This window comes from Nicotiana tabacum, chromosome 10, assembly GCF_000715075.1.
Source record: "Nicotiana tabacum cultivar K326 chromosome 10, ASM71507v2, whole genome shotgun sequence".
Classification (NCBI taxonomy): Eukaryota; Viridiplantae; Streptophyta; class Magnoliopsida; order Solanales; family Solanaceae; genus Nicotiana; species Nicotiana tabacum.
Window position 1 is genome coordinate 86,446,151 of NC_134089.1, and position 72,089 is coordinate 86,518,239.

At 39.8% G+C, this 72,089-nt stretch overlaps 2 protein-coding genes across 2 annotated transcripts; one reads left to right on the forward strand and one right to left on the reverse strand.

The window, feature by feature from the left end:
• The first annotated feature begins 29,285 nt into the window (after window positions 1-29,285).
• LOC107796592 (PRA1 family protein G2-like) lies at window positions 29,286-30,421 on the forward strand. The gene has a single exon (XM_016619386.2). The coding sequence runs from the start codon at window positions 29,480-29,482 to the stop codon at window positions 30,065-30,067; it is 588 nt and encodes a 195-aa protein (XP_016474872.1). The 5' UTR covers window positions 29,286-29,479; the 3' UTR covers window positions 30,068-30,421.
• Window positions 30,422-30,688: 267 nt separating this feature from the next.
• On the reverse strand, window positions 30,689-35,211 carry LOC107796593 (uncharacterized). The gene has a single exon (XM_016619387.2). It carries the CDS (start codon window positions 33,838-33,840, stop codon window positions 30,814-30,816), a length of 3,027 nt encoding a protein of 1,008 aa, XP_016474873.2. The 5' UTR covers window positions 33,841-35,211; the 3' UTR covers window positions 30,689-30,813.
• Between the last annotated feature and the right edge of the window lie 36,878 nt (window positions 35,212-72,089).

The following is a 72,089-nucleotide window of genomic DNA, read 5'->3' on the forward strand; positions in this document are numbered from 1 at the left end:
CCTTTGCTAAGTCCGATGCCGAGCTGGCCCACCCTGAAGAAGAGTGGAGGCTCTGATCAGAGGCTGAAGAGTTCAGAGCTCTTTCTACAAAGAAGGAGGAAGAACTTTGCAGCCTTCGAGCTCATTTGGAGATGATGTCTTGAGAGCGGACCGATCTTGCTGAGCAGGTAATGTAGTCTACGCATGTCTCTATTTTTGCGCTTTCCCGACTTTAGTGTTTAACACCTTTGGTGGATTTTTGTAGCTTGAGATAAAAGGTGCCTTAATGAAAGAGGGGCTCAGAGCCAGGGATGCCAAGATTTTTGGACTTAGGCAGCGTGTGGATGAGATGGCCTCCGAGAGAGATACCCTCCTAGGGAAGTTGACTTCAGTTGAGCGCTTCCTTCAGGAGGCGATAGCGGATAGTGGTAAGTACAAGGATCTCCATGCTGAATAGGTTGTTGTGCTATCCGTAGCCAAGTCTGGGGCCGAAGCGCTTATGGACTCCTACCGGAAAGATGCCGCTGCTGCAAATACTCGGGCCAGAAAGGTTTCTGAGGATGCCGAGTTTGAACTGGCTTGAGCCAAAAGCGTACCCGGTTAGAGCCTCGGAGGCAGGATCTCGAGGATGTATATGCAGGGGGCATTAATTTGGCTAATGGGATCGAGAAGGTGAAGGCCTTAATAGAAGAGTCGGCGGCCTCGCTTACTTCTGATGAGGCTTCCACTAGTGGCTCAGAGAGTGGTGGAGATGAAGGAGAAGTCCCCGAGAGGGAAGAAATCATTGATGACCAGGGTGTTGTGGGTCGAGTTGTCGAGGATGCAGCTCTTGAGGGAACTCCATCCGACCAAGTGACTCCGGCCGAAGATTAGGCTTTATTTTACTCTTGTGTAAGGTCCCCTCGTGGGCTTTGTAAACATGTTTCATTAATATAAGAATTTCTTAATTTCGCCTTCGATTTGTGTTGATCTCCACTCTGCCTTCGTTTGTGAGTACTTCAAATGTATGACTCTAACGATTAGTCCGAACACTGGGCCCGGAACATCACAAACCCTTAGGTTATTAATTGATTGATACGATGCTTCTTAAAGTCCTTTGTTTCCTTTCTGGCTAAGCTTGGATTGATTTGATGTGAGCTTAGTTCATTGGGACTTCTGAGTCTGAATTGGGTGGGAGCTGGATCTCGTTGATGGTTCTTGGTTAAGAGTTTTCTCGAACTAACCTTTGGACGTCCGGGGTGTTCGTTTGATCATTTAAAAATAAGGATAGCCTTTAGGCTTTTACAAATAGCCCCCGAGTGGGGACTTACTCAAACTTGGGCAACCTTTGGGCTTAATAGTTGAGCGAGCGTTCGCTCGTACTTGAAACAGGGATAGCCTTGAGGCATTATGAATAGTCCCTGAGTGAGAACTGGCTCGAACATGGGTAGCCCTTGGGCTTAATAGTCGAGTGAGCATTCGCTCGAACTCGAAGTAAAGATATCCTTGAGGCTTTATGAATACTCCCCGAGTGAGAACTGGCTCGAACTCGGGTAGCCTTGGGCTTAATAGTCGAGTGAGCGTTCGCTCGAACTCAAAGTAAGGATAGCCTTGAGGCATTATGAATAGTCCCCGAGTGAGAGCTGGCTCGAAATTGGGTAGCCCTTGGGCTTAATAGTCGAGTGAGAGTTCGCTCGAACTCGAAGTAAATATATCCTTGAGGCTTTATGAATAGTCCCCAAGTGAGAACTGGCTCGAACTTGGGTAAAGATAGACTTGAGGCTTTAGATTGGTCGATGCGACCTCTGATATGGCTATAGTTTTCCCCATTTTGGCTGAAGTTTTGATTATTCCTTGGCATGTTTTTATTCATCCAATTCTTTGACGGCTCAAATAAGAACCTCGATTATGAATCAATATGTAATGATATTTGAGTACCTCGAGAGGTTCTCATGAAGGCTGATTTTTCGAAGCCTTTTGCTGAAGGTTGATTGTCTAGAAGCCTTGCCATTGTTTGGAGCTGATATGATCGAAACTCTTTTACTTATGCCGGGGGTAGCCTGATTAACCGGTTCTTTTCGAAGTATTTTCGAAGTATTTAGAGGCGTTTAGTCTTACGGCGGTATTTGGACGTAACCAAGCCGCGTTAATTTGGTCGGAGCCTTTTGATATGACCATAGTCGATAGTCCCCGGGTGATATAACCTCAGCGTCTATATCGAGGGTATGACTTTTTAGGGGTCTTACAAGTTCGATATATAGCCTTGGTCTTAATATCAGGGTTATGCCTTTTTAAGGTTTTATAAGTTTTGGCATGCCTTGTTGAGGTCTTACAGATTTGGGGTTGCCTTACTGAGGGCTTACGAGCTCGAAGTAGCATGATCGAGGACTTACGAATTTGAGTTTCGATGGCTCGATGAGCTGACTACTGATGACAGTCCCCGAGTGTTCGAGAGTTTTTTGGCCCGTGAGCCATTTTACGTGAATGTATTGAATTTCTTCGAGTGTTTTGATAAGCAAGAGAGGCTTCCTCAATTATTTGATGTATGTGTACATGTTTTTGTCCTTCAGAGGCCCGATTATTCTACATGGACACAGTTCATTCGACCGTTTGACCCATTACATCATTCTCCAATCGAGGTCTTCCTAGGCATAGTTTGAGTTCTTTGAAAAGGCGACCTCCCGGGGTGATGCCCCCCTGTATTTGAGGTTGATCGAAGAGGAGCCTTGAATATTTGATGAGTTCTCCTTGGGTGGCATATGGATGTTGCCTCGTTAAAAACCTCACTGGTAAAACCCGTTCGGGACAAAATCCGGTCTAAGGGAAAAAGAGCGCAACGCATGCTTTAAACCCAAGGTTTTTGAGCCGAAGGATGCATCGACGTCTTTTGTCGAACACCTATAAGAAATCGGTATGAGTCATAGAGAGAAAAAAGGGGGGGATAATACCTTAGCAATAATAGCGTTTGAGCATTGATATATTCCAATTTCTTGGGAGTTGTACGCCTTTCATGGTGCCAAGTTTGTAAGACCCCTTGCCCACTATACCGAGGACGCAGTAAGGTCCTTCCCAGCTCGGGCCTGGCTTTCCTTTATTTGGGTTTCGAGTGTTGAGGGTGACTTTCCATAGGACTAAGTTAACGACCCCGAAGTTTTGGAGATTTGTTCACTTGTTATAATATCTCTCGATCCTCTATTTTTGGGCGGCCATTCGGACTAGTGTGGCCTCTCACCTTTTATCTAGTAGCTCGAGGGCTATAGTCATAGCCTTGTTGTTCGAGTCCTCAATGGCATGCCAAAATCTGGCGCTTGGCTCTCTGAGGTATCAGAACCTCGGACCCGTATACCAAAGGGAACGGTGTTTCTCCTGTGCTCGACTTTGAGGTTGTTCGGTACGCCCATAGCACTTCGGGCAATACCTTTCTCCATTTTCCCTTCGCATTCTCTAACTTCTTTTTCAAGTTTTGGATGATGGTCTTGTTTGTGGACTCGACCTGTCCATTAGCACACGAGTGATAGGGCGTTGATAGGATTCTCTTGATTTTATGATCTTCGAGGAATTCCGTCACCTTACTGCCTATGAACTAGGGAATATGATTCATTTTACACTCCTTCCTACTTAAGTTTTGATTAGAAATGTGTACAAAATAGTCCCAAAGGCTCACTAGTTGTGCTCGATTGCTGGTTTGATCAACAAGGTGACAAGGTGTCAAAAACCAGCTAAAAAGGAGTGAAACTTGCACAAGTACCAAAAAAAGACCAAGCTCAGTCAAAACAGGGCCAGTGCAGCCGCACACCATTCTGTGCGGCCCGTAAAGGTGAAGTTCAGAGAGGTTGTTTTTCAGGCCATAAGACAATGCGGCCGCAAAGGGTTTTGTGCGGTCCGCATTGGGTTCACCGCGACTTCACTCGATTTCGTGCGGTCCGTAGAGCCAAGGTTCAGAGAGTTTCCAGTTTGAAGGTTGAAGCCCAATGCGGTCAGCGGTCCATTTTGTGCAGACCGCAATAGAAGCCATCGTGACCGCACTCGACTTTGTGTGGTCCGCATTGCCCAAGTTCAGAGAGCGAATTATTCAAGCCCAGAGCTTTAGTGCGTCCGTACTCGATTTTGTGCGGTCCGCACTAGCCCCGCAGGGGTATTTTTGTCTAGAATTTTTAGCCTAGTATAAATAGATTCTTTTCCCATTTTTAGGTCATCAGATAGTTTTGTACTGAGAGCTGCGCTCTTGAGTTCGTTTCTTTTACCTATTTTGAGTAATTTTAGATTAATTTCAACATTGAATCTTCAAGTTTAATTTAGCAATTAATTATTATGAGCTTTTCTTAATCTATTGCCTTGTTTCTTCTCTAATTATGAGTAGCTAGACCCATAAGCTAGGGTTATTGCTCAACCCTAGTGTGGGTAATTGATGGGTCTTGTGTTTTAGGGCTTGATCGACTACAAGTATTTGATATTTGGACTAATTTCATGTTTAATTGTTGAATTAGTGGTTGCAAATACTAGTTATTATTTAGTTGACTTTGGCTCTTCTTGAGAAAGAGAGCCTAAGTCTCTGAAATTGGTCCAACAAGGAATTGGGGCGTACTCAAGAGATTGATAGCCTCAATTAAAGGGTTAAACCTAGAGATAGTAATAGCCGACTTGAACCTCAATTGCTTGCACAAATTTGCATACCCTAGACTTGAGAAAGTCAATTAGGGCAAAATCACTTGCACCGCCGTGAGGTGTAGAGTGAGTAGAATCGTGCAATGGTCATATCACACTCCCCAAATATGATAATCTAGCCTTAGACTCAAGAATCCGTTAATTAACCACCTAGGAGAAAGTCACTACCCTAGCCTTTTATCTATTTGATCAATTCTTAATAGTCTAATCTTAGCTTAATTTAGCATAGTAGTATTATACAATTAGAAGTAAAATCAAAACCCAAAATGTTTAGAAGTGTAATTTGGAATAAATACACAACTCCACTTTAGATAGACACCCAAATCCAACATCTAGCTCTCTGTGGAAATCGATCCTGACCTCATCGGGTAAAAGCTGCTTCGACCTCTCTCGCTACTCAATAGTAGTGTAGGGTTGGCCTCGATCAACTGCTTCCCATTATCACATGCAATCTCGGAAAGGATCCCGGATCGTCATATGATGTGATCCTAGATGAACTTGATGACTTCTTTTTCTCTTATCTTCTCGAAAGCCTGTGCTTCTACCCATTTCGAGAAATAGTAAGTCATAAATAGAATAAATCTGGCTTTACCTGGTGCCGTTGGTAAGGGTCCGACGATGTCCATTTCCTATTTCATGAACAAATATGGTGATAAGACTGAATGTAGCTGATCACCAGGTTGGTGAATCATTGGTGCAAACCTTTGGCATTTGTCATATCTTCGAACGAATTCTTTGATGTCCTTCTCCATGTTGTCCCAATAGTAGCCTGCCCTGATCACTTTTCGAACTAAAGAATCGGCACCGGAATGATTCCCACAAGTACCCTCATGGATTTATCGAAGCATATAATCGGCATCTCCCTGCCCCAAGCATACTTCTAGAGGTCCGTCGAAGGTCCTTCTATGTAGTGTTCCATTCTCGTTGAGTGAAATCGAGCTGCTTTGGCTCGGAGGTCCCTCGACTCTTTTGGATCTGTGGGAAACTTCCCGCTTTTCAAATAGTCGATATATTTATTCCTCCAATCCCATGTTAGACTTGTTGAGTTGATCTCCGCATGGCCTTCTTCGATAACTGATTTGGACAATTGAACAACAGCCCCTAGGAGTACGTCATCTTCTTCGACGGGCGACCCCAGGTTCGCGAGTACATTGGCCTCACTGTTCTGATCTCGGGGAATGTGGATCAGAGTCAACTCTTTGAAATGATGAAATATGACCTGAAGTTTGTCTAGGTACCTCTGCATCCTGTCTTCTCAAACCTAGAAGCTCACATTCACTTGGTTAATCACCAGGAGGGAGTCGCACTTTGCTTCGATGACTTTTACTCTTAGGCTCTTGGCTAGTTTGAGACCTGCAATCATAGACTCATACTCGGCCTCGTTGTTAGTGAATTATGGAGTTTTTATAGATTGTCTAATCATGCCGCCCGTATGTGGTTTCAGAACAATGCCGAGCCTAAACCCTTTTACGTTTGAGGCACCGTTGGTAAAGAGGGTCCATACCCCCGATGATGTGCCTGTTTCTAGCCAGAGTTCCTTTTCTACCTCGAGCACGAGGGCAGGCGTAAAATCAGCCACGAAGTCCGCTAGAATTTGGGACTTGATAGCTGTCCGAGGTTGATAATCGATATCATATCCTCCGAGCTCGATGGCCCATTTAGCCAATCTGCCTGATAGTTCAGGCTTGTGCAAGATGCTTTGAAGAGTGTATGTTGTTAAAACACATATACGATGGCATTGAAAGTAAGGTTTTAATTTCCGAGATGCACTTATCAATGCAAGAGCTAATTTTTCTTAGTGGGGATACCAGGTTTCAGCATCTCCCAGTGTCTGACTCACGTAATAAATAGGAAATTTCGTACCTTGCTCTTCCCGAACCAACACACTGCTTACCGCTACTTGAGATACGGCCAGATATAAGTACAATGTGTCATCTTCTTTTGGGGTGTGGAGCAAAGGCGGGCTCGAGAGATAACCCTTTAGCTCCTCTAAAGCATGCTGGCACTCTGGAGTCCATTGAAAGCTATTTTTCTTTTTGAGCAAGGAGAAACAATGATGACTCCGATCTGACGATCTTGAGATGAATCGGCCTAAGGCCGCTATTCGACCGGTCAATCGATGTACGGCCTTTACATTGTTCTCCACTGTGATTTCTTCAATGGACTTGATCTTATAAAGGTTGATCCTGATCCCCCTATTCGACACCATGAAGCCTAAAAATTTGCCCGACCTTACTCCAAAGGCACATTTATCGGGGTTAAGCTTCATGTTGTAACTTCTAAGGAAGTCGAATGTTTCCTGCAAATAAGTCAAATGGTCCTCTACGCGCAGGGACTTAACTAGCATGTCATCAATTTAAACTTTCATATAATGGCCTATTTGATGTTCGAACATCTTATTAACTAGGCATTGGTACGTAGCTCCAGCGTTTTTTAGTCTGAAGGGCATTATGTTATAGCAGTATGTACCATACTTCATGATGAATGAAGTTTTTTCCCTGTCTTCCGGGTTCATTTGAATTTGATTATACCCGGAATAGGCATCGAGAAGAGTGAGGATCTCGTGGCCGGTCGTGGCATCGATCAAGCAATCAATGTTGGGCAATGGTAATGAGTCTTTGGGGCACGCTTTATTCAGGTCTTTATAATCTACACACATTCTTAATTTATTTCCTTTTTGGGTACCACCACTACATTAGCCAACCATTCGAGGTATTTTACCTCCCTAATCGATCCTATTTTGAGGAGTTTTGTTACCTTGTCTTTGATGAACGCGTGTTTTACCTCGGATTGAGGCCTCTTTTTTTGCTTCACCAGTTTGAACCTGGGATCGACGCTTAGTCGATGGGTGGCTATTTCCGGCTCATGTCTAAATGGGACCAAGCAAAGCAATCAATGTTGTCAATAAGGAATTGGATGAGTTTTTTCCTAAGTTCGGGGATCAATCCCGTTCCCAGGTATACCATTTGATCTGGAAGATGTTTGACCAAGACAGCCTGTTCGAGTTCTTCGACCGTTGATTTCATTGCATCCTATTCCTCGGGGGCAATGAAAGTCAGAGGAGTGAGGAAGTCTTCTTTGTTATCTTTATTTGAATGCTCATAAACTACTTGTTCCTCAGGGGTCGACCTGTTTACTGACTCGTCCATGACAGGGGGAGTCGATATAGGTATAGCAAACATCTCCTTTGTTGCATGTTGTTCTCTGTACACCGTTTTTATACCGTCTTTCATTGGGAATTTCAACATCTGGTGAAGAGTTGATGGTACCACCCTCATGTTGTGTATCCATGGTCTTCCAAGTAAGGCATTGTACCCCATGTCACCTTCGATGATATAAAACTTGGTGTCCTGAACTGTACCAGACATAGTGACGGGGAGGATGATTTCCCCCTTCGTTGTCTCGCTTGCCATGTTGAATCCATGGAGGGTTCGAGGGGTGGGCGCGATTTGGTCGAGCAATTCGAGATGTTCCACCACCTTCGACCTGATTACATTGGCCGAGCTACCTGGATCCACGAGCACATGTTTAATTTGAACGTTATTCCAAAGAAACGAAATTACCAGCGCATCATCATGTGGTTAGGACAAGGCCTCGATGTCTTCTTCTCTAAATACAAGGGTGTCCTCGAGTATATAGCTCCGAGTTTGCCTTTCTGCTGCGATGGACACTTTGGCCCATTTGAACATGGGCTCCTATAGGATATCGGCTCCTCCAATGATTATGTGAACGATATGCTAAGGTTCTTCCGGTTCGTTTTTTCCATGAAGACCAATACTGTTGTTTTCGCGTGCATTTGCTGAGTTAGATATTTTTTGACATGGAATCAAAGAATCTTCAACAAGAACAAGTGTGAAGAGTAACGTGTGTTATGAGACAACTAGCACCAAAACAATCACTATTATTTTTAGCCCCACAGTGGGAGCCAAAATGTTTACCTTGAAAATGGTAACAATAATTATATTTGATTTTGTGGTCCTAAAAATACGTGATTTATCTTAACGCTAGTTGTTAGGCAATAGATGCTAAGTGTGAGTAAAGAGAATAAGAAATAAAAACCAATAAGGCCACAGGACAGGGCCTCGAGCTAGCTGGAGCGGGGCGTCGAGGTCTAGACAGACCAATAGTGATGAATGATCGACGAAGGATCAATGACAACGAGGGCCTGAAAGATGGCCTTTTGCGGTTAATAATGAGTAATAAATGAGCAACAATAAATTAACAACGGATGAACAATGAAAGAATAAGCAATAAATATGAAGAACAATAGTGTTAGTAAAGAAAGCAAAGAATGTTGTATTGTATTCAATATGTTGTGTAATCAATAAAAATGTCTTTGGGAGTTTACAGAATGATATGGGTCCCCTTTATATAGGAGGGGGAATCCTTACATAGTAAATGTCTAATCATGATGGGGAAATGCTATTGGTACAGTTGTATAATAGTTCAATATGGCTCTGTACTATTCTTTGTAGACTCTGTCAGTCCTCATCACGTGCCCTCGGGGGTCTTTCGCCTTTTCATAATGGTCATAGATTTCTGTGCCACCTCGAGGTGCATCATAACGAGTCTTCAATATATCCTGCCGAGGCGAATACTTCGAGAATAAGCCTCGGGTTGTACTTCGATCCTATCGAGGCAAAGCTCAAAAATGTCATGGAAACCTTAAAATCGGCCTTCCCTGAGTCTAATCGTATATAATTTTTTATATATACTCTGGTTGAGGAGGTATCCAATAATTGAGAGCTTTTGTTTACCGTTCAAAAGATGATAGTAACATGTACCTATATTTGCTTACACTGTTTATTTACCATACCTCATACTTGTTTACTTTCTATTGTACTTGATTTATTGAACTACTAGTAAGTGTCGATGTCGACCCCTCGTCACTACTTCTTTAGGTTAGGCTAGATACTTACTGGGTGCGCGTTGATTTACGTACTCATGCTATACTTCTGCACTTAATGTGCAGGTATATATTTCCGGTGGTCTTTTGGATGCAAAGGCACATCTATTGCGGGGACTTTATGGTGAGCTGCATCCCATGTTACGATCCGTAGCATACAGAGTCTCTATTAGAATTATTAATATTTTTCCTGTCTAACTTGTATTCCAGACAGATATTGTATTATTATTGTACCTTCTAGTAGATGCTTATGCACTTCTGACATCGGGTTTTGGGGGTTGTTCTAGAATTGTTATGGATTGTTTTACATTGATACACTTTTACTTATTATTTTTAATTAAATTGTGTGTAACTACAATTTATTTTAATGCAACTGACCTCTCTATCTAAATAAGATTCATGATTTTAAAAATAATAAAATGAATAATTAAGTGTTGGCTTCCCTAATGGAGACGTTGGGCTCCATCACGACCTATAGTAGATTTTGGGCCGTGATAGCTTGGTATCAGAGTGTTAGGTTCACTTAGATCTCACAAGTCATTAGAAATTCTTGTAGGGTCTTGCGGATCGATACAGAGACGTCTGTACTTATCTTCGAGAGGCTACTAAGCTGTTAGGAGTATTTCCCTTCTTGATTCCTCGTCGTGCGGTTTGATTCCATTAAAGCTTATGCCTTCATTCCCTTACTACTCACTCTTATACGGTGTGAAGTGCTTGTTATCAATTGGGCACCGATGAGTTGTGAAGATGCTATGGATGTGGCGCATGATGCTAATCCTTGCGAATGCGGGCGGACCATTATCATCGTATTGTGGAGGAGTATTACATCATTTTAGCCCAGTGTCGGTATTGCCTACGGCCAAGATTTGATATCTTCTAATTTGGTAGAACTCTTGTTAATATCGCAATGTCGTCGTCCTTGATTAAATGCGTTGAGGCTTATCTACATGTTGGTTTTCATTTGTTTACCTTTAGGCGCGGTGTCATGAGATGGAACCTAGGAGGAAGTTATTCGAAATGGTTGTGTGCTACAACTTCAGGACCGAATTGGCGTTTCCAATATTGATTGCTCGAAGGAGATGATCTCTAAGGTGGTTTCTATGCCTAGGAAATTTTGAATGTGGTGAGAAAGGCTTGATAATATATTATTGGACCTTCGGGTGATGTTAATGAATGAAGGGATTCTTACAGATGGCGGATTAGTACGAACCCAGGGAGGTTAGTTGAATTAATGATGGATGCAACTAGCAATGAAGTTAGAGAAGGTCGAGATGGGGGTACACAGGTGAGCTATCTCCTGTGAGAAGGTTAGCGTTTGCGTGATTTTTTATGAGGTTCCAACAAAGAGTTCTACTTTCTACTCAACATGGGATGAATGTACTGCAAGGTAAGCTTGGATCGCTTGAAGAATATGGTATGATGAGTAGGAGGTTGAGTGTACAATTGTGGTGGATAAGTCGGGATGTGTTATGATCAGACCAACAAGAACTTATGAGGAATTTGGCTGAGCAACAATGTGGGATCATGACAACTGGGAAGAAGTGTTCATTGTGGGGTTTGGATCTATGTGATTTTAGTGTAAAGCTAAATGGGGGGCCCACCATCTATAAGTGAGTCACGTGGTCGTGTGCCTATATAGTTTCGGGTTGTCGGTGCATTGGTGGATTAGTTATGACTAAGAGGACGAGAAATTTTGGATAAAGAAGTTTGATGCATGGATGTTACATTTCACCTTATTGATTCGTGTGCACGTGCTGAGGATGGCTCAGAAGTTATGCTTTTGTGGATGTGATGGGCAAGGAAAATGATTCATCTGGTTGCTTCATGGTGGTGCACATGTTCTAACGGAGCACTAGTTATTTGGTTAAATAATCGAGACCGGATTAGAGTGGGCGATTCTCAATAATGGTCCTAGTGGATTCAAGATTTTTAAGGTATGGTGCTTAAGGATTTTTCGGGTTTGTTATATGGTTGAAGACTAGGTTTTGTAGTAGAGTGTGAAGGGTGCTTGGAGTATTCTATGTTATCATTGGGTCTGCAGTGCAGTGTTAGAGAAGTGGGAGAAATTACTTCATATTCATAGAAGATCTAATCAGCGCAGTGTATTAGTTGGAGATACTATTGAGTGCATGAAGAGGGTATAAAATGGCTTATGGATGTTGAGAAGACGTGGTCTCGTGATTTGGGGTCACTCGTGATGAGTGTTGTTTAAGGTCTGTTATGTATTTGAATGGAGCTATTATTATTTCAAAGGCAAGTCAAGAGTAAATTAGAAGAAGTTGGATCAGTTAGTAATGGGTTGAATTAGCAGGGTTGTGGAAATGATCAATTCCTTCAACATTTTAAGCTATACAGGTGATTCGTGGTTGTATGTGCGGGCTTGATAGCCACCGTAATTTGATTGATTTGGAGGTATTTGATTATGATGGTTTGTTATGTTTAGATGGACCCCGAAAGAGTTATCGTGGTTTAGACCACAACTTGAGGTTTGTATTTTCTATGGTTATGGGAATTCGGTTGTGTGTTGCAATTGTTCCTCTGAAATGTGTTGAGTGAAAGGGTTCTAGATGATGAAGTGTTTATTCTATTGGTGGTTCATGAGTTATAATGAAATTCTTGTACTCTCACGTAGCGGCATGATAAGTGTAGTGAGCGGTATAAAAATTGAAAGTTGAGGATCAAGGTTGCGGTTCGGTGTTAATAAGAATGTCACAAGCTTGGAGGAGCGGGGGAGGATTTCAGATGTTCAGAGTATGCTGGCACTATTTTAGGGCAGCCTAAGGATGGCCTGTTTTGTGGTAAGAATGTTAGGTATTGAAATGCGGATACTTGGCCAGTATTATAAAAATAGCATGGTCGATGGTCATTTATATTCAGATTTTACTACCTGGTGCGGAAGGTAGTGGAGTATCCCACGAGAAGATCATATAAGTGTGACGTGTTAGTCATTCAATTGCTAGAGATTTAAAACAGGTATGGATATTTTGGTACTATCGCTAATAAGAGAGGTTATGACTAAGAGGCGCTCTATTCCTTTGGTTGTGGACTGTGAGAGTTTGTTCCGGATTTGACGGTCGCTCTTACGTGTCATGAATAAGGTCATTGTGGATCCTTGAAATGTTGTTGGCCCAGTATGGGATGATCGGAATTGTCTTGAGGTCCGGTATTCGAACTAATGTGAATTGTATGCTCTACATCAAGTCAGATATGTTCATTCAGCATAGCATTGCTTATGGAGGATTCTTCAGGTGTTGGAAGTTATTCCTGTCATTAGTTATTCTTTGTAATACTCTAATATGCCATGTGGGTTGTGAGATGGCTTGATTATTGGTACGTGTGTTGTGGTTCTGTGTAGCTTGTCGTTATTGCACTTGGTCGAGCTCAAGTTTTGTAATGCATGGTGTTATCTGTCTCCCTAGGGTTGTATTTTTGCACTAGGCGTGCTTGTGGTAGATATTCGGGTATTTTATAGGTATATGCATTATGGCTTGATGGGTATTTCCTTATTTATTGTTATATGTGGATCGGGTGGCAAGCCGCCACGGGTATGTTGTGTGGATCGGGTTGCACGCCACAATGATGTCATGGTTGGATCAGGTTGCACGCCGCAATAGTGTCATATTTGGATCGGGTTGCACGCCACAACAGTGAGATATTGAGTACGGTTCCCTATACTTATTTTTGTGTGTCTTGTTTCTCGTCTCCGAGAAAGGTTTATAGCATCTGTTGGTCATTTTATTCGTTTCGTGGGCTGGGTAGTTCTTTTCTAGAGTTCATTCTTCCTTATGGGTCACATTTGAGTTTGTAGTTTGTTGGCGCATTGATTGTGGCATATGAGATTTTTGGTGATGTTTGAGGTAGCTTATTGCTCGAGCAGATTGTACTAGGTGATACGAGGTTATTGGACCTAAAATTAGTGCAATCAGATTTATATAAGGTACATTAGAGGTAAAATGTCACTATTCAGTTCAAAATAAGGCAAGAGTTCTTGTTGAGCAGAGGACTCCATGATTTATTGATTTGGCAAGTAGTTAAGAGCTTCTACTCATTGTTTTTATTGTTGCAGTATCGCGAGGATTGGATCAGGACTTATGCGCATATGAGTTATACTATGGCCATTAGGTTAGTAAATTTGCAGCTTCTACGGTTGGAGGATGTTATTATGAACATACGAATTATGCGGTGCATTGTGTGGTTTCAGCATGGGTGTATGATCGTGTTTGGTACAACGGGTTGAGAATGATATGGTGATCGTATGTTAGAATCAGGTCTCGTAGAGAATTTCGGATGTTGGAATTTGGTTCTAAGGCTTGTGGTCTAAGGTAGCAGGAAGGATCTTCAATCTGGTTCGAGCTAATGTATTCACATGGGTTATGGTGGAACGGTTAGGTGCATGAGGTGTTAAACAGTGGTTTTGGGCAATTCCAGAGTGGTTCTTGGCACGTTCGAGGACGAACGTATGTTTAACTGGGGGAGAATGCAATGACCCGACTGGTTATTTTGAGCTCCAATGCATCGTTCAGCGGTTTGAGGCCTTGAGTGGTTTCACTTCATATTTAATGACTTGTACGCGTAGTCGGAATCGAATTTCGGGAAGTTCGGAGTTGATTCGGATGGAAAATTCTCAATTCAGAAGCTTTAAATTGGAAGAGTTGACCAAGGTTTGACTTCTGAGTAAACGACCTCGGAATTAGGATTTGAAGGTTCCAATAGGTTCGTATGATGATTTTGGACTTGGTGTATGTTCAGGTTGAGTATCGGGTTGTCCAGAAGCATTTCGGCACTTATTGTGGAAAGTTGGCATTTTGAAGGTTTTAGAATTTCCTAAGATTTATTTGAAGTGAACTTTGATTTTATTGATGTCCGTTTGGGATTTAGAATCTTGGAATAGGTTCGTATCGTGATTTGTGACTTGCATGTAAATTTTAGCATCATTCCAGAATGTTTAAGTGTAATTCAGACGCGTTTGGTGAAGTTTGAAAGTTGAAAGAGGTGTTTTGATCGTCGATTTGTAGTTTGGATGTTGTTTGGTGTGATTTGAGGCCTCGAGCAAGTTTGCATCATGTTTTGGGAATGGTTGGTATGATAGGAAGGGTCCTGGGGCCCTTGGGTGTGTTTCGGATGGGCTACGGGTCATTTCTCCATGTTTGAGCTACTGTTTTTGAGATCTAGTGCATCATTCTTCGCGATTGCGAAGAAAGGGCCACGATCGGGAAGAGCAAAGTGTTGTTCCAGGCATTGTGAATCATGACCACGGAAGGAAATTCGCAATCCTGTAGAAGGATTTTCTACTGTTAGTTGTCTGACTTCGGGAGCTTATATTTTGTAATCTATAAGGAATTTGGGGATGATCCAAAAATGAAAGTTGTAGCCCATTGAATCTAGTTTTCTCAAAATAGTCATTTGGAATTTTTTACAAAAGGTTATGCCCATTATATTGAAGGGCGTCTGTAAAGAGGAAAGAAAATTTGTACATCGCGATCGCGAGGTTTTGGTTGCGATCGCGATGAAGGAAAACGATGCTTTAACTTTTGTTAATTGAGATCGCATAGATAATGACCGCAATCATGAAGAAGGAGGCCTCGCATGTGTATTGAATATCTAATTTCGAGATTTTGAGTTTATTTCATCACTTTTAATTTCTTGGAGCTCATGCGGGCCGATTTGGGGTGATTCTTGAAGATCGTTTTCGCCATATATTATAAGGTAAGTTATTCCTACTTGTTTTGAGTTAAATACATGGGTTTTATATGGATTTTAACATGAAAATTTGATAGAAAATTATGGAATTTTTGGAAGAAAAGCTAGAAATGGTATTTTTAGATTTTGACCACGAAATTGGACATGGAATTTGGAATAAATTATATATTTGAGTTTGTAGTATTATGGGAAATGTTTATCTTCGAAAATTTTCAAAATTCGGGCACGTGAGCCCAAGGGTTGACTTTGTTGATTTTTTGAGCGGAGTTGGGAATCATTATTAAATTGTAAGCATTGTAGTATATTTTGATCATGTTGTTTGACTAGTTTCGGATTATTTGGCTTTGAGTCGAGGAGTTAGAGAGGCATTGGAGCTGGTTATGGAACTTCGAAGCAAGGTAAGTCTCTTGTATAATCTTATGAGGGGGAAATTATCCCGTAGTTGTTATTCTTGTTATATGCTACATGTTGTGGGAGTTGCGCACGTATGAGGTGACGAGTGTCCGTGCACATGCTAGAATTCTTGATTATGTCTGGTAGACTAGGATTCGCGCCATGCGTTATTAGAAGTAGTTGAGTTATTCTTGCCTGCTTAGTTACTTGATTTCGCATTACGACCTGAGACTAGTCTTGCGTAGAGTGATAAACTCGCTATTGTAAGAGATTTGACGAGCTACTTGATTAGCCACAGAATATTGTGCTTCCCTTACGAATTTCTCTCACGTTATGCGTTCTCATCGGAAAGCTTCTTTAAATTTCATAACTCACATGTATATTCGTGAGTGGGGTCAAGAACCCGTTAAAGCTTCTAATTCTAATGGGATCAGGCCATTCGCCTCTGCAAGATTATGTACCACACTCTTATGGGATCGGGTCGTTCGCCTTAGCAGGATATTGTACCACAGTCTTATGGGATCGGGTTGTTCGCCTCGACAGTATCATATTCTTATGGAATCGGGCCATTCGCCTCGGCAATATCATATTCTTATGTGATCAGGCCTTTCTCCTCGACGGTATAATATTTTTATAGGATCAGGCCGTTCTCTTCGACGGTATAATATTATTATAGGATCGGGTCATTCGCCTCGGCGGTATCATGTATCACATTCTATTGGGATCAGGCAGTATCATGTATCATATTTTATAAAACACTCCTATGGAATCGGGCCATTTACCTGGGGAACTTCATAAAATACTCTTATGGGATCGGGTCGTTCGCCTCGGTAGAATCATGAGTAATATTTGACAAGAAGCCAGCGTATCCATGAGTTTTCCTGATTTGAGTTGTGACGACCTATCTGGTGGGGACCATGACCCATTTAGTGGGGATTATATTACATATACTCCGGTTGAGGAGATAACCGATATTTGAGAACTTATATTCACTATTCAGAGGAGGATCGTACCACGTACCTATATTCGTTTACACTATTTATTTACCATGCCTCATACTTATTTACTTTCTACTGTACTTTATTTATTGACCTCTAGTAAGTGTCGATGTCGACCCGTCGTCATTACTTCTTCGGGGTTAGGCTAGATACTTAATGGGTACGCGTCGATTTACGTACTCATACTATACTTCTGCACTTAATGTGGATGTATATATTTATGTTGGTCTTTTGGGTGCAAAGGTGCGGCTATTGCAGGGACTTTACGGTGAGTTGAATCCCATGTTACGATCTGTAACACATAGAGTCTCTATCAAAATTATTTATATTTTCCTGTCTAACTTGTATTCCAGACAGATGTTGTATTGTTATTGTACCTTTAAATAGATGTTCATGCACTTGTGACACCGGATTTTGGGGATGTTCTAGACTTGTTATGGATTGTTTTACATTGATACCTTTTATTTATTATTTTTAATTAAACTTTACGTAACTACTATTTATTTTAATGCACTAACCTCTCTATTTAAATAAGATTCATGATTTTAAAAATAATAAAATGAATAATTAAGTGTTGGTTGTCTAACGATGATGTTGAGCGTCATCACAGCCTATTGTCAATTTTGGGTCGTGAAAGATAAGAAGTAGCAATAGTAAAATCATGTCCAAGTAAAAAGTATTATAACAGAAACTTAATAATTAATATTCAATATATGAGATAATATCTAATGGGTAGGGTATTTAACTTATTACTATTAACATATGAATAATAGACTAAATATAAAGAATAAAAATTTTGGATTATCGGATATCCAAACATCCGAAGTAGCAAATCCAATATCCAATCCGAAATCCAAAAATTTTAAAAATTAAATCCTAAATCCAATTTGTAATCCGAAAATCCAAAAGAAAAAACTAAAAAATTCATATTTCGGTTTAGATTTCGGGTTTGCCCAAACTATGCCCACCCCTAGGGGAGGGGGCCTCCATTGCTGTTGGAATCTCCCTCTAAGACAACCCTGCTGGTAGGATCCTCTGTTGCTCTGACTGGGCCTGAAACGGCCCCACTACTACTGACTGGACCCCGATGGTTGTGCACTAACCGATGACTGAGCAAAGGACTGGGATGGCCCTGATGATCCTCCCCTAAATACCAACCTACCCCCACCACCACCGGAAGAACCACAAAAGTTGTCCGCGGACCGGGCCTTATTGCTACCCTCTTGCTCTATTATGTTCTTCAATTTGCGGGTCTCTGTGGCTTGAGCAAACGCCACCATCTTCCCATAGTTTATATTAGAATTCAAGGCAGTTGTAGAGCCCTCATTAAAAACCAAGAGGCTGAGGCCTTGAACAAACCGGCACACTCTAGCCTCCATAGTGGGAAACATGTAAATAACATACTTGGATAGGTGCACGAATCTCATATGGTACTCCCATACACTCATCCTACCTTGTTTTAGGTTTTCAAACTCAGCGGCGCGAGCTGCCTTAGCCTCGGTAAGCAAGAAATGATCAATGAAGGCATCGGCAAACTCACCCCACCTTGCCGGAGGGCTCCCCTCCTCGCGGGACTCCACCCATATCTCAAACTAAGAATAGGCCATCTCTTTCAGAAGATAGGAGGCCAAATCCACTCCTTCCGTCTCAGTAGCACGCATAACTCGAAGAGTCTTGTGCATCTCATCAATGAAATCTTGGGGGTCCTCCTCGGGATTATTACCCGTGAACATTGGAGGATCCAATTAAAGAAACCTGTTCACCCTGGAACTAGTAGAATCCCCTTGTTGGCTGGAGGAAGTAGGTGCAACATTCGATCTCTAGGCCTGAGAAGTCACTATTTGAGCCAATATCTGTATAGTTTCCCTAAGGTCCCCATCAGAAACACTAGGACCGAAAGATGGGGCTAAATGTGGAACTGGAATATCATTCGGAGGAATCGTTGCACCGTCATTAGGTGTAGGAACTGGTGCAGTCTGAGCAAGAGTATTAGAATCAGGCAATGTAGTAGTTGGGGGAATATCCTCACCCCTCGGGTGCTTACCCGCATCGTTAGATATAGAATCAACTACGACTCTTGGGTTGACATTGGCTCTCTGGCCAGTTCTTGCCTTCTTCTTAGGCTCCATGAACTAAAAATTAGAGCAATGCACGAGTTAAAAGAGGAACAGTCTTACAATCAGCTCTACCGCACGATCTAGAACATCAAAGAAGGGTATTATTCCTAAATTCCCAAATGGCCTCCTAATTATAGACGTGGTCCATAACACACTGATAAGAAGGACTCTAATAGAAACGGCTCCGAGACATCCTATAACACTTTAAAACCTTAGGATGTGATACTAAATTTATCATGCCCCAACCTCCGGGAGTGCAACTGGCGCTCAACCGAGTTACCCCAGTTAAGATAGCATGTACAATGCCTTCGATGAACTTACCCATGAATAAAGAGATGATACATTTCATTAACTAGACAATAAGAAGATAATGTGGACAACACCAATTCACTACTATTAGTTGCGTCATTTATAAGTCTCAAAATACATACACTTTCATAGTTTGAAGTGGGACATGAGATGCAAATACAACATTACTAGTTTGACTTTCCCAACACCAATATACAACCCATGCCATGTCTACGAAGCCTCTAATAGATATGATAGTGCCGGCAACAAGGTTCTGGCTATACCTCAAAACATAATACATAAGGAACAAAAGACACAATTCCACAAAATGAAGTGGGGCTCACCAAGTCAACTGGGAAGAGGGTGTATAGCTATCACTAATTAATGTCGCCTGCTGTGGAACCATTTGCATCCATTAAAGATGCAACACCCCTGGCAAAAGGGAAGTTAGTACATATGAAATAGTTCTAGTATGAATGACTAAACACCCTCTCAATAGAACAAGTAATAATAAAAGGAAGAACAATCATATAATCACTAGGAGCCTCAAACAATACCAAAACATCAAGTTAGGAGCAAGATATAAATTTTCATATTTTAGGTTAAGAGATCAATAGTACCTTTACACCACCATGCTTTTAGCACGGAGTCCGATCTCAGCCCGATTGGCTAAGCCATCTCACCCCGAGACGTCCACTCACAACACCACCATCTGCGCGGTGCGGTGTCTGATCTCAGCCTGATCGGCTAAGTCGTCTCACCACAATGTCGTGTGGGTAGACATCACAATCCGCTATCAATCATCCCATCCCAATTAAGGGGAATAATATCATCACATTATTCTCATCTCAATTAAGGGGAATAATCTCATCACAGCAATATGGGGATTTACCCCTCAATCACTCCTACACCGACACGTATAATTTTGGGGTTAGGCTATTTCAACCTACCCTTCCTCGGTGACTAAACGATATTCCCAAAACATTTATTATACAAAGGATTTACAGCTCAATCCATAATATTTTACACATCCTTACATTTCATTATCACCAGGGACCACAACGTAATATCATTCTTGGCACATTGGTCGTGTTTCATATTTCATACTCCCTTTAGTCACTTTCAAGTATCATTATGGATTATCAACAATAAGGGCATCTATAATCAAGACTTTAAGTACACGTGTGAGCAAATAAGAGTCTTAGGCACATTGAGATTTCTTACACAATTTGGCGTTCTAGCTTGCAATGGAAACAAAAGTTTAAATCACAACACCTTCGATACATAAGTCATACTTGATTTCATTTCCGGAGGAAGTCATGATATGATAGGAACATTTAGAACACATTTTGAGTACACACATCCTTCAACACAACACTTATTTAGAATAGTCAAATTCATTAGGAAGGACTCGGAATATGAGAAATAAGAACATGAGCCAATCACAATCGCAACTTACGATGACATCATAAAATTCGATTCTGCAAGAGGATTTTAGCCAATATACCTCGCTTTGAGCTTCCTTAAATTACTATAATGATCCAAAAACTCTAGCAACCTCAATCTATTTAGAAACATAACAAAATTGAACACAAATTAGGAAAATATTCGTGGTTTCAGCTCATTTGAGCATTTTATCAAACACTGGGTTGGCATTATGATCTCAAGGTCCTCCTATGGTGGATTCCTTCATCCCACAACCCAATATATCTACCTTTTTTAGCTCAACAACCTTCTCACAACTTTGTTAGTACATGCATATGTAGATAGCACCCCCATACCTAAGAATCACACTCCACATTACCCATCTTCTACTTCAAACTCAAAATTGAAGACTAGGGTATGGAACCTTACCTCTTGAATGAAGACCTTGTGAGTTTTTCTTGTGAATTCTTCAAGTCTTGATCAAGTATTGATGAACAATTAGGTTAGGAATCCCCTTCTCACTCTAGACCATTTTCCTCTCTCTAAAATATCAGTTAGAACTGGCCAAAATAAACTCCAAGTTGTTTTTATAAAAATGGGATCGGGTAAAATTTTCCAAAACTTAAACTCTACGAAGCCAGGTGTGCGGCCGCAGACCGGACCACAAAACAAGTATGCGTTTCACAAAGGGGACCGCAGAAAGGGTCCCAAAAATTGGGCAGGGTTGGACAGGTCTGCAACAGATCTACGGTCCGCAGATTAGTTCTGTAGTCGCATAATGGACCGCAAAACCTCTTTTCTAAGGTTTCTCATGCTTGTTATGCGATGGATTATGCATCCCACGAAATGGTTATGCGACCATATAATGGACTGAAATGGTCCTCCAAATTATCTCAAGTCCTGCTTCACTCCGCGGCTGATATGCCGCCCACAAAATGGTTATGCGGTCGCATAGTGGACCGCAGAAATGCCATGGTCTTCAAAATGGTTCCTTCAACTCCCTGACATACTGTATAACCCACAAAGTCCGTACCATAGCTCTACCTTAGTGCCACAAAACCCCAGATTCTAGGTGAAATTTTACGGGGCCTTACATCCTAATGTTGGAATTGTTTCATAAACAATTCACTTAGAAAAGAGCCTTCTGGCCATACAAAATTTTCAGAAAACTTTGTTGATTAAATCTTTTAGAGAAAAACAATCAGACAATTTTCTATGCAAACTTTGATTTATATCTATTGATGTAGTTATTATTTGTTCTTTACAATATAACACAAGAAGCCCTACTCCCCACTTAAGAAATACTCCCTCCTTTCCAGAAAAAAAATACTATTAGTATTTTGAGAATCAAAATATATTTTCTTAGATAACAAATTAGTATTTAAAATTTCTAAGTTGAGAAATATCTTTTATGTTATTTCTAAATAAGTAAATTTCACCCCAACTCAATTACAAAATTATTCATATTTACATTAAAACTTAAATACCTTGATTCTCATTTTTAAACTTAGATACAGAAACTAATGATGGGGCAACTAAATAATTTCTCAGACAAACCTTCAATTGAGTTGAGATCCCTTTGTTTTGGGTGAGCTTCATAACTTGTATTTGGCTACTTCATGGGTCAGAATAGGCTATAAAAAATGATGGGTTAATCTCTCGGCGGGTTGGATGGGTTTGGGATCAAATTACCACCCCTACCTTCAATGCACTTGTTTGTTCTATTTTTTAGGCCTTAGCGGGAACTAGTGTTGGCATACGTAAGAAAAAGGACTCATGTCCAACCACCAAGAAAGGGAAAAATAAGGCGGATGAGGGGACATCTTGTGAGCACGTGATTTTTGCCCTACAAGAACTACTCCCAAAAATTCAAAATAAAATAGTTTTGTGTTGTTTGTGATTTATTTGTACTTGTTTGTGCATGTTTATTTTTACTTTAATTAAGAAAAATACAAAAATATGTGTTGCATGTGCATTTAGGATTTAATTTTACAATTAGGAATTAATTAAACAATATTTGGATTTGCGAGAATGAAAATCACAAAAATATGTACTTTGCATTTAATCTCCAATTGTGTGATTTTATTTTAGTTGGTATTGTGTGTGATAATTGTTATTAGGAATTAATTAGTATTTTTAATTTGGTTTATAATTCAATTTAGAATTTTAGTTTTATTAATTAGGAAATAAAAGAAAAAGAAGAAAAAGAAACAAAATGGGAACCGGACCGGGCCAAATTGGCCACAGCCCAGTTCTTACCCAAAAAATCAGCCCAATACCCGCCCCAAATCCAGTCCACCTACGACCAACCCAGAACGACATCGTTTGGGCATTGTGAATCTGGACCGTCAATCTCATACGATCAAACGGTCCAGTCCGCCTCTAGAATTATCCAAACGGTGTCGTTTTAAGTCAGTCAATCTCAACCATTCGCTTGATTGGATCGAACAGTCCAGATCAACTCCTCCGTCACCCGACCCATTTCCACCAAAGACCAACCCGGTCTCAAGACAAGCTAAACGACGCCGTTCCGTTTAGTGATTTGATCCAAGCCGTCGATCTTAATTGATCCAACGGCCAAGATCAAATCCCCACCCCACTATATATTCCTAAAACCTTACCCCATGCCCCCAAACCAAACCTCCCTCGCCCCATCATCTCTCAGACCCTTCAGAGACGCCCCCCAAACCCTAGCCGCCCCTTACCACCCGTGCTCCGCCCACCGGAAATCGCCTCACGGCGGTTTCGGTGGTCCAATGACCCCCAATTTCACACCATAGCTTCCCCTCAACCTCCCCACCCTAACCCCTCAAACCACTACCTTCGAATCATCCCCGTTCTTCTCGAATCTTCAATCAAAGAATCAACCAAAAACCTCACCTTCTCCGATAACTACCAAACTCACACCAGTTGTCCACCTGACCTCCCTCACCCCAAATCCCATACCCGTTTCCCTCGAATCCCTTCGAAACTGGTCGAATTTCAAATCAGAGGTGAAGCCTAAGTTTGACGAAACCCTAAAAACCGACGACGAAGCAATGATTAAGGCCGAAATAGACCTCGACCATGTGTTTTCATTTGAGAATACATAATCGAGACTCATTTCGGTCCAAATCAAAAGGACGAGGAGCAGTTTTCGTAACAAACCCGCCTGGTGTCTAGGTATTCTTAATTCCATTTTTCTTTTTCTTTTTTTTCTTCATCTTTAGTTTCGTTAAATTTCCGGTCCTCTCCTCCCCCTGCTTCATTTCTATTTTTCTGTGATGAACTTTGCTTGTTGATATGTTCAAACTTAGAGATTAGTCCATCGCAATGAGTTGAATCGTTTAGTCACGTTGAGCTGAAATGATTGATCATTTGAATATCTGGAATTTGTCAATCTCTTTGAGTTCGTCTGGATGGTTATTCTTTTGGTTTCAATTGCAGTCAAAATATGTTTTCCGTCTCATTGGCTTCAGTTCTCTTATCTCAGTAATTGATTGGTTTTGATGTTTGAATGTTGCTGAAACAAGATAGTTAATTGTGTTCTTTGGTTTGCTTCTGTGAGCTTTAAGCTGATGAACCATTAGATTAAGGAAATTGTGAACTGATTAAACTAATGAAATAGTTTAATCAGTAATGGGGGGTTGATGACTGTTTAAAACACTCTTAAGGTCAGAAAACATAAATCATGGGCACCATTTCACAAGGTTTAAGGGAATTGAATAGAAAAATAGGCTGCCCATACCCGCGTGGAATTAATAAAGAAAAAGAAGTTTAGTGGGGAACAAAACATACTCTAGTGGAGTTCTAAAGAATATCATGGGCAGAATTAGTTTCTTAATTCTGCCTGAGTGCTCTTACGAGCTGGTAGGGTCAGTGTTTGGGTATAAATGGAGGGACATTTTTTAACAGAGGGGGGCTGGAAAAAAATAGGCTGAGAATATAGACATACACACTTGGGTTCTACTGTTGCATTCAAGCCGGGTCTTAGATAATATTCTTAAAAGTTATAGCATTCAACTGTGCAAGGAGCTACGGTTCCATAAAAAAAATGTTGTTACATTGGTTTAGAGTTTCATGCTGAGTAATTTTGATCAAAGTTGAATAGATTTTTGATTGAGTTTTGTTGTTGTCGAGATTTCAAAGGTTTTGAGATAGCTTGAGCTGAGTTTGGGTGTAGTGTTACAGTGGTGTGTTTTTCTGATTTCATTTTTGAGGTCGTTTGAGCTGTTTAAGTTTGAGTGTTCTGGTTTTGACTGGCTTCAAATTCACCTGGGTTTGCTGCATATGTTACTGGACTGTTTGTGGATTGCTGTTTGTATTGTTGCTCGTATTACTGCTGCTGCTGACCTTTCTTCTACTTTATTTCTATTCCAATTCCAGGTACACAGCTTGACTTCAATAAAAATAGCAAATCATAGTCGGTTTTAGGTTTACCTTTTAAATAATAAATGAGATGAGCCTCACCAAATAAAAATACATAAATTGTGGGGCCCTTAATAAATGGTTAAAATGAAACATTTAGAATTCGGGAGGGGCCGTTTAGTGAATTTCACGGCCCTCCCCAAAGATAATAACGCGCTAGTCATTTTAGACGCACTTTTAATAATTTACTTTCTTAAACTCGGGTGCACATTTATGTGACCCAAATCCAAATCTCCACGGAGTCGAAATATGTCAATAACCACGGGTGCATTGATATGACGTGTTTCGAGATGTGTTTTCACGACGTTGCAATTCTCGTTAAAAATAATAATAATAATAATAAAAGCGGTAAAAAGTTAAAATTTGCATATAGGTTCAACATGATTAAAATCAGATAAATAAGCCGAATATGACATTTGAGCGACCGTGCTAGAATCACGAAACTCGGGAATGCCTAACACCTTCTCCCGGGTTAACAGAATTCCTTATCCGGATTTCTGGTCCGCGGACTTTAATACCGAGTCAATCTTTTCCTCGATTCGGTTAAATAATAAATCCCGTTTCGATTGTCCTTTAATTGGAAAAAACTCCCTTACGCCCCTGCAGGCGCAGGTAAAAAGGAGGTGTGACACTCCTATTAACCAAGATAAGACCTTAATGTTCGTCGAGATGAAAGTAAATGGCAAGCCCATTCGGGCAATGATAGACACAGGCATTACTCACAACTACTTAGCCTCAACTCAAGTAGAGTGCCTTGGTCTAGTTGTGGAAAAAGGGCAGAGGTCGTGTCAAGGCTATCAACTCACCGCCTCAACCAGTGGGTGGAATAGCCAAAGGAGTGCCAGTGAGGCTGGGTCCTTATGAAGGAACATTCAACTTGTGCGTGGTGATCTTAGACAACTTCGAGCTGATAGCGGGTTGGAAATCATGAAGCAAACCAACACCATTCTTGTACCTTATGCAGATATGCTGCTGATAATGGGAACCAATGGGGCCAAACCCTACATTATCCCATGCACAACATTAAAGATGGTCGCAGAGAACATCTCGACTTACAGTTGAAGAAGGGAGTTAAAAGACATGAACCTACGTTCCTGGCTACTCTTTCTTTTGAAGATATTGAACGCTCTTCCGGTTCCATTCATGCACCTGTGAAGGGGATGCTAAGGGAGTTTGAAAATGTCATGCCACAGGACATGCCAAAGCGACTCCCTCTTAGGCGCACTATGGACCATGAGATTGAGTTGGTGCCGAGTGCAAAGCCACCTTCTCGGGCGCCTTATAGAATGTTACAGGCCGAGCTCGTTGAGCTTCGAAGACAGTTGACGAAAATGCTAGGCACGGGGATTATTGTGCCCTCCAAGTCCTCTTATGGGTCCCATGTGCTATTTCAAAAGAAATAGGATGGCACCTTACGACTCTGTGTGGATTATCGATCCCTAAATAAAATCACCGTGAAAAACAAGTACACTATCCCACTAATGGCTGACTTGTTCGATAGATTGGGTGGTGCTATAATGTTCACCAAAATAGACTTGAAGACAGGTTACTAGCGAGTCCAAATTGCTGAGGGAGATGAACACAAGACGACCTGTGTGAAAAGATATGGGTCGTACGACTTCCTGGTCATGCCATTCGGCTTGACTAATACTCCAACCACATTTTGCACTTTGATGAACCAAGTCTTCTGAGAGTACATTGACGAGTTCGTAGTGGTCTACTTGGATGACATTATGATATATAGAAAAACATTGGAGGAACATCTGGGTCACCTACGGGAGGTCCTAGCCCGACTGAGGGAGCACGAACTATATATGAAGTTGTCCAAGTGCGCATTCACCCAAAAGAAGATTGATTTCCTAAGATATATCATCAGGCTGTCATAGATTGGCCGCCGTCTAAGGATATCCACATTTTGAGGGTGTTCCTTGGCCTATGCAACTTTTATGGGCGATTTGTGAAGAATTACTCTCTTATTGCATTGCCATTGGCATAACTCCTAAATAAAGCCACGCCTTGGGATTGGGGTCCCAAGCGAGCGGAGGCCTTCAACGCATTGAAAGCGGCTATGTATAGTAGCCTTGTCTTGGCCCTTCTTGATTTGGCCAAGCCATTCGAAGTACAAACGAATGCCTCTAACTATGCTCTGGGTGGAGTCTTGCTACAAGAGGTGCATCCAGTTGCATATGAGGGCAGAAAGTTGAAGGATGCAAAATGACGCTATGCCACCCAAGAAAGAATTATTGGTTGCCATCAATTGCTTACTCCTTTGGAGGCACTATCTGTTGGGAACCCTGTTTGTGGTCAAGACAGACAACATAGTTGTTAGCCATTTCATGACCCAGCCAAAGCTGAATGGTCGGCGAGCCATATGGTAGGAACTTCAAGAAGAATTTCACTTCAACCTAGAGTTCCAAAGTGGGAAGACTAACCAGGTTGTTGATGCGCTCAGTTGGAGGGCTGACTCAGCATTAGTATGCTTACTCGTCACCCTAAGGGGGAGCGAAATAAGAGACCGGATACAGATCTACTCCCAAAGGACCTTGCTACACATTATTTGGTCGATTTGGTAGGACATGGCAAGACTCGCCAATTCTACATGGAAGATGGGTTCTTGATGGTGAAAGGGAACCGACTTTATGTTCCTAAAGGAGGAAATCTGCAAAGGACTCTTCTAATGGAATACCACGATACTTTATGGGCTGGTCATCCAGGTGAAGAACGCACCATGGCGTTGTTGCGCTGTGCTTATTATTGGCCTCAAATGGCTGATGATGTTGCTTAGTATGTGAAGACTTGCCTAGTATGCTAGAAAGACAAGTCATACCGCTTGACACAAGCGAAACTTTTGGAGCCATTGCTTATTCCAAAGAGACCTTAGGAAAGTGTTTCACTGGATTTCATCACCAGATTGCCCAAGGTCGGAGATCTTACAACTATCTTGGTTGTGATGGATCAGTTTTCCAAGTATGCTACATTTGTGGAAGCAAAATTTGGAGATAGTGCGGAGCTATCTTGTAAAAGCCCAAAAGTGGATGAAGAAGCATACTGATCAAAATCGTCGCTTTGTTAAATACCAAGTAGGAGACAAAGTGATGGTAAAAATCCCAAAGAGATGTGTGCTTGTAGGGGTCCATAATCCTCGTCTATTGCAAAAATACATTGAATCCTTATCTATTGAGAAGTGCACTAGGAAAGTCGCATATCGGGTGGATACCCCAGCCTGGTGGAAGATTTATCCGGTCTTCCATGTCAGCATTCTGAAACCTTTTTGGGAAGATGTGAAGGATCATTTACGAAGCCAACTCACAATACCCATTATTCGAGGCCCTAATTCAATCGGGAAAAGGCGGGTAGAAACTATTCTCGATGATTAAGTGGTTCATGCTTCAAGGAAAGATCACCAAGAATTCTTGGTGAAATGGTAGGGTTGTGATGCAGAGGAGAATACTTGGGAGAGGGGACAAACCTCAAAGCCTACAAGAGCCTGATCGATGATTATGTTGCAAGTAAGGAGTCGAGGACGTCGGCAACTCAAGTTAGGGAGAATGTCACGGGCGGCTTTCTAGCCATGCCCCATGACTCCTTGGACGCTCTCCATTGCGTCTTGCAAGCCTCTCAACGCCTAGCGCTATGGTCGGCCCTGTGGTCTTGGCCGCGCCAAGTGACAAGCGCATTTGTGCCTATGCCGCCCTACCGATAGCCCTCGCCAGCGCCCAACCACAGACATATGCAAATAGTGTTGCGCGCGCAGACTCTGATGCTAAAGACAAGGTTGCTGCCAATAGACCTGCTTCTACTTTGTAGGAACCTAAGTCCTTTTCATTGTAAATATGGAGTAGTTATATTCCATGTATTTCCATTATGCCTCTCTAGAATAGTTAGGTCAAGTCCTGTAACATTGGTTTATTTTTTTTAAGCACTATTGAGGGGATCAAGCAATCAAACTTTCTAGCAAGCAAACAATTCTCTGTACTGGTGTCTCTCCCCTTCGACACCGTGTTGCTTTTTTGTAATAGCTTTCATTAATGCAATCAAGCTTTCTTTCATTCTCAATTCTCTTTTTTGTTCTCTCAATTGCTTTTGACATTGGTTTTCCCGTAAGACACTGACAATCTCGTCTGCATTGGCGGATCTATATACACCCATTAACTTTGATTATATTTAGTAATTTGCACGGGCAATTGCAAAACTATTTAGATAAATATTGAGTGAGCACCCACAACTAAAAAAAATTCCTCTTTTTTTGGAATTTTAATGGGCGCTACTCATGACTTTAAATTTTGAATTCGTCACTGCTCGTTTAGTATATGAAGAGGACCTCAGTTAGCAGATAGTAATTACATGGACATCGATTGCTTAGCCTTGTATATCTAAAGAAGATGATGCGTAACCGTAAACATGAAAAAGTCAAAACGTTACAACATACTATTCAAACATATTTTATTGACCCGCTCTTGGGGACAATAATAATAATAATGCTATAAGAAAAGAAGATTATTTTACTACTATCAATCACGGAATTTCCGTCTTTAAACTGACACATCACGAGGTGCACCCATGAGAAGTTATTGTGTATTGGTCAAAACACCCTGGTCAAACTTTTAACCCAATTTACAAATATGCCATCTGCAACAACTACCGCCGCGACCGCCACGGCCCCGGCAACCTACACCACCATCCCAATTTCCGGCGGTGACGTCGTTAACCGATCTATTCACAATCTCTTTACATTTCTTTCTCGTAGTCGACCGTGGCCGGAATTCCTCGCCGGAGCAAGCGCTGTCGATCTTCCGGCATCCTTCTCCGATGCTGCAATTCGCATTCGCCGGAATTTCAAGTACTTCTCCGTCAACTATGCCATTGTCATCTCTGCTTGCTCAGCCGCTTCACTTATTGGCTCACCTTTTTCGTTGATTTTCGCCGGTTTGGTTTTTGCAATGTGGTTGATTCTTCTGTTCTTCCGGGAGGATCCCATGGTTGTTCTAGGGCACCAAATTAGCGATCTAGCTGTGATTTCGGGTCTCGTAATTGTTTCTGCAATTGCTGCTTGGTTCACAGGAATTTTAAATACTTTGCTCATTGGTGTAGCGGTAGGATTTTTGGTGACAGTGATCCATGGCTTATTGAGGAATCCAGAAGGGCTGTTTGTGGATGAGGACGACGCCGTTTCGACTGGCTTGATTTCAAATGCTGAAAGAAGAACTTGATTTTTCCCTCGCAAATTTCACTGACTCACCAACATTAATTGATTTACATTTTTTTGTGTTTTTGTTGATTTCAAAGTTGATTTTTGACTTGAGAGTTGTGTTCATAAGAAATTGTTTGGTTCTTCTGTGTGTGTCTTTGAGATAGGGGTAAGGTCTGGGTTTGTTGTTGTTGAATTTGCAGAGTTTTTCTTTATAAGGTTTACAGGAAAATCTGTTGCCACTGGTTTTGTGTTTTATTTTGAAGATTGTCTCAATGAGCAACATTGTCCATTTTTATCTGTTCCGGTCGCCTTTTTTTTCCTCCTAAGATGAACTTTTGTTGATTGAGAAAATAATACAATATCCTATTTTTAATGGCTGATTTGCCTTTTTTCTTCCAGGATTGTGAATATAACTAAAATGACAATCTTTTTAATTGCTTAATGAGACAGAACTGATGCGTAGTAAGTGAGTGATCAAATGCCATGAGACATGGGTTCATCCAACTAGAAAAACACTAGACATGTCTATTCTGTCCATCTGGCAAGAAGGATACTGCAAATGTTGTAGGTTGATTGTGTGGCATTGCTTAAATTTTCTAGACAAAATCAGTAAATTGCTGAAACGAAATAAGTCTTGAACTGATGTGGTGAAAAATACTTGATAATGGATGATTTCTATGTTACATAAACTAACAGAGTGAATTGCACGGTCACGATAAACAAAACTGAGCCACCAAAAAGTGTGGCTTTCTGGAGAGTTTGGGATCATATTTTGCTTCTCATCCTTACTAATTTAGCTAATGTTTGTTGAGCAGCCAAAGTTTGAGCATGGTTATGACCCAGCATTACGGTTCGGATGCTAATGCAAGTTCTGCAGAGATCCTCTCCGCTATCAAAATGACCTCCTCTTAGTAACAGCTTTGCTCTAGCTTCCAGCAGGGTAGCTTTCAATAATGTCACCTCTTGCCAAACATACTCGTCCACTCTTTGGTTGGATTGCAGCTTCTTTTTCCAGCACAGAGATCCGTGGCACCAGTCTTGTATTTGAGAAACAAATGACTTCTCTGCTTCTTCAAGCACATTTGTGCAGACCTTCAAGAGTTCTAAGGCCGAGTTGCACCTTGAGAATGTTGTGAAGGCACTAATTGCCAATGGAAGAGCTGTCTTTCTAATGAAGAGAACCATGTCTATGGCCTTGAGCTGAATGACTGGTGGTTCGGATTTGAAACCAAATACAAGGAAAGCACATGACCAGAGATGGTCAGAATCTACTAGCGGGTTTCCAATTTTCCTTGCACCTTGAACATTGGCTTTGGCAGCAACTAATCCATCTTTCCTTTTAGCGAAGATCTGAGTGATGGGATGGAATTGGATCCAGCATCCAGGCTGCCTGTTGGCTTTTCGTGCCAAACCCAGTTTAACTAGAAGTAGTGCTGCTTCCTCTTCACTTTTCCATGTCTGGCTTGTCAGGCAATGCCCCGAGTAGAAGCATAGAGCAACTTTCATGCACTTAGTCCACATCTTGAATCTGTTTCTATTTACAAGAATTTTCTTTGCAGCTGCTGCCAGTAAATTCACCGAGATGGGTGCTGGAGCAAACCATGCTCCTACCTGAAGCATTCTTGAGGCAAGGGAGTCCCTGCTATCGTTGCTTTGCTGCAAGAGGGCTGTACAGAAAACCAGTGTTTTCATTAGAAATGGATTTGTTCTGCAGAACTGTTGATGTGGAACGGACAGATTAGAGCAAGTTGTGGCTTCTTCAACTGGAACCTGATTCACAGCTTCGAATAGAGCAGACGGCAAAATTGCAAGCTCTGATAGCAAGGAACCAACCGCCCAAAGACCAAAACTCGACCTCCCAAGTTTCTCATCAAATTTTTGGAGGAATTCCACCTCTCCTGCTGGATACTCCTTTTTACGTCTTCCCCTTATCAATATCATGGCATCGGATGTGGACAATGGCTGAAGCTGCAAGGGATCAACGTTCATTACCTGGTTGAGCTGTGTTGTGATAATGACATGGGTACCACCAGTGTTACTTGGTATTAAATCATGAAGATCCTTCCCTTCCCACCACTCCTTCTCAGTCTCTAAATTATCTATAATTAGTAAATATGGCATGTCACGGAATATCTCCCGTTTAACTCTCTTGAATGCTTCTAATTCTTGCTCATCGAAACTCCTTATCCTCCCTCTTTCCTTCTCTGCATCTGCACTCACATCCAGGCCCAAATTTAGAGATAAGTTCAATATGTTCTGTCGAAAGTAGCGAGCTTCACCCCCTACCCACAAGACCATCTTGTATCTCTGTGAATACCTGTAAGCAAATTCCAAAGCAAGGTCAGTCTTTCCAACACCAGGGGCGCCATTTATGCACACAACACTGGCCCCCAAATTCTTGTCCTTCCCGCTTCTTGATTTTCTGTACTTGAGTCTCTTCAGCGAATTTCTTCCAATAATTGGTTCCACCCAAGCTTCTTTATTGGTTTCCTTGTTCTTTCCTATTTCTAGATTTATATATTTGCCTCTGCTAGCATCAGCTTCACTTTCATCATCAGCTAGACCTTCAGATTGTCCTGGTGTTCCTCCTTTGACACTTGGGACCACACTTTCTTGCTCAAAGGAATCCCCACAGCCGAAGAGAGTAGTCTCTATCTCCATAATTTCTCTCTCTCTTCCCACAAAACTTTTATTCCTCGGAAAGGGCAACTCTTCAAACCCTTCTGCTGTTTTTTCTGCAACACTTTTCCTACCAAGTTTGGCCCTTAATATCCCAGCTGCTTTAGACGCACAGGACCTCCAATTACTCTCATTTGTCTCCAATTTAAACTCATGACACTTTAGTATTGCATCCAGTACCTCTTTACATTTCTTGGCATCAGCATTTCGGTTAAATAGACTTGCAATTTCATTGGCATCCGTATTAAAGAACAAAGGAATCAAGTTCTTCTTTTGCGCAAAGAATCTTATTTCCTCCAAGCTCAGATGGTTGAAGAAGCTACAACTGGTGACAACTACGACGCCAAAGGTTACTGAGCATATAACTCGGTCAGCAATCTCATGGCTCTGATTATCTGCATACTTTGCTCTATCAGCAATAAAACAAGCAATACCCTGAAGCTCGAGTTCCGACTTGAGCCACTTGCAGAAGCGCGCTACATTTAGGTTCTGACCGTGGAATCCTATATACACATCACAGCTCCTAAGTTTGGCATTGGATGCAGGTGAAATGGAGCCCTTGGCAAAAGAAATTCGAGGGACAGGAAAAGAAAAGGATATCCTGGGATCGGTCTCTGGTCCTGAAACAGGGACACAGGTGACAATTTTGAGCTTTGTGTCGGTAGGGTCATCAGAAAAATCATATCTTTCTGGAGGTGGAGTGTAGGAGGTGCTGGGAACATCATCGGACTGTGAACCGCAGTATGACACTGGCGGGGATGGGTGGGCAACTGAGGTAGGAGCAATAGGAGTTTCTTGTTTTGGATTAGCAACTAAAATGGTGGGAGCAATGAGGTTTTCTTGAGCACTTGGATTTGTAACTAAAGTGGCCCTTGGAGAAATGTAAGGTGATTGCAATGCTGAAACAAATGCAGAAGATGGAGGAGAGATGAGTGAAGGAGAGTTATATGGTGATGATGTGGCTGAATCTGCTACCAATTTCTGCTGACCTGAAGGAACAACAGTGGAGAAAATGTCCTTACCCAGCTTCTTACCGCCCGAATTTGCAATCTTGATGGTAAGGGACTGGGTATCAACAGTTGGGATCTCTTTAGGAGATTGCTCTTCATTCATTCTCAAAGTGATGAATGAGGAGTCTCCAAAAGCTTAGAAGTTGAACACTCTGAAAAAGCTTTGAGGAACCAAGGAGGTAACAAAATGCTATATTTCAGTAGTTTTCAATTCAGTAGAACCATACTTGCCGGATTGGAATCAGGCGAAAAAAGACTGATCTTGTTTCTGGATACTTGGTATGGAGTGTAATCAGTTGCAAATAATTTGTGGTTGGGATGGGAACACTCTCCTTGAAGAAGCAGATGAATGTAACAGTAAGACTTCTGAAAGCAGAAAGAAATCTACATGTGAAAGTCATATCTTCATCTTCTAACTGTGGGCCTCCCTAAGTCAGAACTTAGAACCTGACTCTCGCTTTCACTGTGGAGGAACTTGAATAGCTAAAAGGGTGTACGTCTTACATTGGAAACAAGAAAGCCTTTACCTAATTTGATCCATGTAGAAAACCATCATGAGACTAAATCTCTCAGGGTGCAAGAGAAACTGGTTTGTTTACTTTACCTTGATTTAGTTCGTTAAAGCTAAGAAAGGAAACATAATTTGCTTTGAGTCTGCTACCCTAGGGATACAATCTCCATATTTCTCTCTCCCATGAACTAGCTTTACAGATGGGGAATCTAGTGATATGGGTTGGATCTGTGAGGTTTTGAACATAAAATATTACCAAAATTGCTTCAAAAGAAGGTGCAGAGTGTATGTGGTGTAATATTCTATGTGCTTAGTTTAATCCCTTTATCTTGGGCTTAGCCATTCTTTTTGTTTTATGTGTCGTAAGATTGCATATTTGAAATTAGTAAAAGCAAATTTTATGCATTAGTATACTTTATAATTTTCTCTCTGTCACAGAATCCAATGTTTGGTCAGAATGAATACAGAGAAAAAAAAGGCATTGGGAGAGGAACCAAAGACACTGTCTGTGTGACCTTGGTGGAAATGAAGGAGAAATGCCTCTCTGAATGAATAAAACCAAATATTGATGTATGCAATGCAGGTTTGCTCTCTCTTCTGACGCAGTTTTCACTATTTGCTCTGGGAATTGGACCAAGACCAGTCCAACTCTAAGCACTAAAAACCATTAATAATTTGAAAGCTCCACCTCTTCCCCTGGGGTCATACTCACTCCACCCTACCCATATATAATTTCTCCAAGTGAAATGCACGAATTTATTTCAAATACAGTCCACAATTTGGAAGCACTGGCATATAAATAAAGAAAAATATAAGTGAAACTAATAGCGGTAAAGTTAGCCAAACAAAACGAAGAAAGGAGGGATTAGTCATAGGCCCTTGCTATCAGTTAGCCTTCAAAAAGGAAATTTATTGTTAGGTTAGATCAAGGATTCCAACTTTTGTGCAATAAAAGCTCCCCCCTTTTATTATGATGCTACTACCTCATGATGGTGCCCAATTCAGAAATTAAACCTACAAAAAGAAACGTAAAAACTATTCTCGTTCACTTTTACTTGGCATGTTTTGATTTTTTATGTCCCTAAGAAATAATAAATAAAATACATAATTTATCATGATATTCATATTAATTGATGCATATTTTATTGGACTTAAGAAAAATAATTTAAAATGAGTAATAAATATTATGGGTATAACAGGAAAAAAAATTCTCTTCTCTTGATATGCGTAAAGTTTTTTACTGGATCATTGTTGTTGTTTGATATGCGTAAAGTGATAAGCAGAAATAAAAAGTTATTTTTAGTATACTCGTCATGTAAGATTGGACAGAGGGAATATTATTTTGACTTAAACAGTGACCCCTCTATAGCCTGTTTGGCTATGCTTCTAAAATCAGCTTATTTTGAAAAGTATTTTTTCTCATAAGTACTTTTCAAAAAATTACTTTTGGCGAGAAACAGTTTGTGTTTGGCTAATTAATTTAAAAAATACTTTTGAGCAGTAATTAGTGTTTGACCAAGCTTTTAAAAACTGCTTCTAAGTGTATTTTTCTCAAAAGTGCTTCTTAGAAAAATGCTTTTGGAGAGAAGCTACCTTTTTCTGCTTCTCAAAAATTGTTTATGCTTCTCCTCAAAAGTAATTTTTTTTCTTCTATAAGTTTGGCCAAACACCTCAATTTTTTATCAAAAAAACTTTTAGCCAAAAAGTAATTTTGACCTAAAAAAAACTTACCAATCAGGCTACTAGTCTGTCGGCGGCTGTGACCATGCTAAGAAGTTGGAAGCCTTTTAGTTTTGAATTACTGTTGTTTGCCACATTTACTACTTTTTCTTGGCTTAGTTTCATTTTGACTTTTGAGTTACCAAATTATTAAGCATTTATTACGTTATTATGACAAATATAATCAAGAGCAGTCATTTTAGCGTTTCTTATTCTTACAACCTGCCTGCTGCATGTGCATTCAACACTTCTTAATTGGTGTTGGAATTTAATATACTCTCTCCCTCTGTTCCAATTTATGTGAACCTATTTCTTTTTTGGTCCGTTCCAAAAAGAATAAATCCTTTTTAAATTTGGTAACAATTTAGCTTAAAATTACAACTTTACCCTTAATGAAAAGCTTTTATAATCACACAAATACTCTGGGCCCCATTTGGACTTGTTTAGGACCACAAATTCCAAATGTCTTCATTTTTTTCTTAAACTTCATACTCAATCAAACAGGTTCACATAAATTGAAACGGAGGGAGTACTCGCGACCTGATATTTCTTTTTTATTGTAATGGAATCATTAAGAAATCCTCCTCTCCAATGGCCAAAATTTCGTAATGTGTTACTCCACATGTCAAGACGTTGAGGTTGCAACTAAGTGGTTCAATTCATTTTAAATTGGTCTTTTACTCTCTTATTTGAATTGAAAGAAAGTAAAAAAATCTTTCTTTTGTTCTTCTTTATTTTTTTCTTTATTCCGTCGAGAAATTTTGGTTATGACTAATGCTCCATTAGCTAGATAAAAGTAATATATATATATATTATTTAGTCGTAAAAATAAAGTGCACCTTGAGTTAAACTCGACGAATTGCGTTTTGAATCTCTTTAAAGAATCAACAAAAAAGGGTCATATATGTCAGTGAACTATGTGAATTAGGACAGATATGCCCGTCGTTAATAGTTTGGCACATATATGCCCAATCCGTCCAATACTTGCTCATTTATGCCCTTAGTTTAACGGAATCACTATTTTGTCTTTCTTAAATAATTAATAATCGAACACAACCAAAATTCGTTGACCCGATATGTTAGGACCCGACCCACCCTTATTTCAAAGATATTTTTGATATATTATTTTTCTTTGATTGAGAAATTGTGTAATGATCATATTTATTTATTCGAGTAATTTGATAATCTGTTTTTTTTGTTATACATCATTTCGGGAAGTAATCCTACTAAAAGTAGTAACTGATTTTTATTTATTATTTTAATAATATAATATTTGAATTAACAGTGATGCTTGTTATGAAATAATATTTGTTATGAAATAATTAATTAATAAAAATGGAAAAGAAACACCATTGTTTTAACAATTTATTACTTATTTCATAACAAATTTGTAATGCAGAAAAATAATCCAATAAATTAATAATCAATCATATAATGATCACTTATCTAAACCAAAAAAAATGGATCCATCAGGTTAAGTTATAGTAAACATGGAGTTATTTATATTTGTATTGGTGAAAAATAATAATATATTGTGAGAAAAATAAAAATAGATGGTAAAATGATCGAATAAAGCACAAACTAATTTGAATATTATATTATTTAAATAATAAATAAATACCAATTACTACTTTTAGTAAGATTACTTCCCGAAATGATGTATAACAAAAAAAATCGATTATCAAATTACTCAAATAAATAAAAATAATTATCACACAATTTCTCAATCAAACAAAAATAATATATCAAAAAATATCTTGGAAATAAGGATGGGTCGGGTCCGAACGGATCGGGTCAGCAGATTTGGGTTGGGTCTGATCATTCATTAATTAAGAAAGACAAAATAGTGCATCTATTAAAGTAAGGGCATGAATGAGTAAGTATTTGACTGATTGGGCATATCTGTGCAAACTATTAACGACGGACATATCTGTCCTAATTCGCATAGTTCACTGTAAAAATTACACGGGGCGCCCTATTTGGTCACCCCCATTTAACCTTTACCCTTTTTTTTAAAACTCATAACTTTACCCACTTTTTAAATAACTTCAGCCTTCTTTCTCCTCTTCCTTCTTCTTCTTCTCCTTCTCCTTCTTCTCCTTCTCCATCTCCTTTTCCTCCTTCTCCTTCTCCTCCTTCTCTTCCTTCTTCTTCTTCTCCTTATGATCCTTTTCCTTCTCCTTCTTCTTCTCATCCTTCTCCTCCTTCTTCTTCTTCTTCTCCTTCTCATTCTCCTTCTCCTTTTTCTCCTTCTCCTTCTTCTCCTTCTCCTCCTCCTCCTCCTCCTCCTCCTGCTCCTCCTTCTCCTCCTCCTTCTTCTTCTGCTCATCCTTCTTCTTCTGCTTCTCCTTCTTCTTCTTCTCCTTCTCCTTCTCCTTCTCCTTCTCCTTCTCCTTCTTCTCATCCTTCTTCTTTTTCTTCTTCTTCTTCTTCTTCTTCTTCTTCTTCTTCTTCTTCTTCTTCTTCTTCTTCTTCTTCTTCTCCTCCTCCTTTTGCTTCTCCTTCTGCTTCTCCTCCTCCTACTCCTCCTCCTCCTTCGCATTCTCCTTCTCCTTCTTCTTCTTCTTCTTCTTCTTTTCCTTCTTCTTCTTCTCCTTCTTCTTCTTCTTCTTCTTCTTCTTCTTCTTCTTCTTCTCCTCATCGTCCAATTCATAATCTTATAGAGAATCGAAGGAATCACCTAGACTTATTCTTTTTACTTTCTCATGTACATAATAATGATGTGAATGCTTGAATTAGTTAAAAAATGAATTAAGTTGACAAAGTTGAACATATACCATGCTATAAATATCACCATTGCTATTGTCAGTTTCCTCACCAAGAAATCCAAAAGGAAAACAAGCTAGATATGGCTAAATACACAACCTTCGTTGCCCTTCTCTTCTGTCTTCTCCTTGTCGCTGCTACTGGTGAGTCAAATTAAGTAGCTTATTTTTTTTAATCAAATTAAAGGATTGGGATGTTCAGGATTGTCCCAAGATACAAAACAAAAACTTCCTTCGATAAAAGCTTCAGCTCTAGAGCTGAAGTTCGCCAGTTACAAAAAAAAAAACTTCAGCTCTAGCCAATTATAAAAACAAAAACTTCAGCTCTAGAGCTTCGCCAGTTACAAAACAAAAATTTCAGCTCTAGAGCTGAACTTCGGGCCCGGTTACTAGAATGCTGAAGTTTTGCGTGATTGTCTTTGCTATTTCAGCCCGTATGCTGAAGTTATGCGAAAAAGCAAGTACGATTGCAATTTTTTTGTAAAGCGGGCACAAGTTAAAACGTGACACAAAAAGCGAATATAGATGCAAATGGCCCTAGTTCACTGGCATATATGGCCTTTTTCTGAATAATCAATCAGGCGTAGAGTTTGAATATCATCAAAGAACTTTCCCATTTCCTTCTTCCCCTTTTCCCATTTTCAAAACCTAAACCCTCTCCAAAAAAAACTAAAAAATGTAAAAGTAGAAAAGATCTCTAAGTACGTGTCACGCTTAAATACCATATTAGTATAACAATTGAAATTTTATTTATGTCTCACATACCTTGTCATATTTATGTGAGGTTTTCTTATTGCTTGACAAATGGACCCATGGGTCCCACTTGCTATCTTAATAGATAAAATTAAAAAGGCAACTTAAAAGTTCATATTTTTCCTATTTAAGATGCTTAAATTAAGGACCAAAATAAGTAATAATAATAATAATAATAATAATAATAATAATAATAATAATAATAATAATAATAATAATAATAATAATAATAATGTATGGGTCCAAATTTGACCGACCACGACGACCTACAACGAGTACGACAAACGATCGGGTATCTTCGAATCGACGTCCCGAGGGAGACGACCTTAGGGCCAAAGAAGAAACTGTACGACCCCTGCAGTAGAGTAAGCCCATTAGGGGACGTTAAGAATATTCCATTGAATATCCCTTGTATTTTGTTTCTGACAAAAGAGAAGAGTTTCTCTCTAGTATATAAGGGAGACAAAAAACCTTCTAATGGGGCATAGATACTCTGGGAAACGTACCATTCTTGAATGAAAAGAAATCTACAACCATCTTCTCTTTATCTATTATTATTCATTCTAGAGATTATTACCATTCTTGAATGAAAAGAAACTTAACAACTATCTTCTCTTTATCTATTATTATTATTCATTCTAGAGATTATTATCTTCAGGTAGGATTTACCCCTTCATCTTCGATTGATTTGTTCAAAAGGGTTTCAACATTTTTTGAGTCAAACAAATAATAATATTATGTTTCAACATTTTTTGAGATAAACAAATAATAATAATAATAATAATAATAATAATAATAATAATAATAATAATAATAATAATAATAATAATAATAATAATAATATAAGAAACTGCATTAAGAAGCTTAACGTTTACAATTTCCTCTTGGAACGTGACTAGTTTAAAGTCTATTTGACTGAGAAATTTTATTTACACATAAATAATAGTAATAAATATATAAGATTAACTATCATCACTCTCTAAAACAATGTGCATACTTAAAAAATACGTAGTAAATTAAATACAACTCTAAAATATTAATGTCTTACCTCATTGTTCAAAGTTCAAATCGTATTTCTTTTGAATAAAAAGTTTATTTTGCTTTTCTTTTTCTTCAATACAAGTGAATTAAATTAAAGTGTCAGTCGGAAAAAAAAACGGCTGTAAATGTGAAGTTCCTCATGACAAATATTTTATTACCATTATTTGTAATATTATTATTTTGGTCCTTAATTTAAGGATCTTAACTAGGAAAAGTATAAAGTTTTAACCTTTTTTGTTTTATCTATTAAGTAAGTAAGCGGGACCCGTGAGTCCATTTGTCAAGCAATATGAGAGCCTCACATAAATATGACAAAATAAAAAATTTCGAACATCTACCATTCCATTAATTTATCCAAAACGAGGGCATAAAAAATTATGAGTGTCCTGCTAAGGGAAAAATGGAATCTCCATTTTGTTGGAATGTAATTGGACGGCAAGGCATGAAGTGTCTCTCCACTACCAGACATATAATTCTAGATTGATTGGAACAAAATGATTTTGATTGAAATAGTTGAATAGTTCCATAATGACGTGCCTCTTTTCTGCAACTAAATTCATTGAATCAAAAGACATTTTTAAATGTCTGATGGATGCTGTTGTCATTATCTTTCTTTGCTGGTTATGGATTGTCTACTTTGAATGTTACCAGTTTATCCACAAATCTGTTCATCCATATATTTTGTTCGACGATGTTGAAGCTATATATATATATAATGTTATAGAAAAACGTTGTGCACTTGGTAAAGCCACCAAAAAAAGAAAAGGAACGCATTTATATATATCTCACTTGATTCTTTTCATTTGAAGAAAGTAATTTAGTAACTTACGATAACTTTGTATTCTGTGATAATGTATAGTCATGTCACAGCGCACTTGTTCATAATACGTCACGTTAAAACTATATAACAACTATTATCACATAAAATTTCAACTAAAAATTTAGACTCGTTCTATTAAATATAAACTACTAACAATTAACTTTAACCCTCTTTTTTCACTAAACTAAATGATGCCCCAAATGTTAAAGAGAGAATATATTAGCACTATGTTATCACTTAACACCAAACAGATTCTCATGACGGTAGACAATTAATGATTCTTCGTTTATAATTAACTTGAGGCTCTAAAAACGAACTACTTGTTTTGACGAATAAATTAAACATTTCTTTGATCAGTTTTATATTCAAGATCATATGGGTTCAAATAACAATCAATTTTAGAGTAGATGCTAATACAATCCGTTAGAATAGCAAACAATCAACCATGCAAGTTACAAAATAAGTTTTACCGATCCATCAAAACTCGTGAACAGTTTAAATAGATAAATAGAATGAAGATAGTATCAAATTTTGCTAATTCGTCAGAACCTAAGAACAATTGAAAAACACATACTACAAGTTTTTTCAATACGTCACAAAATAGGTAGAACGAAGATAGTATCAAATGCCAATGAGTCAGAACTTTTGAACAACTACAACAAATGTACGTAAGTTTGTTAATCCGTCAAAACTCGTGAGCAATTTAATAATATAGGTTTGTTGCGGAATATCGTGGGTTAACTAGCACACAATCACACACAAAGCAAATAGAGAAGAAAAATCAATACAAGGATTTAATAAGGTTCGGCTAAGCCTAATCCTCGGGGCAAAAGAGAGAATGTTTTTCCACTATAAATAAGAAGAAAAACACAATACAATCTATAGAATCCCCAACTACAACCCCTATATATAAATCCCAAAATGTCCCAAACATATATGGGAAAGGTTTCCCAATTTGACAAAGACTATAGGTTTTCCTTTCCCAAATGTATTAGGACAATGGGTTTTCCTAAACCTATAGGGACTATGAGTTTCCTATAAATACAAGGAAATAATTCAAGCCACAAATAACAAATCTTCCCCTTGGCTTGAATTCTCTTCATCAACAGGAACAACGTCTCTCTACCTTGCCCTCAGCCCTCGCAAGGGCTCTATTGAGTACTGCACACACCAATCAAGTCTAGGCAATGCCTAAACTTGTTGGACGGGACTGTCTTGGTCATCATATCAGCTGGATTATCATGCGTAGACACTTTCTCCACTTTAACAATCCCCTTTGATATAATGTCTCGAATAAAGTGATGTCTGACTTCAATATGCTTCATCCGCTCATGAAACATCTGATTCTTAGTAAGATGAATGGCACATTGACTATCACAGAAAACTTGTGTCTTCTTCTGAGCTAGTCCAAGATTACTTACCAAGCCTTGTAGTCAAATAGCCTCTTTAACTGCTTCCGTAATTGCCATATACTCAGCTTATGTGGTAGACAAAGCAACGACAGATTGCAAAGTCGCCTTCCAACTGATGACACTACCAGAAAGAGTAAAAATATAGCCTGTCAGAGATCTTCTCTTATCCAAGTCCCCTGCATAATCTGAATCGACATAGCTAACTAAGGATTCACTCAACTTGTCTTTGTAAAAAGTCAAGCCTACATCTGCAGTACCCTTCAAGTATCTCAAGATCCACTTCACCGCCTGCCAATGTTCTTTACCAGGACATGTTATGTATCTACTCACAACACTAACATCATGTGAAATGTCAGGGCGAGTGCAAACCATAGCATACATTATGCTACCTATAGCACTAGAATATGGAACACTAGATATCTGTTCCATCTCCTTGTCTGTTTTTAGTGACATGTTTGCAGACAACTTGAAATGGGAAGCAAAAGGAATGGACACAGATTTAGCACCTATCATATTAAATCTCTTGAGGACCTTCTCAATATAGGACCGTTGGGACAACATCAGCTTTCCAACCATTCTATCTCGAGTAATCTCCATCCCCAATATCTTCTTTGCAGCACCTAAATCCTTCATCTTAAACTCCTCACCTAGTTGCTTTTTCAATCAGGTAATATGTGACATGCTTTTAGCAGCAATAAGCATGTCATCCACATATAACAACAAATATACACTAGAACCGTCTTCAAGCTTTTTGTAATACACACAACTATCGTATGCACTTCGAGAAAATACATTTTGAATCATGAATGTATCAAATCTTTTATACCACTGCCTAGGCGATTGTTTCAGACCATATAAAGATTTCTTAAGCAAGCAAACATGATTTTTCTTATCCTGAGTAATGAATCCCTCGGGTTGACTTATATAAATCTGCTCATCTAACTTACCATGCAGGAATGCAGTTTTCACATCTAACTCACCATGCAAGAATGCAGTTTTCACATCTAACTGCTCTAGTTCTAAGTCATGAAGAGCCACCAAAGCTAGTAAGACCCTGATAGAGCTATGCTTTACCACTAGAGAGAACACTTCATTGTAATCTATCCCCTCCCTCTGTGAAAAACCTTTAGCTACTAATCTTGCCTTGTACCTTGATGCTTCAACCCCTGGATTGCCCTCTTTTCTTTTGTAAATCCATTTGCAGCCTAGTACCTTCTGTCCCTTTGGCAATGGAACAAGCTTCCATGTCTGATTCTTATGAAGAGACTCAATCTCTTCACTCATAGCACCAACCCACTAATCTGCTTCTGGACTAGAAATAGCTTCTTTATAGCTATTGGGCTCAAGCACATCAATGTTCTCTGCAACAAACAAAGCGAACTCCACAAAATTAGCATATCCAAGAAAATTACCATCAGCTACGAACCTTTGTGGTGGATTGATCACTCTCTTCTCTCTGCCTGTTGTAATGCTATAGGGTTGTTGCGCAGGTGCATCAACATTATCGTCTTGATCAATATTTTGCACCTCCTCCACTTCCTCTACTTTAGAACTACTGGGCTGAGCTAGTGGAGATTTAATTTCTAGCTCTATGCGATCACTGACACCACGATCTGTTTCTGCTATTGCCTTCTCCCTCTAACTGTCCAGTGAGGCAGATTGTCTTTTTATCTGTGCACCACAACTTATAACCTTTCACTCCAGTTGCATACCCTATAAATATGTACTTCTTTGCCCTCGGCTCAAGTTTTCCATCCCTCACATGAGCATAAGCAGGACAACCAAATATCCTTAAATTTGAATAATCAGCAGGCGAACCGGACCATACCTCAAAAGGAGTTTTGAACTCAATAGGTGTGGATGGAGATCTATTGACTAAATAACAAGTTGTATTGATTGTTTCAGCCCAAAAATCTTTGCTAACACATGAGTGTGAAAGCATGCTTCGTGCCCTATCACAAAGTGTTCTATTCATACGTTCTGCAACACCATTTTGTTGTGGTGTTCCGATACAAGTGTGGTGTCTTACTATGCCCTCCCTGCTGCAGAAATTATCGAACTCAGAATTGCAAAATTCCAACCCATTGTCAGTTCGAAGACGCTTAACTTTTCTTTCCGTCTGCCTCTCAACCATCGTCTTCCATTTAACAAATGTCGAAAATGCCTATATTTTGTTTTCAGAAAATACACCCACACCATCCTTGAGTAATCATCAATCAAAGTCATAAAATACTTGGCACCACTCTTGGAGGGAACTCTATTTGGACCCCACAAGTCAGAATGTATATAATCTAACTTGTCTCTGGTCTTGTGCTCGGCCTTCTTGATAAACTTTACCCTTGTCTGTTTATCAAACACACAATGCTCACAAAAATTCAAAACTTGATTTTTGTACCCATTCAGCAAATTCTGCTTACTCAACAAAGACAATCCATTATCACTCATATGGCCAAGTTTCAAGTGCCACAACTGAGACTCATTTAGATCACTTTTTCCAGAAGCTACAACAGCTTCCCCTTTAACTACACTAGCCTGAAGATGATACAATTTATAATGTAGTTTACCCTTCATGAGTACCATGGAGCCTTTACACACTTTAAGTATTCCATTCTCGGAGTGAAATTTATAACCTTGATCATCCAAAGTCGAAAGAGAAATCAAATTTCTCTTTATCCGAGGAACATGCCAACACTCAATATTTTTGATAATTCTGTCGAACGTTCTCAATTTGATGTTACCAACCCCTTCTACTGGTAATGGATTATCATCTCCATATAGACAGTCCCACTCATTTGTTTGTAAGTTGCAAACCAATTCTTGTGTGGGCACATGTGGAAAGTAGCACCAGAATCAAGAACCCAAGAATTTTGCCCATGACTAGAACTCACAGCACAAACTTTCCCTACATAATCACTATCATCAGAATTATTTCCAGTGTCAACAATATTTGCCGAATTATCTATTTTCTGCTTCCCTCTTTTCTCCTTCAGCTTAGGACAATCTCTCTTGTAGTGACCTTGCTCCCCTCACTTATAACAATTTTGCTTCCTTGCTCTAGACTTTGATCTTGCGGTTGACTTTTTCTTATTAAAGTCCTTTTATTGTGTTCTTCCTCTAATCACAAGACCCTCGCCCTCAATTCTGTTGTTTGGAAAGCTCTTTTTCAACTCTTTAGATTTTAGTGCATTACTAACATCTTCTAGTGAAATGCTATCTTTCCGATATAGTAGTGTATCGGCAAAAGTATCATAAGACTGTGATAAAGAATATAACACAATCAAGGCCTGATCCTCACTCTCAATTTTGATATCCACATTCTTCAGGTCCATTATAATTGAATTAAACTCATCAAGGTGAGTTTTAACATGTGTACCTTCGTTCATACGGAGATTGTATAACCTCTTTTTCAGGTAGAGGCGGTTTGTCAGCGATTTCTTAGAATACAGATCTTCTAGCTTCTTCCATTCCGTTGCTGCAGAAGTTTCTTCAGCAATTTCCATCTGTAATGCTCATGAAGATCGCACTCAAAGCCCTCTCCTTTAGGTCTTCCTTCTTTGTCTCTTTCATATCTTCAGGAAAATCCTCATCAATTGCTTTCCATAATCCTTGTAACACCAGGGACGATTTCATCCTAATCTTCCATAGACTGAAACTAGAACCTCCGTCAATTTTCTCTACTTCGTACTTTGTTGAAGATGATGAAGACATCTTAACCCTAAATTATGTGTAGAAACCTGAACCTTGCTCTGATACCAATTATTGAGGAATATCGTGGGTTAACCAGCACATAATCACATACAAAGCAAATAGAGAAGAAAAATCAACACAAGGATTTAACAAGGTTCGGCTAGGCCTAATCCTCGAGGCAAAAGAAGAGAGAGTTTTTCCGCTATGAATGAGAAGAAAAGCACAATACAATCTATAGAATCCCTAATTACAACCCCTATATATAGATCCCAAAAGGTCCCAAACATATATGGGAAAGGTTTCCCAATTTGACAAGGACTATAGGTTTTCCTTTCCCAAATTTATTAGGACAATGGGTTTTCCTAAACCTATAGGGACTATGAATTTCCTAAAAATACAAGGAAATAATTCAAGCTACAAATAACAAGGTTAAATAAAAAAATCAACTTATCAATCCGTCAGAAACAGTACATGTAAACTTTGTTAATCCGTTAAGACTTGTGATTAGTTGAACTGGATAAGTAGGATGATGATAGAAGAAAGTTTTGACATTTTGTCAAGACTTTCCTCACTTGCTTGGGAGGATTATAACATAAGAGCAAAATGGAATTTTTCAAAAGTGAAATGGTATCATCGTAATCGAAGCATGCAAATTTTCATGTACTAATACATAGATAGTTTTTACACAATTTTCATTAGAAGTAGAAAAAATTGTATATGCACTACGTGACGTAAATTACATCAATAAATGTATGGTATGTATCATTTTGTTTTTAGACAATAATTACTATGCAACAAAGTTGAAATCGACGAAATGAATACTCATTTTTTCTTCAAGACAATAATTACTATATATAAGCTCTCCGACAAATTTATATCCTATTTGTCACGATCCAACTTTCATCGGAGCCGCGACGACGCCTAATACTACTTGCCAGGCAAGCTAACAATCACATAAAAACTAAGCATTTGAATAAACAAGGTTTAATATACTTAAAATGGAAATAACATAATTTTCTGATAAAAATAATAACAAAAGTACTACAACCGTCCCCCAAAATTTGGTGTCAACGAGTACATGAGCGCTAGTACTGAGTATCAAAATACAAACCAAATCCTTAATACAATTGTCTGGAGAATAGAACAGTAATAAGGGAAAATAAAGGAAATGGAGTTAAGGTGTGTGAACGTCATAGCAGCTACCTCGAAGTCTCCAAGTATTGGTACTAACATGGCTCTAGAAATCACCATTTCCAGATGTACTTGGATATGCACACGAAGTACAGAGTGTAGTATGAGTATAACCGATCATATGTACTCAATAAGTAACAGAACTAACCTTGGGCTGAAAGTAGCAAAGCCTAAATATGCTTCCTAACATGAATCATGGCTCAATTAATCCAACAAATAGGAAAATACGGATAAAAAGAAAACACGATAGCAACAAGTACAAAAGTCAATCGGGATCATAATTGCCCCGCTGTATGCCCACACACCCGTTACCTAGTATGTGTGTCACCCCCCAACACATCACAAATAACATGATTCCCAGGGATAAATACTCTCAATTCTAAGTTTAAAAATGTTATTTACCTCAAAACGCACAAATCAATACTCCAACAAGCTCTTCTCATGCGAATCAGCCTCCAAACGACTCGAATCTAGCCCCAAACAACTTAATATCATCAAATAATACCATAGGAAACAACTTCAAATAATAAAGTTTTGATCTTTATCAAAATCAAAAAGTCAACCCAAAACGTCAACCTCGGTCCCGTACCCGGAACCCGATCAAACTTACAAATTCCGAACATCCATATAATTACGAGTTCAACCATACTAATTCATCCAATTCTAACCTCGATTCAACCTTTAGATCCTCAATATTTCACTTTAGGACATATTTACTAAACTCTCTCATTTCTTCACTTTAATTCGCCAATTAAATGCTGAAAGCAAAGATGGAATCATGAAATAATAACAAATCTGAGTCAAAATAACTTACCCCGATCCAAATTCATAAAATCCTCTCCAAAATCGCCCATAACTGAGCTCTCTTAATCAAAATGTGATATAATAATGCTAAACCTCAGAATGGGATTTTAAACATCTCCTAGGTATTTACCTTTCGCAATCGCGTAAAGTCTTTCGGGATCGCAAAGAACAAAGTTCACCAACTGCTCAAACCTCATTCATGAATGTGACATCTTCGTCGCGAACACGATGCCCAACACCCCAAAGCTACACGATCACGAAGAACAAACGCGTGACATCCTTAGGTGTTTTAGTGGTAATACTTTTATGTTTGGCAGTATGTGTGACTTTGGTGGTTTAGAGGAGTTCAGTTCTACTAGCTTGGTTATGTGCATATCGGTTTGCGATGATTTTGACCACGATTTGCGATTGGTGTCTTCTACATGCATAGAATATTGTTGCATATTGTGATTTTCCTCCTAAATTGAGCAAAGAAGAAGATTTATGGTTGATGGTATGTGTATCCTATTCGTGATTCAGAGTTGGCAATAGAATTCTCGTGTTTTCGCATATTAGCATGATAGATGCAATGTGCTTTCTATTGGTACGGAAGGTCATGGGAGTATCTCCCATAGGATGAGTGTGTATGCGTGACGTGTTAGTCATTTAAGTAAGAGAGTTAGAGACCAGGTATGGAGATTCTGGTATTCTCGTGAATGGGAGAATTTATTTTTCAAAGACTGACTATTCCTCTAGTTGTGGACTGTGAAAGTATATTCATGATTTGACAGTTGATTGTATGTGCCATGGATAAAGTCACTATAGACTTTTGGAAGGCTATTGACCTATTTTAGGATGATCTGAATCGGTTTGAAGGTCTATTGGTAGGCCTAATAAGAATGTGTATTCCACACTAGACTGGATTTGTTTATTCAATACAACATTTGTCTATGGATGTGCCATCGGGCATAATTGATGTTATTCATGCCCTGATCTATTTCATGTGTTACTCTTCTATGCTATGATGGGTTGTGAGGTTACCTGATTATTCACACGTGTGTTGTGGTTCTAGTTAGGTCGTGTGGCAATATATGAGTGAGATGATTCTCGAGATGTTGATTTATTTATTGCACCTTATTTGTGCTTGGCCTTTTTTGTAGCGCATTATGCTATCCACTTCCCTTTGGTTATGTTTATGCACTTTACGTGCTTGTTGTCGATACACATGTGTTTACTGAGTATGATCATTATGACTTGATGGATATTCCCATTCAGATGTTATGTTTGGATTGGGTTGCATGTCGCAACGATATTATGTGTAGATTAGGTTTCATACAACAACGGGGTTATGCTGGATACCATTCTTTGTGCTCATTTTGTGTGTTTTGGTTCTCCCTCGTGGGATGGATTCATAGCGTTATGCTCTTATTATTGTATCTGTTAAACTTGTTGGATATTTTCCTTATGGTTCTCTTTCTATTGATAATATTAGAGCAGTTGCTTGTTCAGCATACGGGTCGTGTTGTATGAGGTTCCTGATGGTATTTGATATGGCCTATCGGTCAAGCAACTTGTACTAGGTGAACCGAGGTAATTGGACCTGGAACCAATACAATCGAATTTGTATAAGGTACGTTAGAAATAAATGTCACTAATCATCTTAGAATTTGGCAATGGTTCTTATTGGGCGAGAGAATCCGCGACCTATTGATTTGATGGGTGGTTATGAGTTTCTTCGCGTTTCTTTCATCATTATCAGTATTATAAAAGTTTGTGCCAAGGTTTTATTTGATGTGAGGTATATTACCTATACCAGATTTGGTAATGAGTGTCTATTATGATCAAAAAATCTTAGTATGGGCATATAAGTTATGCGGTACGTCGTGTGGATATATCTTTGAAGGGAGTTCTAGAAGTTGGAATTTGGTTCTAAGGATTGTAAGCTAAGGTGGAAGGAATAATCTTCAGTCAGGATTGCGCTAATTGGATTATCTGGATTAAGGTGGCGTAAGATCACTCATGAGCATGTATATGATGAGTCATACAGTGATTTTGGCAACTTTAGAACGACTCTAGGTACATTCGAGGATGAATGTATGTTTAAGTGGGGAGAATGTAACGACCCGACCAGTCATTTTGAGCTTTAGCATTTTGTTCGGGGGTTTGAGACTTTGAGTAGCTTCATATGATGCATTATGACTTGCATGTATAGTTGGTTTGACTTTCGAGAGGTTTAGAGTTGATATGGAAGAGTAATTCTCAATCGGAAGCTTCAAATTGGAAGAGTTGAGCAATGTTTGAATTTTGAGTACACGACCTAAGAATCAAAAATTGATGGTTTCAATAGGTTTGTGTGGTGATTTTGGACTTGGGTATATATTCGGTTTGAATTTGGATGTTCCTCGAAGGTTTTGGCCCTATTTGTCGAAAGTTGAAAATTTGAAGAATTAAAGAGTTCATAGGTTTGACCGGAAGTTGACTTTGGAGTGTGAGCACGTGATTTTTGCCCTATATGAATTACTCCAACAAATTCAAAACAAAATAATTTCTTTCAGTGACTGCAATTTTGTTGGATTTCGTGGCATTTCCTGTTAATTATTTGGATTTGTCTGTGCACGTTTATTTTATTTAATTCATGAAAAATACGAAAAATATGTTGCATCTGCATTTAGGATTTAATTTTATATTTTTAGATTAATTAGTAAATTAGTTTGTTTTATAGAAAATGAAAATCACAAAAAATAATTCATTTTGCATTTTTACTTTTTAATTTTGAATTGTATAGTTTTCTTTAAATTTAGGATTTAATTAATTATTGTAAATACCATGATAAGTGATTAATCTAATTGGGTAGGTTAATTTAGTTTAAAAATTATTATTATTAATTTAGGTTTTATTTTAATTTTGAAATTGAAAAAAAAAAGAAAAAAAAGAAATGAAAGAAATCCAAATCTGGGCTCAAACCCATTTAATTGTCCCCAGCCCAAACGAAAATTACCCAATACCCGGCCCAAACCACCCTAACCCGGTCCGGCTCCCCCCCAAACTAAATGACGTCGTTTCAATAAGTATTAATCCGAGCCGTTGATCTCCCCTTGATCAAACGGCTCAGAACTGGAGCCCCAAGGGTATTTAAGTGTCCGAAACCTTTTCCCCTTCCCTCAGAACCCCTACTGCTCACCACCCCCACCATAAACACCCTGAAACCCTAGCTAAGCCGCCCCCAAATCCCCGGCCTCCGGTGGCGGCGCCACCTCCAAACGCCACCAAAATCACACCCTATAACCTCCTCACTCCCCTCTTTCCAAATCCATGCGCCATTACCCTCGAATGTTGCCCCAGTTTCTCGAATCTTAGATCAGAAACGAACCCCAGAAATCCCAAGTCAAGTTTTGGCAAAATTTCGTGCCGAATCCGATTTTATTCGTGTGTTCTTTGTAAGAGCACACGATTAACATCAGATTTGGCCGGAAAATTCGAGGATCTGAAGACCCAGGCTCCCCTTTTATTTTTCGAACTTTTCTCAAGTATTTTTTCTTTCTTTCTTTTGGTTTAATCTGTCCCTAGTTTGTTTTTAAATTTTCTGTTTCTTCTCCTCTTCTCGAATCATTCTTCATTTGTTCTGGAATCTATTCATTCATGCATGAGTAATCGGAGTCTTGTTAGGTTAGTTTTAAAATTGTTAGTTTGGTTAAGTTTAGTTAGTAAACCATTTAGGCTAAAGTTTAATTGTTCTGTGTTATTTGGTAATCAGATAACTGCTAGTTGGGCCGAATAGATCTTTGGTATTGAGGGATGGGTTTTGGGTCTATTCCGGTTCATTTGGGGTTAAACAGTTGGGCCAAATGGACCCATGGACCATTCGGTCTGTCTAAGTATCAACAGGGGTTCTGCTAGATTGGTTTCCTAGAGTAAATAATCAGGGTTCAAGGGGTAGTTTAGGTAATTGGACTAAGGGAATCCTGCTATAATAGACTAGGAAGCTTCTAGGAAGCTGGGAAGGGGTTGGTTCTGATTTTCTATTTTTTTATAAGGGTATCTGAGCTATAATAAAAATTGAAAAGGGGGCAAAGTGCAAACCAAGTCTGCCCTAATAACTTGCCTATAAAGGCAGCTTTTCTTGCTTTTCAAGGCAGACAAAAAAAAGAGCTGAAAAGAAGAAAAGCTCAGAAAAATCAAAACGGAAAATTTTGAAAAAACACACTGTTCCATTGAACTTTCTACTTTGAAACCCTGAGGCTTTCAATTCCTGAGGCAACTTTGCTTTATTTGGGGTTGAAATGGATTGAGTTCGAGTCTTTAAAGTTTGGTTTTGATTTCTGTTAGGTTGTTGTTCGACTGAAATTGGTTTTTGGGACTGTTGCACCTCATTTTTGGGTCTGAAAGTTGGGTTTGAGTTTGTTCATGTGGAGTATTGTCTAGTTTGGGTTTCAGCTTGAATGCCTTGGGTTTAATTGGCTGACTCCATCACTGTTCTATTGCTTCTCTGTTGTTGCTGGCTACTGATTTCTTCTCTTCTGTTGTTTCTCCTTATTCCAAGGTATGTATCGACTCTTAATTAACATATGAAGTGCAAATGTGAAGCAATGTAACCAAATTGAAGAGAAATGGCAAAAGCTAGCTTTCTACTGTCGAGTAATGGTTCGAATGTGTTGTATTTTGTCCATGTGTTTAGCTTTACTCTGTATATTTCGTTCATGTGTTAGTCTGGTATTTCATTACAAGGCCTGAATATGTGGTTTTTCTTTTGAATGATGTTTGGACTCTCGTTTGGTCTGATTTAGCTGAAGTTCGTTAAACTTTGGAGATGTTTTCTTTAGTAGTGTTTAAGCATCCCTCAAATTAGTTCTTTTATTTGTTTTTCCTCAGCAAATCTGGTTTGTATTCTGTTGCCCATCCATTAGCTTTTTGAATAAGCTCAGTACTTCAGTTTGTTACCTAGCCTTACTTGACTTATGAATAAATTCACAAAGGCTTTCAAATAGATATAGGGTCTAATTTTTGAACTTGATAATTCTCAAATTAGTTTAGTTCTTTACATCTTGTTGTTTTATCTTGTGGAAATGACTAAAGGATATAGTTCTGACCAACGCATTGGCTTGAGCCCGATTTGGCATTGGGCTATGGAGTTTGGCTCTCCTCTATCTATGGGCTTAGTCTGGAGCCCAGATCTCTCCGTTAGTGCTGCGTTGCTGATACATATAGCACGTTGCAGCCCACCTGGGCCTAGACTCATAGCCCATTTCTGAGTGGGTTCGTGCAGGTCATTCCTTGGACCAAGTTGAGCCCAGTTCTCATTTGACCGCTGCTGCCAATCTCGTTCGCAATAAGCACGGTCCAAAGGCCTGAAAGCCAATAAAATGATATCCGCACAGGCAATAACTAAAAAGTATGTGATTTTAGAATAACTCCTTTATAATCGAAGTATGTCATCTTATATACGCCCTCCGTTTCAATTTATGTGAACCCATTTGACTAGGCACGGAGTTTAAGAAAAGAGAGAAGACTTTTAATCTTGTGGTGTAAAATGAGGCACATATATTTTGTGTATCTATAAATCATTGTGTAAAGGTAAATTGTTTCTAAATAAGGAAAGAGGTCATTCTTTTTGGCACGGACTAAAAAGGAAATAGGTTCACATAAATTGAAACGGAGGGAGTAATAATAATAGTTTAAGGCCCCATAATTTGAAATAAAGAATTTATACATTTGGATGTGAGGCGTACCATATTAGAATGGGATATAGTTCATGGCCTTCACAAAGTTGAATATTTGTAGAAAAACCTTTAGGGCCGTTTAAAATACTATCGTGGTTGTGGACACGTTCGCGTGACACGGTTACGATTTCTTTAAAAATAAATCGGAGTATACGTTTCGGCTAAACGTTCTTAATAAATAAACGAAGCGTTATTAATTATGGACATGTTCGCGTGACATAATTTTTGACGCGCCAAAGGAAAAGAGTATACGTACGCGTAACTCAATTCTTTAACTACGAATAATCAAGTGATTTAAAAGCGGTAAACGGTAAATGCACATAGGATCTAAAGTTAGTAATTAAACAATTTTAATAAGCCAAGTATGTTCAAAGCGACCGTGTTGGAACCACGGAACTCGGGAATGCCTAACACCTTCTCCTGGGTTAACAGAATTCCTTACCTGGATTTCTATGTTTGAGGGCCGTAAATAGAGTCAATTTCCTTGGTTCGGGATTTTTTAAACCGGTGACTTGGGACACCCTAAATTATCCCAGGTGGCGACTCTGATTTTTAATAAATAAACGATTCCGTTTCGATTGTCCTTTAATTGGAAAAACTCCCTTATATTTATACCCTTTATGGAGTGTAAGTAAAAAAGGAGGTGTGACAGCTCTGGAGACTCTACTGGGGATCGAACCCAGAACCTCTGGTTCAGGGTTCAAGAATTCGAGCTTGTTAACATGATTTTTACTTGGCTTTATTTATTGTTAATATTACTGTATTCTGTGAATCTTTTGTGCTAAATGCTATTTTTTTACCGCTTTAATATTATCTGAATTGTATATAACCGTCTTCTTACACCACCCATCTGAGTCTTCTGGAAATGGTGCATACGTTCGCGTACCCCACTTTTTTTGTAGAAATGATACCAAATAGAACGAGGCTGGGCAAGCGACAAGGCCGGGTAGACTTCAGTGCTCCCGGTATGTCGCCCCCTCCTCGGCCCCAGTTGTCCGCTCGGGTACCCCAAGTCTAGACCAAAACCCCAGGATTTAAACCTAAAAAAACACAGCCTCATGTCGGATTCCTAGTAGGAACGTTTGTTTGCATCATATGTATTTGACTTAGGGGACTCAACACAGGGGTTGGGTCCGTCTAGGACAGGTATGCCCGAAATAACAGACCTTCCTAATGCATTTTGCGTGCTATGTGAACATTTATTTTGGCTTGCATGCTGACCGGCCAAGGAAAATAAAGCGAAAAGAAAGGGAAAACCATGGGTGATATAAGGAAGGAAATAAAAACCGGTTCTAAACAACCCGGTATTTGAAAAGCGTCCTGAAACTCTGCCCAAATTTTTCAAAAAAGAGTTATTTCAAAAGAGTCAAACACTGTGTTCTTTCAAATGTGTCAAAACTGACCGAACTACGCATGTCTGATTCTCACCGGATGTGAGATACGTAGGCAACCTACATAAGGTTCGTCCTTATTTTGAAAAAAAAAAAGAAGAAAAGAAAAACAAGAAAAGAGAGTCGGTGGACGAATGAACGCAATCTTGATTTTGGTCAAAATAAGTCGATCCAATTTCGGCAATGTCTTAAACCGTTCTTGTCAAGATGGCCTCCGAGTATTTTTCAGTTGTCGAAAGGCTATTTTCATAAAAGAATGGACAAGTTTGTGAGGGGTCATAAAATAATTCCCCCTGGCCTCAAAATTCGCACGAAATTGGGAAGGGGCCACATTTGCAAAAACAGCCATTTGGCTAAAGTTGGCATATAGGGGAAGAAATTGTAGTTCTTTTCTTCTTTTCTTTTCTTTTTCATTTTTCTTCTTAAAAAACTGTTTACAAAAGGGTCAACTCGAGTCAGCCCTAACCTTAATCTTCCACAGGAACAAATGAATACCATCCAGGAACCGCCAGAAGTGGTCAGGGAACAGGCTCGGCTACACTTGCGTATGTGGTGGAATGATCCAGACGAAGATGGTCAGAAATGGGTGAAAAATCACTTGGGTGCTCTTATAGACATCTTTAAGATTAAACCACGGGAAAATTTGATCAACGCTTTGGTAATTTTCTGGGATCCTGTCCACAATGTCTTTCATTTCTCGGATTTCGAGATCACCCCTACTTTGGAGGAGATAGTCGGGTACATTGAATTCGGACAGGATTTGAGGAAGCAACAACTTATATTTCCAAGGTCTCCATCGGTGCACAAGTTCTTTGACCTCCTAAATATTAGTAAATAGACGAATAAGGAACGTGTGAGCATCGGGTGTTGTGTTTTCCATTTCTTATACTTCAGGTTCGGGCATTCTGCTGGTTTTGAAACGCATAAAAAGGGTCTGAACAACAAACAAAACAAGGGCCTTTGGCAAATTCATCGTCGGTTTGCATTTATTGTGGCATTCTTGGGGATCATGGTTTTTCCAAATGAGAAAGGAACGGAGGATATTCGTATGGCTAGAATTGCACAAATCCTCACTACCAAGGAAGATCATACACTTGCCCCGTTGGTGCTAGCAGATATCTATCGCGCATTGACTTTATGCAAAGCAGGGGCTCAATTTTTTGAAGGTTGCAGCATCATTCTGCAAATGTGGTTGATCGAGCACCTTCGCCATCATCCCATATTCATGAGTTACGGTTCAAGCACAAATAACTTCATCATCAGTTATGAGGAGAGGATAAAAGATTACAACATACCAGAAAGATTTGAAGCATGGGTTTCTCATTTGAAAGTTCTTAACGCAGGTCAGGTCGAGTGTACTATAGGATGGCTCCCGAGGACAGAAGCCATCTATATGACTGCTACCAAAGGATACTTGAGGATAATGGGCGTAAGGAGTATTCAGCCATATGCACCGCAGAGGGTCTTGAGGCAATTAGGAAGGTATCAGATTGTGCCTGAAGATGAAGATCTAAGCACCCAGGTCATGGAGTTACATCCAGAAGCTGCATTGCCCGAGGTTATAATTCAGCAGGATTGGAATAGCTGTCGGTATCTAAAAAAATGGCACCCAGGTACCAGACATCGCCAAGGGGGAAGTAGATCCAAATTATGCTACTTGTTTTGAGAGAATGTCTTATGTAAACGATGAGCCAGAGCCCGAAAGGCCCGCCAAGAGGCCTTATGTTTGAGCCTTTGATGATAAAATTCAAGAGAGGTTAGCTTGTAGGGAGAAGGAAAAGGAATATAAGGCCATCATCCATGGTCTACGAGAAGAGTTGAGAAATGTCACCTTCAACAATGATTTGCAGGCACAAGAGGCCGAAGGTGAAAGGAGAAGATTGGTATGAGAAAACGAGGCCCTTAGAGCTTAGGTTCGACAGTTGAAAATTGAAGCCGAGAACCCAGGCCGAAGCAGGAAAGACAAAAGGCTCATTTACAACCTCACTCAAAAGGTACGTGACTATGAAGATGACCTGCAAAAAGCTGAGCCTGAACTAGCAAAAGCACGGGCGAGATTGGCTAAAAGCGCTGAAGGGCGGGCAGCCTTCGTTCAATAGATGAAGGAAAAATATGAAAAAGAGGTCACAGGTTGGGAAAAGGCAATTGGCAACCTCGAGGGTGAAATTGCTAAGCAAGCCAAAAAATTTAAGGTTGAAAGAGAACATTGTTACGCCTTAATGGCACGGCTAGAAGGGGACTTGCAACAACTCCAAGAGCAGAACCAGGTAGCCGAACGAACTTTAGAAGCCAGAACCGAACAAATTGGGCGTTTGTTGCAAGAGAAGGGCATCATAAGAGAGAGAGTCAAAAGGGTCGCCAACTATATCGCAATGAAGTGCAGTAGTTGTGAGGATATGACGAGATCTATGTTCTTTGCTACTGCGATGATATTTGTTCGCTGGGTAATGGAAGATCTCTACCACATTCAGGGGGATTTAGCGAGTCGGCCCGCAGCAAGACCGAATGACGCCCCACGGGTCCCGGGGACAATTGAGGTATTGATGTATTCGTGATTTCTTGAGTCTGTATTTTCTGTCCGTTAAAGTCTGCCAGTTGTTTTAGTGTCTGTATTTCTGTTATCAGAGTATGTGGATTGTTTGTTTTTTGAGTCTGTATCTCGTTCTTTCATCAGAGGCTGTTAGTTTCTTTCGAGTCTGTTAGTTTCAGTCTTTGTAATAGCGTTTTTATATATATGGAAACTGAAAATCCCAAAATATTTTTTACTTTATTTCACACTTATCTCCAAGAACTACGCTTGGTCTGATTCATGCGGGGTCATGATACGTAGGTAATCTCCATAAGATTCGACCGTAACCAAATAAAAGAGAGAAATAAAGAGCGGAAAACCAAGAGAGTAAAGAAAGAAAATAAGAGGAAAAACAAGAGAGTAAAGAAAAGAAAAGAGCGGAAAAACAAGAAAGAAAATAGAGGAAATAAGAAATCAAAAGAGAATAAAAACAAATAGAGAACAGAGGAAGGGAAAGAAAAGAAAAGAAAAGTGGGGAAGTTTGCAATTGAAAGTAAGAAAAGGCCGGGATGACGCATGCAACCGATCAAATACATAAAGGAGACGGTTAGCTGCTTAGGTGCATTTATGCCCAATGTGCGGTTTCTAATCTGTTAAAGCCTAACCGCTAACAAGATTGTTGTTTGATGTATTGAGCCCAGGCAGGTGGTTAGTTGATCGGCATTCTGGCAACTCACTCATACAACACCCGATCGAAAGATAGGCTGAATATGGCCAACCAAGAATCGGAAACAAGTATTGTCGACCCATCGAAAGAGGTGGAAGAAATGGACGTTACTGCGATGAGGGAAGAAATATATAAGCTGAAGTAGTAGATGGCTGAAATGTACCAAGCCTGGGCGAAGGGGCATCCACCTCCAATTTATCCCGCCAACCCTGCTTATATCCCACCATCAGCCCAACCTCCGGAGCCTCCCACTGTGAACTCATCTCCAGCCTTTCCCCTCTACCAACAATGCCATGGCGCCACTTCCCATACTTCTCAAGCTCCACTACATAAACAAGTCTCATACCCTCCTCCACTAATTACACCTATTTTTGTGGCACCTCCACCTGCTATGTTACATCGATCTTCCAGTGAACCCCTATTCCAAACTCACGACAACCAGTACTATCCCCCTGAACCCACCTTCAAAGTTCCAGAACCATATCCTTACACCCCTCATCTTGATATCCCGACAAAAACCGAAAAACCGCCCAAAAATCTCAAGCATGAAGAGATGATCAGAAAGGTCAAAAGCTTAGAACAATCATTCCAAGATATAAGGGGGTTGGGAGGTCAAGTAAGTGTGGCATATAAGGATTTATGTCTGTTCCCAGATGTTCAGTTGCCAGCAGGATTCAAAATGTCCAAGTTTGATCTGTACAATGGGCATGGTGACCGGGTAGTACACATAAGAGGATTCTATAGCAAGATGAGAGGAGCAGGTGGAAGAGATGAATTGTTGATGGCATATTTCAGCCAAAGTTTGAGTGGATCGGCTTTAGAATGGTATACCAGACAAGATCACAATAGGTGGTACACATGGGACGATTTGGCCCAAGCCTTTGCCTGCCATTTTCAGTACAACCTCAAAATTATCTCAGATCGTATGTCATTGACAAAGCTTGAGAAGAAGCCCGGTGAGAGCTTCAGGGAATATGAATTCCGTTGGAGAGAGTAAGCAACGAGGGTTGACCCTCCGATGAAAGAAAGCGAGATGGTTGATTATTTCTTGCAGGCTTTGGAACCCACTTATTTCGGTCACTTGGTGTCAGCAGTAGGTAAGTCCTTTAATGAAGTCGTGAAAATGGGAGGCATAGTTGAAGAGGGACTCAAGTCCAACAAGATCATGAGTTATTCAGCAATCAAAGAGACCACTCAAGACATTCAAGACGGTACTGGGGGTGTGCTCGAGAAGAAGAAGGAGGAGGATCTTGCGACAATTGAGTCGGGATCTTGGGTTGGATCGAGGAACCTTCCCCGTTACTACAACCAGTCGCGAACCTATCCCCAAACTTACCCCCACACTCCATATAACCTACCACAACACTATTACCCACCTCTAGATCCCTATTTTTCTATACATCATGCACAAACCTATATCCAACCTCCCGCTCATGCACAATGGCGTGTACCAGCTCCACAAAACCTATACCAAGCTCCACAAAATAACTATCCACCCTTAAAAGCCTACAGAAATCCTCCTGGAACGGGTTTTCGACCCAACCAAGCCTTTAAGAATGAGAGGTTGCAGAAGCAAAAGACTTTCACTCCACTGGGAGAATCATATGCTAGTCTATTCCACAGACTGAGACAGTTGGGTATGTTGAATCCGATCGAGGCTAAATTGCCGAATCCCCCTCCCAGAAATCTTGACCGTTCGGTGAGTTGTGCGTATTGTTCAGGGGCCCCAGGACATGATACAGAGAAATGCTGGAAATTGAAAATAGCTATTCAAGTGCTCATTGACACCAATCGGATTGAGGTCCAAACTCCGAAGGCGCCCAATATCAATCAGAATCCCTTGCCAACCCATCACGAAACAAATATGATTGAGATAGTGCATAAGGGAGGGGAGCCTAAGAAGACTTCGCAAACCGTCATGATAATTCGGGCTAGTGAAGCTAGGCCATTTGAAAAATCAACAAGTGAGAAGTCTGTGATCAAGTTGAACAAGGCAAATAATGAACCATCCGTAGAGGTCAAGAAGGGGTCCTCAAGTGACGTTGCAGGAAAACATGAAAAAGCAAAAGTGGTTGTGCCAGGAGTGACGAATAAGCCTGTGGTAATTGTGAAGGGCGCCCCCACAAATCCGGTCGTTATCAAACCGGTAACTCAATTACCGATAGTTAACAGCAAGGCAATCCCAAGGAATTATGAACGAGTGACAGTGACTTACAAGGGAAAAGAGGTTAGAGAAGAAGTGTGTGAGACCCATGGATTGACTCGATCGGGTAGATGTTTTGCCCCCGAAAAGCTGAGAAAAGCTAAGACCTCAAAAGATAATCCAGTGTTGGTGAAGAAAGCAGTAATTGAGGAAGAAGCAGAAGAATTTCTGAGAAAGATGAAAGTGCAGGACTATTCCATTGTAGAACAGTTAAGGAAGACACCAGCTCAGATCTCGCTCTTGTCATTATTGATCCATTCAGACGAACACCGTCGTGCTTTGATGAAGATCTTGAACGAGGCTCACGTTCCTGATAAAATCTCAGTAAACCACTTGGAAAAGATAGCTAATAAGATATTTGAGGTAAACAGAGTCACTTTTTCTGATGATGAGTTGCCCGTGGAGGGTACCGAGCATAATAGAGCCCTCTATCTGACGGTGAAATGCGAAGATTCTGTGGTTACTCGGGTACTGGTTGACAATGGGTCTAGCGTGAAAATTTGTCCTCTCTCCACATTGAACAAGCTACAAGTGGAGTATGAAAGAATTCACAAGAACAGTATTGGATTCGACGGTAGAGGGAAAGATTCAGTCGGGGACATAGTGCTTGAGCTCACAATAGGGCCAGTTGAATTTACTATGGAATTCCAGGTGCTAGATGTGGCTGTTTCGTACAATCTGCTGTTGGGACGACCTTGGATTCATGCTGCCAAAGCGGTCCCGTCTACTCTGCATCAAATTGTCAAGTTTGAATGGGATCGATAGGAAATTGTCATACACAGCGAAGATAATTTGTGTGTGCCCAATGATGCCATTGTTCCGCTCATAGAGGTTGAAGATGATAAGGGGCCATGGATTTATCAGGTTTTCGACACAGCATCGGTAGAGAAAATTCCATAAGGGAAGTACGTTCCAACTCCAAAGGTAGCTACTGCATTAGTCATGGTAGCCGTTGAAATGTTGAAAAATGGTTTCGTACCAGGCAAGGGTTTGGGTGCATCTCTGCAAGGTATTATGCAGCCAGTTTCTCTTCCAAGGAATCTGGATACTTTTGGCCTAGGGTTCAAGCCTACAGTTGCTGATGTGAGAAGAGCCAGGAAAATGAAACAGAAAGCATGGGTATTGCCAAAGCCAATCCCGCGTCTGTCCAGATCATTCGTCAGGCCGGGTAGCAGAAAGCAACTGTTGTCAAAGGTTCCTAGATCGCTGATTGGTGCCGATGGAGAGTTGGAGAAGGGGTTCGAAAGGTTATTCGCTGAGGTTAACATGGTTGAGGCTGGGGAAGGGTCCAGCAAGGCAGATGTGCAATTCGTGGGACCACGTGCAAAAGTCAACAATTGGGAAGCTACTCCTCTTCCTGCCCGGAGGGAGTCTTGGTAATGGGTTTTGATTTTATTTTAGTTGTCTGGATTATTCCAGGGTCTGTAATTCAAATATTATGTTCCGTCCAGTTGGATGTGTTAAAGCCCTGTTATCTTTAAATTCAATGAAATGCAATTGTTCCTTTTCCTTCATTTCTTCTAATTTTGTTTTTGTTTTCTTCTTTTGTACAGTTTTTTTATGCTGATATCAATGACATGACATGCATGAGGAATCTTCGGCCCAGTTTTAAAAGCCAATCTAACTCTGAAATAATAATACAAGAAATTGAGTGCGATGACGAGTTGGAATTTGATGACGATAAGGCCTATGAAGAAATTAGTAAGGAACTAAGTAATTTTGAGGAAAATCCCAAACCTAATTTGAACGATACAGAAGCAGTTAATCTAGGGGACCAAGATAATGTCAGTGAAACTAAAATAAGTGTACATCTGGAACTTCAACTCAGGGAGGAGATAATTAAAGCACTGTTCGAATACAAAGATGTTTTTGCATGGTCCTATGAGGACATGCCAAGTCTAAGCACTGATTTAGTGGTTCACTAGTTGCCCACTGACCCGGCATTCCCTCCTGTCAAACAGAAGCTGAGAAAGTTCAAAACGGATATGAGTGTAAAGATCAAAGAAGAGGTCACCAAGCAGTTCGATGTCAGAGTCATTCGTGTCACCCGGTATCCCACTTGGTTAGCCAATGTTGTGTTTGTGCCAAAGAAGGATGGCAAGACCAGGGTGTGCGTTGATTATCGGGATCTCAACAAGACGAGTCCAAAAGACAATTTCCCGTTGCCGAATATCTATATCTTGATTGATAATTGTGCCAAACATGAGATTGGTTTTTTGTGGATTGTTACGCGGGTTATCATCAGATCTTAATGGATGAGGAAGATGCAGAAAAGACGGCATTCATCACGCCGTGGGGAATATATTAATATCGGGTCATGCCATTTGGCTTGAAGAATGCTGGGGCAACCTACATGAGGGCAATGACAACAATATTCCATGATATAATACACCAGGAAATCGTGGTGTACGTGGATGATATGATCGTAAAGTCTAGAAAGCAGTCTGACCATGTCAGGGATCTGAAGAAGTTCTTCTGAAGGCTTCGCAGGTACAATCTCAAGCTTAATCCTGCAAAGTGTGCTTTTGGGGTGCCGTCTGGAAAGTTGTTGGGGTTCGTAGTCAGCCGCCGGGGCATTGAACTGGATCCATCGAAAGTAAAAGTCATCCAGGAATTGCCACCTCCGAGGAACAAGACCGAGGTGATGGGTTTGTTAGGGAGATTGAATTATATCAGCAGGTTCATCGCTCAGCTCATGACAACTTGCGAGCCTATCTTCAAACTGTTAAAGAAACACACTGCGGTCAAATGGATAGATGAATGTTAGGAAGTATTTGACAAGATAAAGGGGTATTTGTCAAATCCACCCGTGCTGGTCCCGCAAGAACTAGGGCGACCTTTAATTCTATATTTGACGGTTTTGGACAATTCATTCGGTTGTGTATTAGGTCAACATGATATCACTGGCAGGAAGGAGCAGACCATCTATTACCTCAACAAGAAATTCACATCATACGAGGTTAAGTATACTCATCTTGAGAGGATATGTTGCGCCCTAACTTGGTTGACACAGAAACCGAAACATTATTTGTCATCTTATACTACTTACCTCATATCTCTCTTGGATCCATTGAAGTATATCTTTCAGAAGCCTATGCCCACAGGGAGGCTTGCAAAGTGGCAGATCCTGCTCACAGAGTTCGACATTGTCTATGTGACTCGAACTGCAATGAAGGCATAGGCCTTGGCGGACCATTTGGCCGAGAACCCGGTTGATGAAGATTATGAACCTTTGAAAACTTATTTTCCCAATGAAGAGGTGACGTACGTTTATGAGTTGGAGCAAGTTGAGAAGCCAGGATGGAAACTTTTCTTTGATGGGGCTGCAAACATGAAGGGCGTGGGGATACGAGCAGTACTTATTTCTGAAACAGGGCAGCACTACTCTGTTACGGCTCAGCTTCGTTTTTACTGCACCAACAACATGGCTGAGTATAAGGCATGCATTCTGGGTTTGAGGTTAGCTATGGATATGGGTGTCCAGGAAGTTTTGGTCTTGGGTGACTCGGACCTCCTGGTGCACCAAATTCAGGGAGAATGGAAAACACGAGATTTGAAACTTATACCATACAGACAATGTTTGCATGATCTTTGCCAGCGGTTTCAGTCAATAGAATTCAGGTATATCCCAAGGATCCATAATGAAGTTGTCGATGCTTTGGCTACTCTAGCGTCAATGTTACATCATCCAGATAAGGCTTATGTGGACCCTTTGCAGATTCAGGTCCGTGATCAGCATGCTTACTGTAATATGGTAGAAGAAGAACTTGATGGGGAGCCATGGTTCCATGATATAAAAGAATACATCAGGATGGGGGTATATCTGATATAGGCCACGGGCGATCAGAAAAGAACAATTCGACGATTGGCAAGTGGATTTTTCTTTAGTGGAGGGATGTTATACAAAAGAACTCCAGATCTTGGATTGCTAAGATACATAGATGCCAATCAGGCCACAGTTATCATGACTGAGGTACACTCCGAAGTTTTTGGACCGCATATGAGTGGGTACGTTGGCAAAGAAGATTCTCCGAGCATGTTATTACTGGCTCACTATGGAGCGAGATTGCATCAGTTTTGTGCGCAAGTGTCATCAATCGAGCCAGCAGCATCAAACGGACACAGGTTTATTCTGGTAGCCATTGATTATTTCACCAAGTGGGTTGAAGCGAAAACTTTCAAATCTGTGACCAAGAAAGCAGTGGTCGATTTTGTGCATTCAAATATCATCTGTCGGTTTGGGATTCCGAAGGTAATCATCACGGACAATGGTGCTAATCTCAACAGTCATCTGATGACGGAGACCTGTCAACAGTTTAAGATTATACATCGCAATTCCACCCCATATCGCCCTAAAGCGAATGGAGCAGTCGAGGCAGCCATTAAGAACATAAAGAAGATATTGCGGAAAATGGTGGAAGGGTCCAGACAATGGCATGAGAAATTACCTTTCGCATTGTTGGGTTATCGCACTACTGTTCGCACTTTAGTAAGAGCCACTCCTTATTTGTTGGTGTATGGCACGGAGGCAGTAATACCCGTAGAAATCGAAATCCCATCCCTTCGGATTGTCGCTGAGGCAGAGATTGATAATGTTGAATGGGTCAAAACCCGCTTGGAGCAATTAAGTCTGATTGATGAAAAAAGATTGGTAGCAGTATGTCACGGTCAATTGTACCAACAGAGAATGGCGAGAGCATATAACAAGAAGGTACGTCCACGGAAGTTCGAAGTAGGTCAGTTAGTGTTGAGACGTATCTTGCCTCATCAGGTTGAAGCAAAGGAAAGTTTGCCCCAAACTGGCAGGGGCCATTTGTCGTAAATAGAGTGTTTTCCAATGACGCGTTATATTTGACAGATGTGGAAGGGAAATGTGTGGAAATGGCTATCAATTCCGATACAGTCAAGAGATACTATGTATGATTTCTTTGTTTGATTGCACTTGTTTGTATTTAGCATATTTTGAAGATTGAAATGATGAAGGCGTTTTGTTCTGCTATCTAAACACTTTATCCCTCGTCACCCCTTTTGAGCCTTATTTATTTTCTTTCTTACCCCTCCTTCGGAATCAGTAGTGAATATCAGCAACACAAGCGTGAAAGATAAGAAAAGGAAGAAAAGAAAAAGAGAAAGAAAGGAAAGAGAAAAGAATGAAAAAAAGAAAAAAAAAGAAGAAAAAAAGAAGAAGAGAAGAAAGAGGAAAAGAGAAAAGAAGAAGAAAAACAATAAAAAGAAAAGGAAGAAAAGCAAAAGAGAAAGAAAAGAAGGAGAAAAGAGAAAATCATAACAACAAAGTAATTTCTATGTCTCGAACTACGTTCGACCTGATTCCTTTTAAGGATACGTAGGCAGCCTCACGGTTCGGTCTCATCAAAATAAAAATCCAAAAGTCCCCAAGCAAGAAAACCGGGGCAGAAGTCGTGGTCGTTGTGAGAAATCTGATTCCGAAAGTTGTAATTTTAACCCATTTGAATTATTTTGAGCCTTTTATGCTCTTTCTTTCTAACCCTGTCCAAAATCCCACATTACGGCCCAAAGAAAGACCTTCTGATCAGTCTTTGAGAAATGTCAAGTCGAGCAGGTAAAGGTAATTCATGTCAGGGGCAACACTCTGGTTCAAGCAGGAAAAATAAAAATGAGAGAGTCTTATTGGTGAAAACCTTCACAGGCACCTTAAGGCGATGGGAGTTGAGAGAAATTAAAATGAGAGGGACTTATTGGTAAAAACCCTCACGGGCACCTTGAGGCGAAAGTGAGTTAAAAAGTCAACAAGTGAGAAAGGTCTGTTGGTGAAAAACTGTTTTAAGGCACCGCAGGATGAACGAGGTCAAGGTTTGGGTAAAGTAATCAGGTCATGGAAATGCTGAGGCGACGAAGTACGGCAACTGAAAGTGGATCGGATGGAAAGATTGGGCCGATTAATCCAAAATGTATGTCATGATCATTGGTACCAGCTGTTCCACTCAGATAAGTTTCTTTTTCTTTTTCCCTTTGTAGCAGTCATCCGGTTTCGGATTCTTCTTATCCTTAACCCGCAAAGTCATTGCATTGCATTTTCTTTTGGGTTTATTTATCTAAGATGTTTTAATGTCAGTCTTGTCCCAAATAAGTGGAAAAGAATTTCAAATCTCACTACCAACTCCCAAAAATTTCAATTCACGATGTGGTCAGAGCATACAAACGACAGCATGATGTAAGGTGAGGTACAAGGAATCACCGGAAGTTTTATCGGTGGAATGGTCCGGTAATGTCATGGGAGAGGCAAAGGTTCGGATAGAGGGGTCAGGGGTGGAGATAGCAACATGGGTATAGAACACTCGGTTCGTCAAAGGTTATGGGATTTGAAAGTCACTCAGAAAGTCAAAGTGGTTCAGGGCTAGTTCGGGAAAGCCATTCAGAACAAAACAATGCAGTGGAAAGATCTTCAACAAGAATGCCATCAGCTAACCACCACTTTAAACTAACAAAATTTTCTTTGATTGAAACAGGGGCAGAAAATTCGTTTGTTTCGGAGAAACTCTCCATAGGGGAAAGAGCAAACATCAAAACAGGTTTGACCGTAAACTCTCAGGACCCTCCTGGGAAATGAGACCTAGTTTAAAAATAGCACAATCTAGCATAAATGTATCCCAAAAGAATATAAGCTAGCTTAGAAGTTTGCATGTTCGAAATAGGATTCAATTAGGAGTTTTCAGGGCCCTCCTGAATAATGGGACTTAGTTTAAGATTTCAATTAGATAACAACATTTAGCGTAAGTTCTGTTGTAGGATAGTACAATTCAGTCATGAAAGTTGTCACTCTTAAGAGAAAACTTGACTTTTGATTTTCAGGACCCTCCTGGATAATGGTGAGTAGTTTAAAGATTCTCTTAGATGGCAAGATTTAGCAGAAGTCACACCTGTAAAAGATATAACGTAAATTTAAAATTGTCGTTTAGTTAAGAGTTGTCAAGACCCCCTGCATAATGGGACCTAGCTTTCAAATTCTTAGTAATATTGGGTAATATGATCCATTTTACACTTACATCTGTGCCCAGCCACCAAACCGGGGCAGAAAATTTTCTTTGTTTTGTCTATTTTGTTGAAGTCAGGAGCCCTCTTGGAGAGCAGGGAATACTTTCAAATGCATGCAGTCAGAAGTCCGCCTGGAGAGCAGGGAATACATTTCAAGTTGAAGTCAGGAGCCCGCCTGGAGAGCAGGGAATACTTTCAAGCGTAGCAGTCAGAAGCCCACCTGGAGAACAAGGGAGTACAATTTAAGTTTTAGCGTTCAAACTCTTTGTTTTGTCTATTTTGAAGTCAGGAACCCGTCTGGAGAGCAGGGAGTACTTTCAAGTTGAAGTAAGGAGCCCGCCTGGAAAGCAAGGAATACTTTCAAGCGTAGCAGTCAGGAGCCCGCCTGGAGAATAAGGGAGTACAATTTAAGTTTTAGCGTTCAAACTCTTTGTTTTGTCTATTTTGAAGTCAGCAACCCGCCTGGAGAGCAGGGAGTACTTTCAAGTTGAAGTCAGGAGCTCACCTGAAAAGCAGGGAATACTTTCAAGCATAGCAATCAGGAGCCCGCCTGGAGAACAAGGGAGTACAATTTAAGTTTTAGCGTTCAAACTCTTTGTTTTGTCTATTTTGAAGTCAGGAACCCGCCTAGAGAGCAGGGAGTACTTTCAAGTTAAAGTCAGGAGCCCGCCTGGAAAGCAGGGAATACTTTCAAGCGTAGCAATCAGGAGCCCGCCTGGAGAACAAGGGAGTACAATTTAAATTTTAGCTGTTGAATTCTTTGTTGAAGTCAGGAGCCCGCTTGGAGAGCAGGGAGTACTTTCAAATTAGCAGTCAGGAGCCCGCCTGGAAAGCAGGGAATACTTTCAAATTAGCAGTCAGGAGCCCGCCTAGATAGCGTAGGAATACATTCACGTTTTGAAGTCAGGAGCCCGCCTGGATAGCATGAGAATACATATCAAGTTCAGCAGTCAGGCATCCCCCTGGAGAAAGGGAAGCATCTCAGTTTACAATTCAAGACGACAACAAAGGAATTTTACCAAGAGAATACAAGACAACAAGGCAACAAGAAACACAAGATCAAGTTTGAAGATCTAGATAGGATTTTGTAAAGCATAGATCATTGTCTAGTCTAGTTTCTTTTATTTTTGACATGGTGTAATAAGGGGTTCAGTGAGCAGCAGCTACAACAACAACAGTGAAATCACAGCTCCATGATAGTCCCAGCTACCAGACATTCCCGAACTACACTGACCTGATTCTTTTTTAGCCAAGGATATGTAGGCAACCTCGGAAGCAGTGTGCAGTCAAATCTTTCAAAAATGCTTCCCACGGAGTATTCAAACGGGCAAAAATCGCTCGTATCCGCCCACTTATCTTTGCACGAAAGCTCTTCATGTTTCTAGGCAAAGAGTGGCAGCTGTGAGCACGTGATTTTTGCCCTATATGAATTACTCCAACAAATTCAAAACAAAATAATTTCTTTCAGTGTCTGCAATTTTGTTGGATTTTGTGGCATTTCCTGTTAATTATTTGCATTTATCTGTGCACGTTTATTTTAATTAATTCATGAAAAATACGAAAAATATGTTGCATCTGCATTTAGGATTTAATTTTATATGTTTATATTAATTAGTAAATTAGTTTGTTTTATAGAAAATGAAAATCACAAAAAATAATTCATTTTGCATTTTTACTTTTTAATTTTGAATTGTATAGTTTTCTTTAAATTTAGGATTTAATTAATTATTGTAAATACCATGATGAGTGATTAATATAATTGGGTAGGTTAATTTAGTTTAAAAATTATTATTAATAATTTAGGTTTTATTTTAATTTTGAATAGAAAAGAATTTTGAAATTGAAAAAAAGAAGAAAAAGAAAGAAATGAAAGAAATCCAAATCTGGGCTAAAACCCATTTAATTGTCCCCAGCCCAAACGAAAATTACCCAATACCCGACCCAAACCACCTTAACCCGGTCCGGCTTCCCCCCCAAAACTAAACGATGTCGTTTTAATAAGTATTAATCTGAGCCGTTGATCTCCCCTTGATCAAACGGCTCAGAACTGAAGCCCCAGGGGTATTTAACTGTCCGAAAAACCTTCCCCCCCCCCTCAGAATCCCTTCGGCTCACCACCCTTACCAGAAACACCCCGAAACCCTAGCTAAGCCGCCCCCAAATCCCCGGCCTTCGGTGGCGGTGCCACCTCCAAACACCACCAAAATCACACCCTATAGCCTCCTCACTCCCCTCTTTCCAAATCCATACGCCATTACCCTCGAATGTTGCCCCAGTTCCTCGAATCGTAGATCAGAAACGAACCCCAAAAATCCCAAGTCAAGTTTTGGCAAAATTTCGTGCCGAATCCGATTTTATTCGTGTGTTCTTTGTAAGAGCACACAATTAACATCAGATTTGGCCAGAAAATCCGAGGATCTGAAGACCCAGGCTCCCCTTTTATTTTTCGAACTTTTCTCAGGTATTTTTTCTTTCTTTCTTTTGGTTTAATCTGTCCCTCGTTTGTTTTTAAATTTTCTGTTTCTTCTCCTCTTCTCGAATCATTCTTCATTTGTTCCGGAATCTATTCATTCATGCATGAGTAATCGGAGTCTTGTTAGGTTAGTTTTAAAATTGTTAGTTTGGTTAAGTTTAGTTAGTAAACCATTTAGGCTAAAGTTTAATCGTTCTGTGTTATTTGGTAATCAGATAACTGCTAGTTGGGCCGAATAGATCTTTGGTATTGAGGGATGGGTTTTGGGTCTATTTCGGTTCATTTGGGGTTAAACAGTTGGGCCAAATGGACCCATGGCCCATTCAGTCTGTCTAAGTATCAACAGGGGTTCTGCTAGATTGGTTTCCTAGAGTAAACAATCAGGGTACGAGGGGTAGTTTAGGTAATTGGCCTAAGGGAATCTTGCTATAACAGACTAGGAAGCTGGAGAAGTGGTTGGTTCTGATTTTCTATTTTTTTATAAGGGTATCTGAGCTATAATGAAAATTGCAAAGGGGGCAAAGTGCAAACCAAGTCTGCCCTAATAACTTGCCTATAAAGGCAGCTTTTCTTGCTTTTCAAGGCACACAAAAAAAGAGCTGAAAAGAAGAAAAACTCAGAAAAATCAAAACGGAAAATTTTGAAAAAACACATTGTTCCATTGAACTTTCTGCTTTGAAACCCTGAGGCTTTCACTTCCTGAGGCAACTTTGCTTTATTTGGGGTTGAAATGGATTGAGTTCGAGTCTTTAAAGTTTGGTTTTGATTTCTGTTGGGTTGTTGTTCGACTAAAATTGGTTTTTGGGACTGTTGCACCTCATTTTTGGGTTTGAAAGCTGGGTTTGAGTTTGTTAGTGTGGAGTACTGTCTAGTTTGGGTTTCAGCGTGAATGCCTTGGGTTTAATTGGCTGACTCCATCACTGTTCTATTGCTTCTCTGCTGTTGTTGGCTACTAATTTCTTCTCTTCTGTTGTTTCTCCTTATTCCCAGATATGTATCTACTCTAGATTAACATATGAAGTGCAAATGTGAAGCAATGTAACCAAATTGAAGAGAAATGGCAAAAGCTAGCTTTCTACTGTCGAGTAATGGTTCGAATGTGTTGTATTTTGTCCATGTGTTTAGCTTTACTCTGTATATTTCGTTCATGTGTTAGTCTGGTATTTCATTACAAGGCCTGAATATGTGGTTTTTCTTTTGAATGACGTTTGGACTCTCGTTTGGCCTGATTTAGCTGAAGTTCGTTAAACTTTGGAGATGTTTTCTTTAGTAGTGTTTAAGCATCCCTCAAATTAGTTCTTTTATTTGTTCTTCCTCAACAAATCTGGTTTGTATTCTGTTGCCCATCCATTAGCTTTTTGAATAAGCTCAGTACTTCAGTTTGTTACCTAGCCTTACTTGACTCATGAATAAATTCACAAAGGCTTTCAAATAGATATAGGGTCTAATTTTTGAACTTGATAAGTCTCAGATTAGTTTAGTTCTTTACATCTTGTTGTTTTATCTTGTGGAAATGACTAAAGGAATATAATTCTGACCAACACATTGGCTTGAGCCTGATTTGGCATTGGGCTATGGCGTTTGGCTCTCCTCTATCTATGGGCTTAGTCTGGAGCCCAGATCTCTCCGTTAGTGC

What these genes read in the sequence shown, in the direction of transcription:
- LOC107796593 (XM_016619387.2), bottom strand. Translation starts at nt 33,840, where the DNA reads ATGAATGAAGAGCAATCTCCTAAAGAGATCCCAACTGTTGATACCCAG.
- LOC107796592 (XM_016619386.2), top strand. Translation starts at nt 29,480, where the DNA reads ATGCCATCTGCAACAACTACCGCCGCGACCGCCACGGCCCCGGCAACC.